This window comes from Pinus tabuliformis, chromosome 9, assembly GCF_031772625.1.
Source record: "Pinus tabuliformis cultivar Carrire ecotype Pingquan chromosome 9, CPIR1, whole genome shotgun sequence".
NCBI classification, from domain to species: Eukaryota; Viridiplantae; Streptophyta; class Pinopsida; order Pinales; family Pinaceae; genus Pinus; species Pinus tabuliformis.
The window spans coordinates 431,928,301-432,000,389 of NC_142307.1; the positions used below are offsets into that span (position 1 = coordinate 431,928,301).

At 35.7% G+C, this 72,089-nt stretch overlaps 2 protein-coding genes and 1 pseudogene across 2 annotated transcripts; 2 read left to right on the forward strand and 1 right to left on the reverse strand.

Moving 5' to 3' along the window:
* The first annotated feature begins 18,543 nt into the window (after positions 1-18,543).
* On the forward strand, positions 18,544-21,864 carry LOC149149007 (uncharacterized). The gene is made up of 3 exons (XM_089442353.1): positions 18,544-18,582; positions 18,725-20,192; positions 20,372-21,864. Exons 1-3 carry the CDS (start codon positions 18,544-18,546, stop codon positions 21,862-21,864), a joined length of 3,000 nt encoding a protein of 999 aa, XP_089298479.1.
* Positions 21,865-28,432: 6,568 nt separating this feature from the next.
* LOC149149008 (xylan glycosyltransferase MUCI21-like) lies at positions 28,433-30,253 on the forward strand (annotated as a pseudogene).
* Positions 30,254-30,899: 646 nt separating this feature from the next.
* Positions 30,900-38,886, reverse strand: LOC149149009 (protein TOPLESS-RELATED PROTEIN 2-like). Its single transcript, XM_089442354.1, has 25 exons — positions 38,807-38,886; positions 38,523-38,702; positions 37,084-37,200; positions 36,843-36,977; positions 36,612-36,789; positions 36,383-36,479; positions 36,030-36,130; positions 35,774-35,912; positions 35,550-35,659; positions 35,349-35,418; positions 35,095-35,168; positions 34,907-35,002; positions 34,655-34,750; positions 34,192-34,319; positions 33,807-34,041; positions 33,505-33,657; positions 33,327-33,422; positions 33,010-33,159; positions 32,730-32,840; positions 32,446-32,625; positions 32,013-32,141; positions 31,822-31,917; positions 31,532-31,720; positions 31,229-31,398; positions 30,900-31,053 (listed from the first exon to the last, which is right to left on the reverse strand). Exons 1-25 carry the CDS (start codon positions 38,884-38,886, stop codon positions 30,900-30,902), a joined length of 3,264 nt encoding a protein of 1,087 aa, XP_089298480.1.
* Positions 38,887-72,089: the final 33,203 nt, after the last annotated feature.

A 72,089-nucleotide genomic window follows, 5' to 3' on the forward strand; every position in this document is an offset into this window, starting at 1 on the left:
ATCACCTGATAATGCAATATGATAAAGCAAAATACTTGGTGTACTTCTACAAAAAAACTTTTGGAAGCTTAATCGATTTTGAGCAAGATCAAATAGAACACATATAACATATGAAGAAGAAACAATCACACATGTACACAGAAGAATACTCTGGGGAAAGCCTCAGCTAAAAACCCCGCTATATGTATTATCATATAAGTGGAAATAACTCAGGATTACACAAAAAATTAGCTCACAAGCTATCTAGCTCTCAGTACAATCCCTCATTATTGCTCAGAGACAGAATAGACAACACATATGCCTTCCTTCAATCCTTCAAGCCTCCTATTTCCTTGTGCAGTTTCTCCTGGGTCCTCAAGCTACCACGTGTGTGTAACTACCTCACACAATGCTCACCAAACTCAGAAATAACTGCGCAATCCTCAAGGAAAGAATTCCTTCTGCATGCAAGAGATATCCTCATGGGAATATTCTTGCAACTGATAGTACACTATCCCATCCTTTGATCTCAACTGGGTCTCTGTTTGAACTGACATCCATGAGTTATTTATGAGAGAATATTCAGCTATCTGAAGTACACTAGTTGCATGCATGCATGCATTGACTATCTAAACTCACAATTAGTTCCACAAATTGTTGGAACTAATCTAACTAGACTTAACTCAGTTAACTGAGCTAAATAATTACAACTCAAAGTACAACTCATCTTGATCTCCTTAATTAAGGGATAACTTCCACAATGAAAGGGATAACTGTTGCATGTCTTCACATAGACTTCATGTTTGATTTTCTCTAACTAATTAACTCAAGATGAATTAATTAATTATTTTACAAACAAATGTTGAGCTCAAATTCAAATTTTATTTCACAATTTTAATTTAGGGACTAATTAAAATTGGAATGTATCCTGAAATGCTATTTATAGCAATGCTATTTTTAGCATTTCTATATTTATCATTTCTTGTTGCTATTTTCAACATGAAATTGGTGGTTATCTACCTCTTCTATTGAATCAACATAATCTTTAATTTCTATTAGATTTCTTAACTACGATATTATTCACCTAATATTTAACCCATTTTGATATGATTTAAGTGGAAATTATTGGCTATCCACCTTTTTCATTGGATCAATATGATTAATCTTTTTTATTTTCCATTCATGGGTTACAATCCCATGGCCTTGAAAAACCATGGTATTCAACATGGTAATTCACCATATTATTCATTAATGGATTTCACCATGGTATCCAGGCATGGCATCCACCTATGGTGTTTAATAGTAAACAAATAATTCATGTGCATGACTCCTGCGTGAAAGGAAACCCATGAATAATATAAATATGGGCCTTCACATTTGTATGAACCATGAAGTGCTCACATGATGGAGTCTCGTTACACTTTTACCATTTAATAAAAATAATTAAGCTCTTTTCAATTTTTTTTTCTTCTACATTATTTTCTATGCACTTGTGATGTATTCTATTGTTTATAATTCCTCTAGAATATTTTCTATACACTTGTGATAAATTCTATTATCGTATTTTGTCCCATTTCTTCAAAAACATATATTTGAAGATATTAGGAATTTTGTCAAGGATACATGGGTTATATTATAATCCTCCTACCCATCCTCCTATAGAGACAAATGGATGAATAATATCACTCACATCAAAGTTGAGATGAAGCAATGGATTCTTTATTTCAAAGAAAGGTTGCAAACCTCACTAAAAGAAGTAGAATATAAGATTTATAGATTATATGTAGACATGAAAATAAGCTCTCTATCAAGTAATGACTTATCCCAACTTTACTATTTGGAATCCCTTCATCACTCTATATTGGAGGAGGAAATTTCATGGGAGATTGAGAATGATGTCACTTGAGTCGAGGAAGGAAATAAAAATACAACACTTTTTCGCCGACATGCTAACTATAGGAAAAATAAAAACATGAATGGATCAATGTCCCACCTAGTCAAGGATATATGGAGGAAGTATTTTGTCATTTTTATTATCTCTTCAAGGAATTAAATCCCAATTCAATAAATTATGGAACTTTTCTCTGAGTTCTTTCCATTTTTCTTGGATGATATGTAAAGGATATGGAGGAAGTGACTTTAGAATCTGAAGTCATACATGCCTTATCCTAGATGAAAAAGGGTGATATCCCAAGGCATGGTGGAATCATAGTGGAATTCTTCTTAGGTTTCTATGATATATTGAAGGAAAATATTTTTAAAGAGGTTTTTGAGTCATAATTCTCTAAGAAGGCACCGACATCTCTGAACTCTATCTTTTGAACACTTGTTCTAAAAAGACAAGGTGAACTATCTTTTGATGATCATAGACCTATTGGACATTTTAATGCAATATAATTGTTGGTGGCTAAGATTTTCTCTAATATTTCTCTAAGAGTTTTTAGTAGTGTAATCTTGAAAGAACAATTTGGGTTTCCAAGGAGAAGAAAAATACATGGCGTGGTGTCATTAGCTCAAGAAGACTTACATTCCATCAAGATGTTGAATCAATCAATAATAACTCTTAATATTGACCTCTAAAAGGCCTTCAATCTACTTAATTGTACATGTCCTTAGGTTTTTCTAAATTAGATGGGTAAGATGGGTTTTCACCTTCTTGCTTGTTAACTGAATAATGGGTTATGTGAAATCAATGTATTTTATGATGCTCATAAATGCATCACCATATATTAGTTTATTCAAGGCTTCTTAGGGGGATTCAATAGTTATGCCCTTTATTTCCTTTTCTATTTTTCATTATGGTGCAGTCCCTATGCAGGTTAATGCATGATGTCAAGTATCAAGTGAGGTTAAGTTGCATGAATGTATTAGAACAAGAGTCCATATCTCATCCTCTTTTTGTGGATGATGTGCTATATTTCATACAAGGGACCTCTAGAGGTTTTCTTTTGAAAGGAATTGTTGAACCTTTATTCTATAGGTAAGATATGGATATCGATTTTGAGAAATATTTTCGCATTCCATATCAATTGTTATAGCTTTCTCTTAGATGTATTAAGGGTTCCCTTCTTTTATCTCGACAGAATTTGGATTTGGGATTTAAGTATTTAGGATTCTTTCATAATCAAATAGGTATATGTCCATTGAGTGAGTGAAGAAATTGAATCACACATTTCTCTTTAGGTATATCATCTAAATTCTTAAGGGGGGTGTGGCTCTCCTTAAATTGGTTTTAGTGATCATTCCTATATGTTGGACATCTATTGCAGTGGTGCCAAAATGATTTCTTTCAAAAATAAAAATAAAATTAGCTTCCATCTCCTATGGTTGCACTTGAAACTCTCTGGAGGCATCCCTCTTATCAAATGGCCTTTCCAAAATAGTTTGGGGGATGGGGAGTTTTAAAAATATACCTTTTTGTGGTCTCCTTGGAAGCCATATTCCTTTGGAGGCTCACTCATAATTTAGCCATCTGGGGTCAATTTTTGAAATCTAAGTACTTCTAAAATATCTCTATCGAATATTATTAAAGACTTCTTAATAAATACGTAGAAGGATCTATGGTATGGAATGTGTTGGTGGTTATTTCCTCAATGGTGGGTTTATGGATTGTTTGGAAAAATTAAAAAAAAAAATGCAAGCATTAGAGAATTTTTGAGGTCTAAAACAAGCCTCAAAACAAAAATGTACAACCAAAATCAACTTTATAAGAACCAATTGCGTTCAAGGTGATGATGCCAACCATAGGGGATGATTTACCATTTTTGGAGTAAAAAGGTAGAAAGATTAAAAAACAAAAATAAAAAATACTTTTTCAACTTATCTCCATACAATTTTACTCAAATTTCAATCAGGAACACTCGTTGGATTCATAATTTAATTCCTCATACAAGGAGGACCCATGTGGCATACTTTCGATGGACCCTACTACATGAAAAATGTGATTGCAATCACATTTTTTCATGTATTTCTCATTTTTTGCATGGCAGGGTCCATCAAAAGTATGCAACATGGATACTCCTTAGACGGGGAATTAAATTATGCATCCAATGAAGTTTCTCAGTCAGAATTTGAGTAAAACCATAGGGAGATAAGTTGAAAATATGAGTTGAGAAAGATATTTTCTTTCCCCTCTAAAATTTGATGATGCAATCTAATATTGTTTTTTTATTTCCACTATTATTTTATAATATTCCTTAGGAGGCCCATTTTAGACCTCAAAATTTCTCTAATGCTAAAAATTCATACAAAGCATGGAATATCATCTTTTTTATTCCCTCTTGCAATCCCTTAACAAAGATAGTATTCTTCTTTTGGGATATGCAAAAGCTCATTATCCATAGGTAAGAGGGTGTCTAAGCTAGGATTATGGAGAGGATTTGGGGGTTACAAGTGATCCAGGTGGATATTGGTGGCCACCCACCTATTCCACTTACACCCTCACCATTGTTTCTTTCAGTTTTTCAATTTACTTAATTGTAGCACAACTTACTATTTTTGGTAGTTTTTTGGGTATTGAACATCTTAAGCTATTTTGAGGCCCTAAACGACATTTTTTTAGAAATATTTCTTTGCGATTTCTAAGGCAATCATGTTGATTGTTGTAGTCCTCAGATATATATTTCCAACGAGGTATCATACACGTCAAACAAAGATAATATGACCAAGTTATGACCTAGGAAGTTGGCTGCCCAACTAACCCCAACAGGGCCCATAAACTCTTGGTGTTACATGTCCTCAGGTTAGGGTTTTGTTTGTTTAGGGTTTTCTCATATTATTAAATAATAAAAAGGCCCTTGAGCCTCATTGTAACTCAGTTCAAAGGCATATAGCTACCACATCTCTTCTCAGAGATAAGCTACCATCACCCAAGCTAGTCTTATTTCCATTATGTTTGTAAGCATATTTCAATATTTGATATTAATGAAATGAAGTGTTATTTCAGCCGCATCTCTGTATTTATGGTTATATCTGTAATTTTTTGCGTTATTGTTTAAGTTTGGATCACCAAGGGACGAAGCATCTAATTCATGGTTTGTAGACAACATAACTTTTAGTTACATTACTTTTAAGGGAGATGACAATGATAATATATGTTGGATTAAAAATGTAAATTCAGGTGAATATATTATTAAATTGAGACATAATGCTATTATTGAACCTGATTTTTTTGGATAAATGCAATGGCAGTGGAACATCTTGAGGAAATTCCATGTTCCATTTGTTGAGAAATCTAGGGCAGCTAGATTAAGTGATTTCTCTTACTTTGGTAACTACTTGTGATGTATTTTTACGTAAATTTATTAGCTTCTTCTTTCACTTGATTTCTTATTGATTTTATTATCATTAAAAAACTACCAACAATAAAGAACAATGAGATAAGAGGACACAATATATAGGTTATCATCCAGTGCCAAAACCTCTCCTCTTAAGAAGAAAACCCACAAGAACTCTTCTTATAGAACTTCAAATGACGAATTCCAAGACCTATGACCCTTAACCAAGACCCCTCCAAGACCAAGTCAAAATTCTCCTTTGAAATTTTTTTTTCTAGCAAAGTCAACCCAAGTCAACCTAGCTTCACAACTATTGCAATTCTCTTCTTTGACTTCAACTTTGGACTTGCAACTATGACTACAATTTTGGCTATTGTAGAAACTCTAGTTTTTGCATGTGTGGGATAATATGGTGTTATTACCCTTTCTCTCTCCATCGCTTGAGATGGCTTCTCTTAACTAATTTGGCATGCAAAGGAGACTTCTTTTAGAGACAAATCTCATCTTCTTTGTGTGATTGTAATTCAATTACTGATGCAGCAATATTGATGCCCTAACTTCACACGTGTGAGTAAAGAAAGCCAAAAATTAATCCTTGAAAGACTTTATTTTATCTTTCTTTTTGTATCCTCCTTCTTTGCTTGACATGAGACTTAGTCTTGTCTTTTTATCAAACTTATGAGATGTGAATTGATGTCCATTGAATGAGGTTGAGTACTCCTATTTATAGGCTTCTTTAAGTTCCCTAATAGGTAGACTTGTTCCTCTTAGCGGGCTAAGCTGTGATGGACCTTTGAAAATTGATTTTTTGTAGTATTATGACAAGGTCTTGGAGGGTATTTGACTGTGATTTTCACTTAAATAATTTTTTCTTTACAATATGCAACATGCCCAAAAGGGTCTTCCATATATGAAAATGACTCAATTGACTTGTAGAATCAATGAAAATACCTAGAAGCACTCAATTGGTGCTTGACCTATTAAAATAAATTTTCCTTGAACATGAAACCCATGCCTCAAGAATGAAAATAATAATAAAAAAAATCTCTTTAAATCAAACACATAAAATCATGATTACATTTTTCATTATGGAGACTGAACCTAGTTACATATTTCAACACTCCCTCTTAACTAGGGAGGTATTCATAATCCATACGTGGTACTTGGACATTATCAAATTGAATATTTCTCATAAGAAGAGTCGGATTTGTAAGCCATCTCATAAGATATCCTATCATCTTATATGAATTCATCTCATTATACCAACCAACATTGTGGCATAGAAAACCTTGAATATCACTCTATCTCTGCACAAGATGAGAGCACAATGTTGCCAAGACCAATGGCTGATAGACACAATCATCATTATCGCTCGAGATACATACCCCACCCAGGTGTTCAAAGGTTATGTCCTTTTAGGACAATCCTATCTTCAAATAACACATCCTCAAGGAATTTCCTCTTCGAATACTCTTGCATATTGAATGCCCTACCACATCCTCAAAGAGTATTGAAATAAATTTCAAATTCTTACCCAATCCTCCATTCTTTCTTTGTAGCATGAAGGAAGGAATGATGTGTCTATCTCTCCCTCTCAACTATGGAAGATATACTCATTCCTAAAAAAGGAATATAACCAAACTCGCTCTTACCTAGGGACTTGCCCAATCTCCCTCTTAACTACCAACTTTTTATCAAAAAAAACTCTTTGCTCTTTGGTGGAGATCATGGTACTACCAGCTTCTTGTAGTGCTCCTCATTTTGATGTCATGAACTTCATCTTCGTCATTATGGAGCCTTCATCTTCTAGATCTTCTTCGTAGGGTATTGACCATCCATCACTTTCCTTCAATGAACCGTATGGTTGAACCAATAGTCATGTAATGCTTCTCTTCATTGGAAAGTGATATTCTAGTACACATTTGGGTTTTCTTCATACAACTATCTCTTTCAAGTCATTTTTATTTTGGGATCTTCCATCCAATCTGATGAGTACTAGTTGTAGGTGACATCTAAAACTCTTTTTTGGTAGCCTTGTTTTAAACCAACCAGATTATTTCAAAAATCAAAATGAGCATCAAATCAAAGTTACCTTTTTATGGTGGCCTTTTTTCATGACATCAACTTCATGCAACATCAACATCCCGCATATGTATGACTCCATATCCAAGACATTCGATGTCAAGGGTCTCCTTCCTTTACCAACTTTATCAGTGCCTTCATACTTTTTCTATTGAGATGTCATAGCTAGTTCTTCTAGACATCAGATGTTGATCACTTATCTTATCTTGCATGACTATAGTTGCATCCTTTCACAAATTCTTCATCCTTTCTTCACATATTTCTTTCTCAGGAACTTATATACATAGTTCCTTCATAATAGGAACCATCATGGTCAACCATCTCATCTATTATATGAAGTCATATTATGTTGATTTCATCTTATCAATACGTAGAAGAGTTCAAGGCACATTATTAGTATTACTTCATGCTTTATTCTAATGTAATATATCATTCTTCTTCAATCATGCTTATGAGATCGAACATTCAACCATGTTATCTAAAAATATATGATACCATGACTTTATCTATCAAATATATAGATACCTTTTCCTTCTTTTGATCACATAGAATTCCTTCTAGCCACTTCCTTTCCTTTCTAGAAGATGAAAGTACTTTAAACAACTCAACATGTTGCACATCTTCTTCATCGTACCTTACTAGTGGATCCCACACAAGGTGGACCATATATTATCAGCGAGACACTTGCTTTTTCCAAGTAGAGGTGAACCTTCTAATGAAGATTCCAATGGAGCATCTTGATTATCCCCATCTTGAAAATGCTCCTTCCTAATAATGATAATGTATGATGATTTATTTATTTTCCATCACTCTATATGACTTTCTTCCAACCATATATATAAATACTATGGTTGTCTATATATGCTTCTAATGGAGATGTCGTGAATTGATTTCTTTTTATTATAATGACTCTTATAACCATGTAGACTTCTAATTCAACTATCCTTTCAAGCTTCTATGACAATTCCATCTTTATTTCAATGCTTAATGCATCTAAATGTTAGAGATGCTTCCTATCATGATTTCTCTCTTCTACAAAACTGAAAATAACTAAGTGAAGGAGATTATCTCAGTGATAGTAAAGATCTTTCACTTCTTCCTTCTTTGATTTCTTCTTTTATGATTATTCCACCTCTTCGGTAACATAGGCTTCATTTATTTCCTTTCTCTTCTTTTTTTCCTTCTTAAGCTTAGGAAAATTCCTTTTAAAGTGTCCATATTCATTACACTCAGAGAATTGTGTCTTTGACATATTGGTATTCTTCCTTTTTTGGGGACCAAACTTTCCAAACTTTCATTTTCTCTTGCCCATGGCAACATATGCTTGAACTTGTTTGTTTGATCCAACATTTCTCTTTTCCTTCAACCTAGTTTCTTCAATCTTACATAATGACCAAATTTCATTGAATGGAAATACTTGATAAAATGTTACCCCATTCATCAAGTAGTGCATTGAGCACAATGGTGGTCATCTCTTTGTAAGACATTATTTCCCCTACCTCTTGTAGTTGGTCTCTTATTTGATACACCCTCATAAGATATGAGGCTATCCCTTATTCCTTTGACACCTTCATCTTGGATAGCTTGGTTCTCAAAGATATAACTTCTCCAATTGTTCTTATGGAGAACAATTCTATTAGCTTATCATAGATTTATTTTGAATTTTCCAACTTTTCTACATAAGGGATGAGGGGATCCTTGATTGATTCTATAAAGGATTCTTTGAGCCCTTATTTTTCCTTTCATATACTTCTTTAGTGCTTTAGCTTGTCCTTGATATGGTTTGGAGACATTAACCTTGACATATTCAATGACTTCCTTTTCTATGAGGATCAAATCTATCCTCTTCTTCCACGCAAGGAAGATCGATGACCCAACCAATTTTTTACTTTCCTTGCAAAATGAAGTCATTTTGATAGTAGATTTAGACATAGATATAAAGATACTTGTAGATTGAAGATGTTCCTTTGATGATGATATCTTCAACATGATTCCTTCTTGATGATGTTGATAATAGAAGATGCCTTCCTTCAAGTATTCTTTGAAAAGTAATCCTTTCTTTTTCAATGAAAGAGAGATAAATTTTATTTCCTTGATGATTATGGCAATGCTCCTTCTTTCTTTCTTTGTATGTAGAAATGTAGAATATGGAAACTTCAAGATGCCTCAAAGGTGTAGTTCTTCTTTCTTTGAGAGGATGTAGGGTCCTTGAGGTCGTCTTCTCCTTGAGATGAATATTTCTCCATAGTGCTTCTTAGATCCCTTCTCAATGCTCCTTTTGGATGATCCTTATTCAATTTGCCTTTCCTTATCTTATAAACTTGGCTCTAATACCATGTTGAGAAATTAGGGCAACTAGATTAAGTGATTTCTCTTACTTCTATAATTCCTTGTGATGTAATTTTACTTAACTTTATTAGCTTCTTCTAAATTCACTTGATTTATTATTAGTGTTCTCATCATCAAACAAATACCAAAAAATAAAGAACAGTGAGATAATAGGACACAAGATATAGGTTATCGACTCGGGACAAAACCTCTCCTTTTGAGAGGAAAACCCACAAGAACTATTCTTATAGAAATTCAGATGACAAATTCTAAGACCCATGACCCTTACCAAAGACCCCTACAAGATCATGTCAAACTTCTCCTTTGAAGAACTTTCTTCGAGCAAAGTCAACCCAAGTCAACCCAACTTCACAATTGTTGCAATTCTCTTCTTCGACTTCAACTTTTGACCTACAACTATGACTCCAATTTTGGCTACTACAGAAACCCTAGTTTCTAGACTTGTGCGAGAATATGGTGTCATTTCCCTTCCTATCTCCTTTGCTTGAGATGGCTTCTTCTCCTAGGTAATTTAACTTGTAAGGGAGACTTCTTTTAGATGCAAATCTTGGCTTCTTTGTGTGATTGTAGTTCAATTATTTATGTAGCAATATTGATGCACTAAATTTGCATGTGTGAGTAAAGAAATCCCGAAAATAATCCTTGAAACACTTTGTTTTCACTTACTTCTTGTCTCCCCCTTCTTTGCTTGATATGAGACTTCTTTTCTGTTAATCGAAACTCTTAGATGTGAATTGATCTTCGGAACGAACATTACGTCCTTGAGCCTGGGGGGAGCCCGACTCCCTCTAAAAGGTGATTGTACCAATCTCGATCACACTATATTTTCTGTTGTCTCCAAACTCAATATTCATCTGGAGATATTTCTCCTCCTGGTCACTAAAAAATTCTCTACACCCATTCATATGGAATGAAGCACCCAAATCCAAGTTCCACACAGTCCCCATCAATGTGTTGGTGATGGATGCAATAAGGTTAATATATAACTCAAACTGTGAAGCCAAAGCTTCACCTGTTGCTGCTACTGCAAACTCCTTCTTGCTAGAGATTTTGTGTGGACACTTAGTAGCATAGTGCTCGAATTGATGACAACTGAAGAATTTAATTTTTGACAAGTCTTTCTTCTTTCACTCTTGGTTGGATTCAACCTTACCTTGGGACTCCTTGTAGGTTTTAACACTATATAGAAATTCCTTGCAAATGAATTCTTCAAATAGAAAAATAAACAATGGTGAGAACAAAAAACAAATATACACAGATATTTTCCCTTGGATCCCAACACCAGGACTACCAGAGTGATTTTTCATTATATCCCTTTCAATGTTATAATACATATATATACACATCGAAGCATTCATAAACCCTAGCCCATTAACCCTGGATTAGAACATAACCATAGTTCCCTTGACTGGATATACAAAATACCATGGGAATAAAACCATCATGCCAAAAACCATGTGCAAAACCCGTGCACAAAACCATGGGTAGGTCCTCCCACCATATTGGGTCCGCCCCCCATCCTTGGGTCCGCATAAAAAAACTTGGGGCGCTGCACTGGACCTCGTGCTGGGGGGTGGTAGCATCCACACAAACTCCATGAGAGGGGTGGCTATTGCCCCCCTGTGACCCCCCTGTTGTGCTCGACATAACTTACATTGCGTGGGGCCAGTCATGGAAATTATATAATACACACCCAACACTTCTTTCCCTTGGGCTTCATTCCTTTTATGACTAGAACAAAGTCCTCTTCCTCTTCTTTGGATGAGGTTCCATCTGTGGTATTCGACCTTATTTCCTCATGTACCAAATTGTACCATAAGTGTTCTCAATTTGGTAGTTTCTCCCTCCCATTCACCAAATCGTGATAGGTATGCCAGCTCTTGGGAAGGCCCAGAAGGCTTAGGCTTACTAGGTATTCTTCAGAAACATTTATACCAAACCCCACCAAGTTCATCACGACATTGTGTCAACTTGCTCAGATATTGTGGAATAGTGTCATTCTTCTACATCTTGATACTTCAAAGTTTATCATTGAGTGCTAGCTTCCTGTGGTCACTATTATTCTCAAACAATTCTGTCATTGCTTTCCACATTACGAATGGAGTTTATTTTCCATGGAAATTTGAGATAATTTGATCTTGTACTCCCTCCAATATTATTCTCCTTGCCTTGGCTACATATTTCTTCCACTAAACAAGGTTTTGGGCATCATAATATTGTGGTTTTGTAACATATGTCTTGATGTATTCTAGAAATACATTATCATCCAATACCACCTCCATGTGATCCTTCAATGCAACAAAATTAGAGGTGCCTTCCAAGGCATACTCTAGCCTTAGTTCATTAAATGCCATCTTCTTAGCTCTGAAGAGATCCTGTTTCACAGAACTCCAAATTCAAACTTGCTGAGAAACAACTTCAAAATTCCTACTCTAATGTGAATCCTGCTCTGATACCATGTAAACATTACGGTGTATGTTTGCAATTTCTCATGAAATTTTAATCTAAATCACAAGACACAAACCTACTTTACTTCTCTATGGAATTTAATTCATAATTTAGAACAAAAATATCATACATGCAATTAGAAATCACATACATGAAAATAGTATTTTTTCCCGGGGAAAGAAATCTACTAAAAACCCCAATGCCTGCTTGCATTAATTTGATGAATATATATGTATTACAGCTATTTTTCTCAACTGAGTGCAACCTACAAGTGCATAACCTATCCTTTTGTTCACTAAGAAGATCTAACCAAGAATTACTCAATTTATGCCTCTGCTTGAGCCCTTATTTTCTTGTACAATTCGTGAGGAAATATGCCCCTGTTAATTAGGAATTTCCTCCAAAATTCTTGCCCAATTCCTTAGAGTTGATCACCTCATCTCATGCAACACCTATACAATCAACTAGTTTACAACTACCTGATAACTTCCTTGGAAACTCCACCACAACTGGGAAACTTGTACTATTTTCATGCATGAGCTAATTATTAGTTGAGTTTAGTTGATTTCAACTGAAATTAACTCAACCTAGGCTCCTCAAATTTAGAAATCACTACATACAACTAAACTTCATGCCCCTAACTTGAATTAACTGAGCTAACTAAGTGACAAGAGCCATGTCACCTCAATTAAATCCTCCAAGTTCTCTGCTGACATGGAATTTCGAATTTTCTTAATTTAATCAAGGAAAAATCAAATTGAGAATTTATTTCTTCATTTTTCAATAGTTCATTTGATCCAACATCGCTATTTGCCTTCAAACTAGTTTCTTCCATCTTACATAATGACCAAATTTCATTGAATGGAATACCTTCCTTCTTTCCATAAATACTTGATACAAAGTTACCCCATTCATTAGGTAGTGCATCGAGAACAACGATGTCATCTCTTTTTCATACATTATTTCCACCAACTCTTGTATTTGGTCTCTTATTTGATATGCCCTCATAAGATATGAGGCTATCCCTTATTCCTTTGATACCTTCATCTTGTATAGCTTGGTTCTCAAAGATATAACTTCTCCAATTGTGTTTATGGAGAACAATTCTACTAGCTTATCATATACTTCTTTCGATTTCTTCAACTTTTCTACATAAGGGATGAGGGGATCCTTGATTGATTATATAAGGATTCTTTAAGCCCTTATTTCCCCTTTCATATACTTCATTGGTGCTTGAGCTTGTTGTTGAGATGTGGTTTGGAGACATTACCCTTGACATACTCAATGACTTTACTTGTATGATGATAAAATCTATGCTCTTCTTCCACAGAAGGAAGTTCAATGACCAAACCAATTTGTTGCTTTCCTTGCAAAATGAATTGATTTTGATAGTAGATTCAAACATAGATATAAATATACTCATCAAGTGAAGACGCTCCTTTGCTGATGATGTCTTCAACTTGATTCCTTCTTGATGACATTAATAATAGAAGATGTCTTTCTTTCAAGTATTCCTTGAAAAGTGATCCTTTCTTTTTCAATGATAAGGAGATAAATTTTATTTCCTTGATGGTCGTGGAAATGCTTCTTCTTTCTTTCATTGGATGTAGAAACTAAGAATATGCGAACTTCCAGATGCTTCAAATGTGTAGTTCTTCTTTCTTTGAGAGGAGGTGGGTCTTTGAGGTCTTCTTCTCCTTGAGATGAATATTTCTCCTTAGTTCTTCTTATATCCTTTCTTAATGCTCCTTTTAATGATCCTTACTCAAGCTTCCTTTCCTTGTCTTGTCAACTTTCCTCTGATACCATGTTGAGAAATCTAGGGCAACTAGATTAAGTGATTTCTAGTACTGCAATAACTCCTTGTGATGTATTTTTACTTAACACTATTATCTTCTTCTTTCACTTGATTTATTATTAGTGTTCTTATCATAAAAAAACTACCAAACAATAAGGAACAATGAGACAATAGGACACAAGATATAGGTGATCACCCAAGGCCAAAACGTCTCCTCTTGAGAGGAAAACCCACAAGAACTATTCTTATAGAACTTCAAATGACAAATTCAAAGACCTATGACCCTTGACCAAGACCCCTCGAAGGCCAAGTCAAAATTATCCTTTGAAGAACTTTCTTCTATCAAAGTCAACCCAAGTCAACCCAGCTTCACAATTGTTGTAATTCTCTTCTTTGACCTCAACTTAGGTCCTGCAACTATGACTGCAATTTCAGCTACTGCAGAAACCTTGGTTTCTACACGTGTGGGAGAATATGGTGTCACTACCCTTTCTCTCTCCTTCGCTTGATATGGCTTCTTCTCTTAGGTAATTCTGATCGCAAGGGAGACTTCATGTAGAGACAAATATTTGCTTCTTTGTGTGAGTGTAATTTAGTTGTTGATGTACCAATATTGATGCCCTAACTTTGCACATGTGAGCAAAGAAAGCCCAAAAAAATCCTTGAAATACTTTGTTTTATCTTTATTCTTGTCTCCTCCTTTGCTTGATATCATACTTCTTCTTGTATTTTGATCGAACTTCTTAGATGTGAATTGATGTCCTTTGAATGAGGTCGAGTAATCCTATTGATAAGCTTCTTCAAGTTACCTAATAATCCAACTTGTTCCTCTTGGCAGACCAACTTGTGTTCCTTTGAAGGTCGACATATTGTAGTATTATGACAAGGTCTCGAAGGGTCTTTAACTCTAATTTTCACTTAAATAATTTTTTCTTTACAATATCCAACATGCCCAAAAGGGTCTTCCATATATGACATTGACTCAATTGACTTTTAGACTCAATGACAAGCCCTAGAAGCACTCAATGGGTGCTTGACCTATAAAAATAAATTTTCCTTTTGTGCAAGTGCTTCACAAGGAAAGCACATGGGGATTCTTTGATGGTGCTTGCCAAAGACATCCTCCCTCTTATAGGGTTGGGGTTGTGTTGTTCCTTAGGAAAAATTCACTACATCGATATTTGATATACCTTGAGTAGAGGAAAAAATTATATATCTAAATTCATCACTCAAAAGTTTCTTTTTTAACTATAGTGTAAGAAAAAGGGATAAGAAAAATACAGGTATTGAGATATTCTAGGCTTGTTATTTGTTGGTCTCTCAAGAAGATTATTGTGAAAATTGTGTTTGTGGACATATTGTTATAGGATGGTGTGTATTCTAGATGATTACTTGAGTAGTTATGTTTTAGCCACATATATGAGGATATGAATACATAAGAATATGAGTTTTGCAAAGAAGCTATCTACATTCTTGATAGGGTATTTGGTTGTTATGAATATAAATATGGAGTGAGATCTTGAGGAAATGGAATTCCAATTTTAATTTTTTTGTGAAAAAAAGGAATGTGGTTATGAACTTATGAGAAGTAGCATCTTCCATAGTAATGTATTTATAAAAAAGTTATTAGGTCATTTTATCAAAAAAAATTGTAATAAAAACATACTTTGATAATTAATTCATCTTTCTTAAATAAAATTAAAAAACAACTATTTATAAAACTTAGACAAAGCTTAATATAAAAACAAAACATATATATATATAAAATAATAATAATAACTTTTTCATTAATAATTAAAAGAATATGATAATAATATTAATTTCATATATATATTAAAAATAAATATTTTTATATAAAATTTAAATATTAATCTAAATTCTACATATAATATAATAATAATTAGAAATATGTTCGCAATGGATTCTAGCACTAACATAAATATCGATAACCTGTATTTTTTTTAATAAAGGTTATCAAAAATGGTATCTAAATGTGCATGTTGTGTATTCGTTCTTATTAAATAACAAAGTTATTTTTAATAATGGATTTGGAAATATTTGTGTGATTTTAAAATTTTGGTATTAATTGATAAATTATAATAAAATTATAAATAATTTGTTTTCTGTATAAAATTTTGGATAGATGATGGTGATTAGTTATTTTGTTAAAGCATTTTTTATATAAAATTATTTGTCTAATTTTTTTGTTCTAATTAGAATGATATATTAAACATAATAAAGATATAGTCTCATTAAACTTATAAAAGAGAAAAAAAATAATTTAATTTTAATTAAAATATATCATATTAATGTTAACATAATATTTTTTAAATAAATATATTATTATTAAATATTATATTATATCAATGTGAAAACATAAGATATAAAACAAATTAATTTAGATAAATTTTAAGAATTTACATATTATTTATATATTTTTAAGGAATTGTATTTGAAATTAAATATACATTTTTTGATTGATAAATCTAATGTTATGATAAATATTTATTTTTGAAATTTGATTTATTTAGATTCCAAATAATTGTGACAAATTGAACATGTGACCTCATTCTTTACACTTTAGGGGTTGTCATATCAAGATAAAGTGAAGCGAATCTCTTTGGTTAATAATATTGTTGCATGTTTTCTAAAAAATATATATATTTAATTCATATATTAATAATATGTGTAATTAATAATAATAGTAAAAATTTAAAATAAATTCATAATATGCTTATGTTTTATGATTTCTTTTACTTTGTGCAATGTGAAATGTATAATAAGTTAACTATTTCGACGTTTTTCATGGAATGATATTTATCTAACTTTTCCCGCTATTTAATTTTCATGGTTACACTATTTTTACATTAAATAAATTAGTCCATAATAAATTTAAAAATTGAATAATATATTTTATAGAATAATTAAATATTTGTAAATTAAAGTGATTAACTTTAATTAGAAATAAATTACTAAACTATAAATTTAACTAATTTATCATTTTTATTAGAGGAATAAAAAAAGTATGAAACAATGATGGATTCTGATTATTACTACTATAACCTAACTTGTACCCTTCCATATAAATAGGAAGAATTTAACACTTCATGGGATCATCAATTTTGTGTTTTTAGAAATTAATTTTAAAACTAAGTATTACATTTAAAATATTATTTATATTCAAAATGAAAATAAAAATTATTTTCATTTTTAATATATATAATTTAAATAAGATCTTTATATATTCAATTTAAATAATAAAATATATAGACTTTATTTTAAAAGTGAAATTTCAAAATAAAATAACTATTTATTCAATGTGTGCATTATTTCTTTTTGAAATTTTCAATAAATATGTAAATATCATTTCTATATATAAATTTTGTAAAAAAAAAAATTAAAAAAAAAATTGTGAGATACACATGCGTTGATGATAATATTGATTTTAATGTAGTCCATGGGTGGGCGTCTCACAGATTGCTAACCAATAAATATTGCCGATTAATATACGGGATTACTAAAATCAAAATTCGAGTTTATTAAAATTGGGATATTTTTATTTTCATGGCTGATTTGCTGAATATTTGACAATTACACTGTAGTGGTTTATTTAACCACATCTATATTCATCAAACGAAAATTATTTAATCATATCTATATCTTATTGTGAGAATAATTTCGGCAAAATCGCATAGAGAATGGTTACAGTAGACACCTGGGTCAGAAAGCCTTCCTCAAGGCCTGGAAGGAGCCTTCTGTCCATAAAGATCTTAAATACAAGTTCCTAGGGTACACCTCCTCTACATCCAAGGAACCACTGTAGGATTGCTAGGATTGTTAAGAGGCACAATATTCCCTCGACCTTTAGACCTCTTAACACCATTTGTAGCTCCCTGCGATCTGTTAAAGATCCTGTCGACCCTAAAGACATGAAATGTGTCTATGTCATTCCCTATTCCTGTGGGGCCCCATACATTGGTGAAACTGGTCATTCTATTAATAAGAGGATTAGTGAGCACTCAACAGACTTCCTCATCCCTTGCAGAGCATGCCCAGAAAACTAAACATCATGTCTGTATTGAAGAGGCTCAAAATATTGCGAGAGTTGCGCAGTTTCACCATCATAAATTTAGGGAAGCCCTTGAGATTGAGAAAAGACCTATTAATCTCAACAGGGATGATGGCTGGAAGATTAGTAGTTGTTGGATCCCGGCCCTTTTGTCTTAGCCTCTTCTTCGTTTTTCCTTGCCTTTTCCTTCTCTGTTTGTTTAGTTGTCTTCTGTTTTCATATGGTAATAACAGTTTAGTAATAATAATATCATTATTTTAATAACATTAGACCAGTATTACTAGTGTTAAGTATAATATTACTATTATTTAATAATAGTGAAATTTTACCAGAGAATTAAAGTAATAATGATATGAGTCGAATCTCTTTAAATTACCCACATTATTAGTAAATTTACCCTAGGCTAATATTATTAATAATATTAATTTTAAGTTAATATAAGAATATTACTATTGATAATATTAATTTGAAGTTAATATAATAATATTTCAATTAATAATATTAATTTAATATAAATTTGAAGTTAATATAATAACATTACTATGGATAATATTACTTTGAAGACTCGTTTTGGAGCGGAGGTGAACTAGGGTTTCTATTACCCGTCCTAGGGTTTCTGCAGCCCCTACTACGACAGGCTTGACAGGCAAAGCTCAGTACTGAAGGAATCAGGGCAGATTGGTGGTTCTCGTGATCCTGCCATAAGCGCGAAGAAGAATGTAGCCCCCTCAGGGGGAGGGCGATGCGCCTCCCCCAAAAAAGGACAGCCAAAAGCAGCAGACAGAAGACTTTGACAAAGAAAACAGACAGAATGAGGGCAATACGGAAAGCAGCAAGCAACAGGACAATGAACAAGGTCAGAAAGACAAAAACAAAGCAAGTTCCTCCACATGCAGACCGGTGGCAACTCACAGGCCAAAAGTGGAATTTCCCAGTCACCGAATCAATGCCAGAATACAATTTATGAGAGATCATGCGCTGATTGGCAAGTTTATTGGAATATGGCCAACTGAGAGAGCGTTAAGGAGCTGGATAAGCACCAAATGGAACCCAAAGGGACACATCACTCTGCATTTAGGTCCAAAGGGGTTTTTCACTGCCGTTTTTAACTGCTTGGAAGATCGCAATAGGATTCTGGATGGGGGTCCTTATTTTTTCAATTCTGCAGGACTATATCTCAAAGGGTGGGTTGAACGATTCAATCCAGACAAGGAAGACCTTAGTTATGCTCCCGTTTGGATAAGGCTGTACTCGCTTCCTTGGGAATATTGGGAAGAAAACTCCCTCCAGGAGATTGGAAATGCTCTGGGCGAATTCGTCAAGGTGGCCGAGGAAACAAAATTATGCAGATACATGTCTTATGCCCGGATCTGCGTTTATATGGACCTCAAGCAAGCCCTGCCAGACACGGTAAGTCTCTTCCATGAAGATGTTGAATGGATTCAATTAATAGACTATGAGCACGTACCATTTAGATGCAGGAAATGCCATGATCTAAGACATATCTACAGAGATTGTCCTCTGAACAGGAAACCCCCTCCTCAATTGAGCTCAGATAACCAGACGTCTGACGGTTTTACCAAAGTGATAAACCACAGAAGAGGGAACAAAAAATCGACAGACAATCCCAAGACCAATCCAGTTAACATGTCAAAACCCTCAACGAGTAACAGCTTTGAGGCCCTGGCCAGTAATGATATGCAAGATCCTGATAATGGACCTCAAAATGACAAAGAATCCAACAAAGAGCAGTCGGAGAGAACTTCACAGCAACCAGGGGATATCCTATTCAATAAATCAACCCTTCAATCCCAAACCAAAACCCAAGCCTGGCATTTTCAAGGAATGGAAGTTGATAATCCTGAACCAAGCTCCAAGACGCCGAAGGAAAGAGAGGAAGCCTCTCAAGAACCCCAGATCATGGAAGAAGACCCTGAGAATATTGACATTGGTGAACTGGATATCCTAGGACTTGAGCAAGCATGCAAGACAGGGAACTTTGACAAAATACCAGACCGGCAAGTGGATAACCTGGTGGAGGTCCTCAATCGTGCACAAAAGAAATACTCTCTAGGAGTCCAGATCGGAAGTCAATGGGATGGCAAGTTCATCACCAAGGACAGCAAGAAGCGAGGAAGAAAAACAACCCTCGAAAGAACCATCAAGATAGGCGAAGTGCTAGTTGAGTCAGGTAGGTACGCCAAGCTGACCAAGTACTTTAATATCAATCCCAATCCTTCTCAATGAAGCTGATATCATGGAATATAAGGGGGCTCAACGGCCCTAGGAAAGGCAGACTATTAAAAAATATGCTTATGCAGGAAAAACCAAATATACTCTTTTTGCAAGAAACTAAATGCAATTCGACAGTTTTGGAAAAAATAACAGTGAAAGCCTGGCCAGGAGGGCTAGTAACAGTTGTTGATGCTCAAGGGGCATCTGGAGGACTGGCAATTCTCTGGGATGCACGAGTAATTCAACTCAATAATATACATGCAAACAAGAACTTCATTCAGGCAATATTTCATATAATTGGTACCAACACTCATGGTCATATAACTAATGTATATTTCCCTCAGGAAACCATACACAAAGCTGAAATTCTGGATACTCTGTCGGAGCTTAACTCAAGTAGGCTATACCCGCTTTGGATATCTGGAGGAGATTTTAACATGATAGCAAGAATGGAGGAAAAGCAGGGAGGCAGAAGCAGAACGAACAAAGATGGGAACCTACTGAAAGACTTTATTCAAAACAACTGGCTGGTAGATCTTCCTTCAAACAACGGCATGTTCACTTGGAACAATAAAAGAGAGGGATTGCAACAGATAGCTTCGCATCTCGATAGATTTCTAATATCAGACAATGCAACTCACCTGGGAGGGGAATTCATTGCCTCCATCCTTCCAGTATCAGGTTCAGATCACTGGCCCATAGCTCTCCAATGGAACCGGCCAGGTAACAGTATTAGGCGTCCCTTCCGGTTTGAGGCATTCTGGTTAACTCATCCGGATTTCTATGAATTTGTTAGATCAACTTGGCTCAAGTTCAATCCCACTAGTGGTACCAAGATGTCTATATTCCAGCAGAAACTAAAGCACCTCAAAGGAGAAATCAAACACTGGAATAACACCACTTTTGGCAATATTTTCAAAGCACAGGCTGCTCTCAATCAAGAAATGAAGATTGTCCAGCAAAGGATCATCACCGAAGGATGCTCCGAGGAACTCGTAAAGAAGGAACAAGATATCGAATCCCAAATTCTAGATAGAGCTCAACAGGAGGAAACCCTTTGGAGGCAGAAATCGAGGATCAGATGGCTCAAGGATGGGGAAAAGAATACAAATTTTTTTCATAAAACTACAGTGCAGCGCAGAATGAATAATTACATTTCCCATATCAAAAATGAGCAGGGAGACAGAATTGAGATGCATGAAGGCATTGAAGAGGAGTTTCTCAGATACTTTAAGAAAGCTCACCAAGAACCCAGCATAGATAGAATGCCTGCTATAAACAAGATTCTAAGGAACATTCCAAAATTAATTATAGAGGAGCATAATCGTCTCCTCCTCAAGCCCACAAATATGCAGGAAGTCGAAGATGTTGTTCATCAGTTGAAAGCAGGGAAAGTGCCGGGTCCGGATGGATTCACATCAAACTTTTTTCATAACTTTTGGGATCTTATCAAAGTGGAGGTCTGGCAAGTTGTGGAGGAATCTCGCACCTTACGTTGGATGTACCCAGGGCTGAATGCCACCTTCATCGCTTTAATTCCCAAGGCAGAAGAATCCAATACTCCAGACAAGTACAGACCGATTGCCCTATGCAACATCATCTATAAAATTTTCTCAGATAGCTACTAGATTGAAACCGTTGCTCCCTCTCATAATCTCGCCCGAGCAATCTGGTTATGTAGAAGGCCGGCAGATAACGGACGGGATCATTTTAACTCATGAAATAATCCACTCTTTGAAGCAAACCAAAAAACCAGGTATGTTGCTTAAAATCGATTTGTCCAAAGCTTTTGATAGTATCAGCTGGGTTTACATTCAAAAAATTCTTACTGCCTTTGGCTTTGCCCCGTCCTGGGTCAGATGGATTATTAATCTTTTGTCTTCATCATTCTTTTCTATGCTTATCAATGGTATCCCTTCGGCTACGTTTCGTCCTTCCAGGGGTATCAGGCAGGGAGATCCCCTTTCACCTTTTCTTTTTGTTATTATGGCAGAAGGACTAGGTAGGAGTCTAAATTCCGCCCTGCTTTCCCAGCGTCTCAAAGGCCTATCCTTCAACAATTCTCCTGCCTACTCCCACCAGCAATTTGTGGACGATAACATGCTTTTTGGTCATCCCTCGGTCCAAGAAGCTCGCCTTCTCAAAACCCTCCTATCGAACTTCTCTGATGCTTCCGGAGCCCTTATCAATCGTGTCAAATCTCAAATCTTTTTCTTTAACACCCCTGCTCCCACTCAAAAAGCCATTGCCCATATTCTTGGTTTTACCATTGCTTCCCTTCCCTCCAAATACCTAGGAGCTCCCTTAATAGCCTCGGCCCTCAAGCACTCCTCTTGGAAAAACCTATTAGAAAAGCTAGAGGCTCGGCTTTTCCTCTGGACTCATAGAGCTCTTAATATGGCCAGCAGACTTGTTCTCATTAAGGTGGTTCTCCATTCCATGCCCCTGTATCTCTTCTCTATTCTTGCAGCTCCTAAATGGGTTCTCAAGGAAATAAAGAATCTCCAGTGCAACTTCTTATGGGGCAGCTCAGGCCCTAATCAAAAGTGGGCTCTGGTTAAATGGGACAATGTATGTCTTCCGAAGAAGGCTGGGGGCATTGGGCTAAGAGATCCAGGGCACAGTAATAAGGCAATGGGAGCCAAAATATGGTGGAGGTGGCTTGCAAATCCTAACACCCCCTGGGCCTCCCTTTGGACAGCAAAATATGCGAATAATAGCCCTATTGAAGAAAGAATTCGGATGACAGAAGTAAGCACGGGGTCTGTAATTTGGAATTCGGCCATTCAACATAGAGATCTAATACAAAAGCATAGCTTCTGGGAAGTCAAGAGCGGCAACACAGCAAGATTTTGGGAAGACTCCTGGCAGCAGCTCCCAAAGATAAAGGATACACTCTCTAACCTTCCCTTACCAGAGCAAGATATAAATCAGTTAGCAACGGTTAGTCAGTTCTGGGACCCCTCTTCCACACAGGGATATAGACAATGGATGGATGCCAATCAAATCATAATGCACGGCTCTGAGCAAACTCAGCTATCTCTTTCCTTAGAATTACAAAAACGACAAATCCTTATCTCAGAAGGATCGGACATACTAAGATGGGGATATGAAGAGAGAGGGACTTTCACCACAAGGGAAGCATATAAGATAATAGTCAAAGAACGGATAATCAAAGACACTTTATGGGATAAAATCTGGCATTCCTCAAACTGGCCGAAGGTGTCTACTTTTTTATGGCTCCTATGTCACAATAAAATTCTCACATGGGATAATCTTAGAAAAAGAAGCTTCTCGGGCCCATCTATATGTCTCAACTGTAAGCAAGAAGAGGAATCAGCTATACATCTAATGCATACCTGTCAAATAGGACGGAAGCTGTGGGAAAAGGTTGCCTTCCGATGCCAAAAAGAAGGCAAAGTGCAAGGGGATATCAGAGCTACTATTCGCAATTGGAGTCACGAGCCATATCAAAGCAAACTCCTCAACACACTATGACAACTTATTCTTGGTCTACTGATGTGGAATATCTAGAAAGAGAAGAACATAAGAGTTTTTAAGGATCAATCTATGTCTATAGAGCAGATATGGACCAAATTACATCAGAACATTAAGGAGTCATTATCCATTAAAGACTGGTCCCCAGAAGATTTTCCTTCATTGCCGTAGGAACAATCAGTATGGGACAATTGGAAGATACATTTAAATCAACAGCCTACCCTTAAAAACAATCCTGCTAAGAAGAAACAAAAGTCCGAAAAGTGGACTCCACCACCCAGCAACATGTTCCAGCTCAACTTCGATGGAGCTTCAAAGGGTAATCCAGGAAAAGCAGGTTATGGGGGGGTCTTCAGGGATCATTATGGCACTCCTCAACTCATATTTCTTGGCTCAAAAGGTTGGGACTCCAACAACTCAGCGGAATTGGAAGGATTATGGCGAGGTCTCACCCTGGCTCAGGACAAAAGTTTTTTTCCACTTATCATAGAAGGGGACTCGCAAATCATCATAAAGATGGTCACAAAACTAATGCAGGGATCCCCCATACATAAGGTCAGTAACAGTTGGAGGATGGCTCAAAGGCTCGAGCTAATAGACAGATGGCTTTCTCAACATCAAGCAATTTCCTTCAGGCACACTAAGTGGGAAGGAAATAAGCTTGCTGATTTTCTTGCTAATATAGGAGTGGAAATTGGGGCAGATCTCTTTGTAGGCTCAATCTCCAGCATAGCCTCTGAGGATCAACTCTCTGAGTTCCAGAATATTGTGAAGAATGATATGCTTCAGGAGGATGACACACACCTGGATGCGGGTGTTAATATGCTGCATTTATGAGGGCTCGCTCAAGGCAGGCAGCTGGCCCTGCACCTGGCTGGCGGACGAAGGCTGTAGATCTCCATGGCATGCACATTTATTCGGCTGCTGGACGGAATGTTGGTCGCACAGATTGGCATTAATGTGCGCCTGGTTCGAGAGTTCATGCTCAAGGTTTTATGTATGGCTCGGTATTTGGTTCACGCCATCGCTCCTGGTTCTTTTCACCTCCTCCCGTTGTTCTTCCCGCACCCCTGCCTCGCTCAGATTGTCTGGAAGCACGCCTGGTTATTTGGTATCGCTGGGTTCCTCTGTGCTCAGTCCCTCTCCCGTCAGCTCTGCCATCTTCCCTTTCTCAGCTGGTCTGTCATTTTGAGAATGCCTCGCCATCGAGGAGTCTCTCGCCGAGGAGGTAACACCGGTAACAGAGGCAGAGCCTCTCGGTCTGCTCCTCAGAATGTCATCCCCATTGCTTCGGCCTCCCCATCCTCACCGCCCTCTGGCCATGCTGGGCCTCTCCCCCACAATTCCTTTCAAACTACCCAGTTCACCTTCCATAGCAGGCTCAACATGCCAATTTTTTCTGCTAGTATCACGGTTATTATTGTTGAGGAAGAGGACAATCCCAACAGCTCAGCCCACACCACCACCTCTCAATCTCAGGAAGACAGCGTCCTTCAGGGGGAGATGGCTGGGGTTGTGTTTAATGCAGACAATATGCAGGACGATACCCCTGTTCCTGAAGCGCCTCCGCATCCGGCTGATTCAACACAGCACGAGATCCTTGCTTGTGGACCGACTCATCGTGCAGGCAGCATCCTCAACCTGGTAACTCCTCCAGAAGGTGGCATCGAAGGAATTGAAGACAATGGTTTCGTCACCTGGGTTGCTTCGTCTAGCCAGGTGGACAAGGACATGCCCGACTCTCCGCAACATGCAGATTGAGGCTGGTTCATCACCGACGGGTGGCATTCTCGCCTTCGCTCTGTTTGATTTTTGCTATGTGTCTTTGTTTCTGGGTCTCTGGTTATGGGTATGGTTTCAGTTCTTGTTTAAGTTTTTGGCGCTAGCCAACCTGTTCTTAGTTTGCAGCAACAACTCTGGGTTTGATGAGTTCTGTTTTGCCTCTTTTTGTTCATGACGGGCATGACAACATGCGTCTCAGTAAAGCCTTTGCCGGCAATAGCTATGACATGTTAGACTCAGAACATAATTATTTTTTAGCGGGTCACTGTCTAACAAATCAAGTTTTTGAATTCTGTAATCTGGAAATGGCAGATAGTAGGATATGTATGTCTCAGAATCTCTGGCTGAGGGCTGACCTCTGCCCCCTCTGAGGTCTCGACCTCCATGTACATATTTTTCTCTTTTTTAATAGAATTAGTATTTACGCAGAAAAAAATAAAAAAATAAAAAAAATAAAAAAATAAAAAAATATTACTTTGAAGACTAAAAAAATTTAAAAAATTAAAAAATAAATACTACCCTAGTCTATTATTAGATTAATAATATTTATTTGAGAAGTTAATAATTGGAATAATATTATAAAATTAAACTATGGTATCTTTAAATAGGATTTACCATAAGATTAGAAAATATAATATTATTTGAATAATTTATTTAACAAACCTTCACCGTTACCACCTAAGCCTTGGTCTAATCTAGTCGTTCAGAGTTTTTTGAACCGTTGCCTGGTTAAATATAGTCATTGAAGAACCTCCATTCCCTATTTAACTGATCGCTCAGATTTGTTCCTCAACTGGTCAAATATAGTCATTGAAGAACCTACATTTGTTCCTCAACTGGTCAAATATAGTCATTGAAGAACCTACATTCCCTATTTAACTGATCACTCAGAGTTGTTCCTCAACTTGTCCTCACAATGAACCACACCCTATTTAATTGATCGCTCAGATTTGTTCCTCAACTTGTCCTCACGATGAACCACACTAGTTGGTTTGAAACACGTAGATAAATGATTCTCAACTTGTCCTCACGATGAACCACGTTCCTCAACTTATCCTCACGATGAACCACACTAGTTGGTTTGAAACACGTAGATAAATGATTCTCAACTTGTCCTCACGATGAACCACACCCTATTTAACTGATCGCTCAAATTTGTTCCTCAACTTGTCCTCACGGTGAACCACACTAGTTGGTTCGAAACACGTAGACAAATGATTCTCCACACTAGTAGACAAATGATTCTCTATGTGATTTTGCCGAAATTATTCTCACAATCAAATATGGATCACAGAAATCTAAACTCTTTAATCATATTTATATCCATCAAATTACTGACCAAATATTTAATGAATTAACATCATAAACTCAAAGTTAAAATCTTAAATCGCCAATATAAATGCCTCATCTATAATTCACCATTTCCTAATACATCTAAAAAAAATAATGCATTATGTTGGGCCATTTCAAATAGTGTATTAACTTATCTGACATTTTCGATAAAAAAGATAACGATAGTCAAGTCAATTACATATATAAATTAATGAGAGCTATATTAACATATCCATATATAAAGTTGGAATTACAATTTTAAGTGTTCTATTAAATTTGGCCATTTAAGTGAGTGCAATAACCAATCTGAAATATTCAAATTACATTCTTATATATAGAATTTGCTAACAAAATTTCATGAGATTTGTTTATGTGGATGGTGATATTCATTTTAATAAAATTTATAATTTTCTGATAAAAATAAAATTATTATATATAATTTTTTAAATTATAAATTAAATTTAAAATATAAACATTGTATAACAAATTAATTAATAAAATCTGCTAAATTTAAAATAATTTTATATCTCATTACTTATAGAGAAATAATATATAATCAATATAAAGACACTTAAATCTAAAGTAATCTTAAATCTAATGAAGATGATTATTATTTTCTATTAGTTAGTTTTTATATAATAATTATTCATATAAATTTACATAAATATAAAAATACGTAATAAATAAACTTTTATATAATAATTATTCATATAAATTTACATAAATATAAAAATACGTAATAAATAAACTTCTAATGAAGATGATTATTATTTTCTATTAGTTAGTTTTTATATAATAATTATTCATATAAATTTACATAAATGTAAAAATAAGTAATAAATAAACTTAGAAATATGTATAGACATGAATTTATGTTTAATGGATTAGGTTTTTAATATGGATATCAATTACTGAAAAAAAAAATGTTTTTAAGTTTTTTCATTAAATTATAAATTATTGTTCATAAAAAGCATATTATGAACTTGTGAATAAAAGATTTAATTTATGAAAAAAAATTATGATTTTTTTTAAATTATATATTATTTTCATATAAATATTAATGTTTTTTTATACCGAAAATTTTGAGAGATTTATTCTATAGTTCAGTATGATGTGTAACACTGTTAAGCCCTCATCAAAATTGAAATTTTGTTATATCAGAAAAAAAATAAACTATACAAAATATTTAAATAATGTCAATTAATAAAAAAATTTACAATGAAGAAATTAAACCTTTCTAATATTATGTTAAATCAGTATTTAAAATAAATCTATGCTGATTTAAAACACAAAAGTACAGACAAGCAAACTAATATATACCACTGTCATACAGTATGTCATCTCTACGGTATGGTATAGGATAGGGATAAATATCATGAGGCCACATTGCTAAGCAGGTAAGAAGGAAAGAGGAAGACATGATGAGTATGGCTCAGAATGATCTTTTCATTCCACTCTGCTTTCTTCATCCTAGACAGTCTCTGCTTCTGTTTCTGCTCATCCAAACTAAACTCATTCTTCATCATCCTTCTCATCAGATTTGGGACTTTCAAATCACCAAAAAAACCAGAATCATCCGTTCAAATGACTAATCGAACTAATGTTCCAGGGCTAGAGGATAAGGGAACAGGGCAGACAACTCGTGATTCACCCAGAAACAGAGGATTAATATACTCTGGATTGTTGGACATAAATCCAAGTCCAAGTTTAAATTCTTTCTGTTTTTTCTTTTACTTTCATATCTCTTAGGCTTTTGCTGTCTTTGTTGGGTCGATCCCATATTCAAGCTGTGTAAGCCATCCTCGCCCTTGTTTTATGTCTAGATGTTTTCCATTCTTGGTGAAAGATTTGTTTGTGTCAGGTTTTGTAATATGTTGTCAATGAAATATGTCTATTTCTTGTTGCAGATGGCCGCAGCGAGGAGATGGTTTACAGAGATGTATCTTTGCAAACTCGAATTGCTCTCCCAAACCTGAAGCCATCGAAATTCCAGAAAGAGGTCTTCCAGTCAAGATCGAACCCTCAACACTGCTGTGTGAGATGTTCTTCTCTCATCGATGGTAAACACCCACCTAATCGCTGCAATAAATGAGTACACAGGCAAGTAAGTATGATGATGAAACTAATTTATTTTTTTCTGCTTTCTCAGGTGTAGGTGTAGAAAAAGTTAATACAACTATAAGGTATGGCAATGAAATTTTGTGCTGCGATCGTTCACACTTGAGGACAGACGTATGTTATTTGATCGGGGATGTGCGAACCCACACTCAATCTTCCTCTGTTTTCCTTTATTCCCATGAGAATAAAACTACTGAAGAGGAGAAAATCAGGCGATATACACGCAAATGGGAGAGCAGTGTTATGAACACGATTGATGATGTCACTCTCAAACTACTGAGCCGGAGAGATCATGAGAGTGAGCAACAAAATTCGTGCCGAGTGCAGCACTCGGTGCCTGCAGTGGTGTTCTCAACTGGAGGGTACACAGGAAAGGTTTACCATGAGTTCAACGATGGTTTATTGCCTCTCTATATAACTTCTTTGTGTTCATTCTTGAATACCATGAGTGGTAGATGATGAAATACCAAGATATTGTGAAGCAGCTGAGCAAGTGCCCAGTTATTGATTTCAGGGGAGATAGAAGAGTTCATTGTTTTCCAGAGATGATAGTGGGGATCAAAGATACATGACGAGTTAACTGTGGAGTCATTGCTCATGAAAACTGGTAAGACCATCAGGGACTTTCAGTCGCCCCTTGCCAAGGCATATGCTCCCCCTAAATTAAGACCTATGTCTGGATTTACAAACCTGATTAACGAATCCTCTACTGTTCCTCCTTATGGATTAAACACTACTTCTGCATCTATGAACATTAGCAACGTTTTAGTGCCCAGCTCTTTGAAGCCCAAACTCGTAATAATTTCTCGGCCGAAATCGAGAATAATGTTGAATGAGAAATGAATTGTGTTATTGGCGCAGAAAATTGTGATTTTTTTAGAGTTTGTTGTATTAGAATTTAGGAGTTTTTTTAGTGTCATTTTTAAGAGATTTTTGTATTAAAATTATGTGGAAAAATTTGAGGTGAAATTTTGATTTATTTTATTTAAGCTAGTTTTTTTATTATATATATATAGATTCAGCAACTTGGAAAAATTTTAGGGCACTTTTATTGTGCAGAAGTTATCCAAACTTGTAATTTCAATAAATTTTTACAAGATTTTAGAGAAATTAGACAAAAAAAACTTAGTAAAAAATCACACTAAAAACAATTAGAAGAAAATTAGATTCTAATGGGAAATTTTAAATCCCAAACCAACCACAGACATGGTAGAGATGTTCAGAATTTCGAATTCATGTTCAGAATGTTATGATTTTGAATTCTATGATGAGAATGACTCAGAATGATCTAAAATGCTATTTCCACTTTTCTCTATCTCACCTTAATAACATAGAACTAAAATGAAAAAAGAAACCTAACATGACATTTATGCTAATAAACGTCTTAATTTAGCGATGAGACATCACAAGCTCTGCAACATGTTGTATGCAATAAATAGGTGTATTTACTCAAAACTTCTTCAACTCCTACCGTCTTTGTCCAATGGAATTACCCTCAATACAATGACTGAATTGTTATTACTATCATTTTTATCTACTGGCAGTAGACATCCAAATCCCCATGAATCCGAAATGACTTAACGGCTTTGAAAAACTCTCTGCCTTAAAAGAAACACGACAGAGCCTATAAAAACACCAATCCCCATGAATCCGAAACTCTCTGCCTTAAAAAAAACACGACAGAGCCTATAAAAACACCAATCCCCATGAATCCGAAAATCTCTGCCTTGAAAAAAAACACGACAGAGCCTATACTGAAAGATAATCGAATTTACAAAAGGAAAGCCCCTGAAAAGACACTAGAATAATTGGTCACATCATTGTAAACAAACTTGTGGGACAAAACTTGACAATTGGCTATTTGGCAGTTCTTCACTCATTTTCCATGCTGCCTTGGAGGCTATTCAGAACCTTGATTTTTTATTTTATGATTTCAAGGGGCACCTCCATTTTCTAACAATGCAACATCCCATTTACCTTCCGATTCAGTGGGCTCAATCACATGAACACCTCCATCAGTCAACCCTACAGCAAACTGATTAGGTTTAAGTGGATTCGCAGCAATTACAAGAGGATAGATATTGCCACTGCACAAACAAGCCAAACATTTTTTTAGGATTAAATTACAATAGCAGCGTTTAGATATTGCCACTGCACAAACAAGCCAAACAACTTTTTAGGATTAAATTACAATAGCAGCGTTATTTCCTATCGTAGTGCACAGTACTATAACCCCTGTACTTTTATTAAAGAATGCTTTACCTGCTCATGCTTGGTATAAATGCAGAAGGGGAAATACGACAGCGTGGCCTCAGCACTTCAGCATCAAATACACCAATTGAACCGTCATAGAAACTAACATAGATTAGTAGGTTGTCGCATGAGTATGTGGCACTAGAAATACGTGCCAGAAAAGGATCTTCAGGTGCCCACTGCAATGCAACTATTCAGAGTCACTATCTAGTCTTCAAATCTGAGATAAAAAAACCTTTGATTTTTTTACTAAAATCTGACTACAGCATAACTTAGGTAGGAACTGCAATATGAAAAAAGATAGGATCTTACATAGCGTACACATTCCAATTCGGGGGCATTATAAATAGCAATTTGGTTCTCCTGCACAACTAGCAAGTGAACTCTGTCATTATGAAATTGTATTCTTGTATTTGCAAGTGGTGATAATGATTTTCTTGTCCTTGCATGCACAGATTTAGATTTCTGTCTCTCCCATCCATTTATTCCCCATACACAAAGCTGTCAACAGAACATTGATTTGAGTCAAAAGGTATTAAACTGATATCTTATATGGAGAAGTAGATTATGCAGTTAAATTATAAATGAATATGAATATGTACCTGTGCATCAGCTCCGCAGGATATCAATACATTTAAATGTTCAGAAAATACCAAACCAGTGATTCTCTTCTGGTGCCCTTTAAGTTCTGATGTTACCTGTAGTCAAAACTCATTTAGTGGCATTCTATTATCCACATAAAGGGGCAATCAAAAGTACTAGACACTAAAAGGAAATCGTAAATCCACATAACCTTATTTTCAGAAACATTGAAAATTTGAATTGTTGAATCCTCCATTCCAATAGCAACAATGTTATTATCTAAAGGGTTGAAAACTATAAATGTTGCCGCTGGAGGAGGGGCCATGCATTTTTCTATGACCTGCATTAACATGGATTACGAATTTAGAAGACATAAAAATATATATGCTAAGATACAATCATTTCACCATAAACTTCAAGGCTCAAACTGAAGGTTGTTTTCATCCATGTCATGCATGCTTTACAACACTAGATGACAGAAGATCATGGATTTAAGAGACAAAATTTTCTGGACAAAATCATTAGAAAAATAACAAGATTTACTCAGCAACAATGATATACAAAAAGAACATGACAAGATTTACTACTAAAGAAAACACGAAATAAATGCAAGCAACCTGTTAAATATGAAAAGAATACCTCACCTCAAATGTCTTCATCTTGAACAAAGACACTTGACCACCAGAGGCAGACATTAGATATGCATTATTATCTGACAAAGCTATGCAGGGAAAAACTGCTTGTGGACCTCTGTTACTAGTGTCATTTTTCATAAGCAACCCATCAGGAGGTTGCCACAACTGTGGTTGACAATTTGTTGTAGCCTGTCAAATAAATTACAAACGTTTACTCTACTTAAATGCATGGTAACAACGACAAGTAATCATTACAAGTGAAATATAAGCAAATTGTCCATGTAAAAACTGACCTTGCCAGATGGATTCAAATCATTGTGTTGCCATTTCCATAGCTTAAACGTAGCATTGGTGTCCAAAGCTAAGAGTGAGGAACCTGAATATGTGTAATGTAATCTAACAATCTGTAATATGCAACAAAGAAAATCAATATGTAATCTGTTATTGCTATATGTAATATATATAATATGCAATATGTAATCTGTAACTGCAATATTTAATATGCAGTTCTGTGAGATAATGCCATGTTGAGCATTTAACATTCAATCTAGTACATAGAAGAGGAAAGCTTGCCTGTGCATTTGACACTGGATCCAGCAATATGATAGACCTACATTGCGCTGGATCTTTCACCTCAAAAAGTTTCCAGCTCTTCCTCTTGTCTACACCCTCATCTGGAAGCCTTTGTGCTACATCCACCGTGTGACTGCTATGGACACAATTCTGTTGGTGTGTTTTGAACATTACAGTTATTTATTTAGTTAAAATAAGTAATACTGCAAAGCTATTTCACTTAAAACTGATTAACAAAGATTTCAAATTTGAACTAAATAATGTAAAAATATTGTAGAAGACTTGAACATAATACGTCTTCCAGTGGAATAGCTCACCAGCAATATTTCTTGCAAATTTTCCTTTGATTTTTCTGAAGAGATAGGAACAGGGCTAATTCCCTTTTCTACAATACTGGCCTTTCGATGTGGACCCTGCAGTTCAAAGATCACTAAATTAAGTTGCAGCCATGGCTTAGATACACATGAACAATGTATAATTTTGTTTCCATACTACCTTTGTCATCCCGGACCCTAGTGAGACCCCTCTATTCTTCTGCTTACGAAGAAACCTTAGTCCGTCTTTATTAGCTAAGATTTTGACGCCATTATCGTTTGTTGTAACAGCCAACAAGGAACCCTCTTTATTGAAACAGAGATGAGGTCTAGACTGCAAAGAGTGAGAGGAATCGATGAGTAAAATATGCAATCATACTGAAAAAAGTTTCAAACATTTTCAATTTCAACTGAGATAAACTCGATCACATATCCAAATTTTAAAAGGTTTAATAGTAATTTCCATCGAAAGTATCCTTTTACCGGCAAGCAACCCTCGACAGAAGTTGCTAAGAACACAGTGACATTATCCATCTCCCAAAACTTAATTTGATAATCATCTCCAACTGCTAGAATCCTATTCTTTGTTGTATCAAACTTCAGCGGCTCTAAGGACTTGCTTTGAATGCCAGAATACATCCGTTTGATTGATCCATCACTTTCATTCCACTCTAGTAAATATGATTCTCCATCTTTGCTTGTACCACATGAGAAGAGCCTAATCCCAAACATGATAAATCAAATTAAAGAACATGCTTATAAATTCCCTTCACAAAACATTGGAAATTAATTTTAGTTAGCTTATATCTTTGCTCTCCATTCAAACATCGTCATCTATATAAATTTAAATAAAATATCACATAATTACCGTGATCCATCATCACTGTAAGCCATTGTAATGTGCCCATCCCCATGTGCATCATAGTCAATTTGAGATCCCAATTGATGAAACAACCAAGCTTTAATCTTGCCATCCAAAGATGTGGACAAAATGTACTACGATCATTGAGAGAAGATCATTAGAAATATCAGAATAGTTCATAGTGCATTTAATGCTAGCAATATCAAAATAATTCATATATTTCATTTATTGCTAGTTGAGTCTTCCTTACATGGGTTTCTAAACAAAAACATAATTTCAAGCATTACATCTATATGGAAAAATTAGTTACTAGTAATCTTTGTACTATATAAATGCCTATTTATGAAATTCATTTTCTAATTAGTGTAAGCATTATATCTTTATGGAAAAAATAGTTGCTAGTAATCTATTTACTAGGTAAATGCTAATTTGTGAAATTCATTTTGTAAGACTTCCAAAAATCAATTACCTGGATATTTTTTTTATCATTAGCACAAATAGAATAAACAGGGGCTGTGTGACCTTCAAATGTGTATTTTCTATAACCTGTTTCTGTATGCCATACCTACAAAATATACAATAAATTTTTTCAACAAATGTTCAAGCTTATAAACATCCATGATATTACTTAAGGTCAAATGGACAATTTTTATAGCATTGAGTAATCATTAAAAACATATACATTAACGTAATGAAGTCAAGAATCATGTACCAAATTTACCTTAATGGTCATATCATCCCCACAAGTTACAACACATAGTTCTTTCTGAAGGCGCAAAAAGGCAATGTCATTCACACCACCAATATGTGCATTAATCTGCAATGTTGTATTAATATTGTCATTATATCCATGTATAGCATAAATAAATTGCAACACAATGCAATCCATTATTGAGCTTTAATATGGACCTGTAGTTGTTGCCTCAACTCGCCAGTGACAGTATAGAAATATATGTGAACAATAGTCTTTGAAAATGCCACCCCTGCAAGTGAGATTATGTCAATGAACAATATATCCCATATCATTATTCCTAAACAAATAATGGCTTTGCCTACATACAATATGAAGAAATTATTTTTGAAAATTAATATTTTTTGCCTATATAGCAAATAAAAAAATTGTCATGAAGTATAATTGACACATAGAAGGGAAATTTACATACCAACCAATGTTCCACTTGGACTCCACATACATTTGTTCACTGAGACAGTTGATTCTTTCAAAAGGACCTCCTAATCAAATATAAGGAAAATGTGTCATCCAAATTTACGTGTCGCTAAGAATTATATTTTAGTGGAAAAATAAACCATAAGATATGTTCCTTCATGCAAATCACTTAAAAAAATAAATACAAGATTCGTACCTTTCCCTCCATTATGCAATATGATGCATCCCAATATTTAAATGACCTATGATTTAACTTTCTAGGTGATCCCACTTCCCAAATTTCGATGTCCCCACCATCTGTTCCAACTGAAGATATCACCCAGTAGACCATGTTTAGAAATAATTTCTGCTTTAGATTAACAAACTAATTTGATGAGCTTTATAGAATACACAATTCTCACTAGTGAAATTGGACATTACCTAGTAGAATTGTTTGTTGTAGAGGATGAAAATCCAAGCTTACTACATTTGAACCTTGGTTGAGGCTTCTCACCATTGTTTTAGGAGGATCAATTTCCAAGTAAATGTTAGAAAAGTGAGTTGGTCCTACACTTGCAACCTGCAAATAGGAAGAAAATTTGAATTGAATAAAAAGGTTATTAACCTAAGGAATAATATGAAGAAGCCTCCCAAAACAATCATGAACATAAAGGTTAATAGAAATTGTGTTTCACACCTCTCCATGGTGACTAGTTCTGAAACGCTTCACAACAGGTTTAGAATCAACAAGTTGATGCTTGTTTCTACTACTACTTGGTTGAGAGAATGGCATAGCCCCTTCCAGAAAAGAAAAGAAATTCATTTAGAATAGAACATTTGTGGTCAAACAATGCTTATTATATATTTTCTTTTCAACCAACAAGAGCATAGCTAGAGTTCAAATATTAAATACAATAGACTTCTTTTTACTATATCAATGACCTTGACCTTCTACTCAATAAGGAAATATATAGATCATTATATAATATTTATGGATTAATAGATTATCAAATAGTCAACATGCATTTAGAGGTGGTACAAAGGCAAAACCAGTAGTAGTTACTGCATCATGTAGTAAGTGACGATCAAGGTTCACACTCCATGTTGTAGGAGTAGTAGAAGTGTCGTCAAATCCAGGTTGAAATGGCTGCAACCAATCAGATAAAGAGTTTATTCAAACAATAATAGACATAGATTGAGATAAGTAAAGGTTTCATTCATATTCAACAGACAAAAAGAAAAAAATAGACATTTAAGATACAAATAAAAGTTGACTTACAGTGTGTGTAGCAATCAAAAGAAAATCCACCCCATTTTGAATTATCCTCGTAGGAGGATTATTTGGTGGAAGCCTAGTTTGTAGTCCAATCAGTGGCTCACATATATGATCAGTATATAATGTTTTGATATCAAAATTAGGGAGAGGATTTTTGCAAGCATGATGTTGCGAATGAAGAAGGAACAATAGAAAGACAATTTCTTATTGATGAATCAGGGAGAGAAGTAGAACCTTTGATTCATGAGAGTTTTAAGCCTTGAAGTTGGAATGACCGGAAACTTCAACTTGGGATGTATGAGAGGGTTATCTTCTATAAGTTTTTTAATGTTTAACCACTTCAAAGCCCGATGGTACATTGTAACCTCACTACATGTAACCAAATAATAAATTAAATCTTACAAAAAGGATAGAATGGAGAATCTTCAAGGAGACAGTAAAAATAGTATAGCAAAACAATCAGGAAAACAATCACTACCTGAGATCGTCAACTGTAAGTAGTTGTGATATATCTTTATAAATTTGTGGATTGTAATCTTTGAATTGTTTAAGATCATTGTAAAGTATGTCGATGGCTTTAAACCGATCATTCCTGCAAAATGAGAAATATTTATAATCAATTGATCTAACATAATCAATGTCCTATAAATTTTGTCTTATTTTTACATAGAACCATAGAAAAGAACCTTGAACATACATTTTATAAATTTAGAGATTTAAAAAAAAAACAAATAAACCTAAACAACTTTACATTGAGAAACAAAAAGAGAAAATTAAAAAAATATTCTAACATCTAAAAAACCCTAATAAAGTGACCACTAACCCAATAAAATAATTGAAAATTACCATAAATTTTTAACTTTTTTATTCTTTAAAATTTTGAAAAGTGAAAAAACTTCGATGATTACAATACTGCTATATTATAAACTAAATTTCTAATACATTAATCAACACAGGACCCTAACCATATGAAAACCCAAGATTAACCAATATGAAAACCCAAGATTAACCAATATGAAAATAATATTAAATTGCACAAAGTAACAAAACGTTTTGGAGTTTTCGAAACGACTACGCTTAAAAATGGAAACATCAAGTAAAATGTGGGCTGAAACGTTATATATGTTTCTATATAAAAAAAAAAGTATAAATAAGTGAATAGATCATTTAAAAGAAAAACCAAATTTATATTAACTCTCACAAATAATTACATAATGGTCGAGTTTCGATCAAATTTCCGCCAACTTTCAGAGTGAGTCCAAAACTCCATGTTCCTAAATTTTCTGTGCAACATAGAAATAATAAAAAGAAAGTAACTATACAGTGATATGAGGTTTAACTGTAAGTTTCAGGGGTGTAACTCACGAGATTAGGGTTTAAATTTCATTGAGTATATATATGACATGTTGTGTCTTGGTTAAAAAAGTAGGGGATCTCATAGCGGACGTCTCGGCTCTTATTGAGATTGTTGAGGCATAAATTTCCTGCTATTGTGAAGCTTGCAGGGGGTTGCACGTAGAGACATAAGTTAGATTTAAAAGAAAGAAAAAAAAAAAAAGGACAAAAAAGTAACTGAACCGGGCCAAATATTTGGCAAGCTTCTCATTTTCATGTAACCAAGGAATTCCAAATGCCATTCACAGTTATGAAATGATTAAGCACCATTACCAAACATCTGCTTCCACAGATAGAAAGCATAACCTCCTAAAAATGTTGAAAACTGTATAACCTTTAAACTGTCGAAATCCTCCTGATAACCTCCCCATTCACAGGCATGCAAAAAGGTCGAAAAGCAACCACCCATCATAGACCAAGGCCAAATAATCAACGACCAACCATGAAAGGAATCCAAAATCTGTCAATTCGACACTTATGAGACTGTCAGAGGGAAAAAAAAGGAATAAAATAACTTACCGTTTGAGTGCTTCAATATATTTCTGCATCCTGATCTCAAAGAACAGCTTTACAGATTGCATATTTTCATTGATCTTGGTAAAACCCAACAAGTAGTGTTCAACCTGGTCGAATTTTCCAGCCATCACTAGGTCTTCAACATACTTCTGGTTCAGGAAAATCCCCGAATCTCGCTCCAGCCTGGGGCGCCATGCATGCCGTGAAAGGGTCAGGTGACTGTGGACGTACCAGGTTAAGACAATGCAGAAAACAAAGTGATGTCAAAACGCAGAAAACAAACTTACTGGTGGACCGTCTCTGTGTACTTCTCCTCATCAAGGTACTTCATCACTATGAAGAGCAAATCCTCTTTCAAATCAGCCATTGTGTTTTCTAGGTGCGGCGGTACCTCCAAGAATTCTGCAATGGCCCTAGTGGCCTGGTGTACTAGCCAGCTCTGGCGCACGGATATCCAGAAAGGTGACAAAAGCTTTCTTAGTAAAACCTGCCCCACGGGCCACAACTCATCTTCCTCGGAAGAAGTGCCGACCAGAAACGAGTTTTAGGTTAGGTCTCCGGCCCGTCCCTTTCTCTCCAATATGATGGGAACTCCAAATGTCAGTCCTGTCGATATCACATGTTCAGATAACTCAGTTAAACTATCACATCATATACAACTGTCCGTATCACAGTACATGCACCTTTCACAACTGCTTATCGTCGGACAAATTCATTCATTAAACCGCCGGAGCCCCGGAAACCCAGTTCCCTGCAGAATCGTTGCCCTTCCGGGACCATCTGATGAATTGACGGGGAGTTGTCTATAATGCGATTTTTTGGAGATTTTGGTGACGGAATCCGGCGGAAGAAATTGAGGTTAAATCTTGATTTGTTGCAGTTAAAATGGTTTTTTAATTACATATTTGGATTCAGCACCCTTGAAAATCTCTGCGACGCTTTCATTGTGCAGAAACTAGCTATCAAATTTGCGATTACAATAAATTCCTACCGAATTTCGACCGGAAAAACCCACCAGAAAAACTTTCAAAAAATCGCGTTATAGACAACTGCAATTGACGGCGGGTCACGGCCGGTCCGTAGCTACCGTCGTCGGAACTGCGGAGAGCTCGCCTTCAAGTAAACTCCCATGTGTTTTTCAAAGGCCCATTACAACAAATAGATGAAGCGCAAAAGAAGTGGCCGTGGCTTTGAATATCAGATTTCTTGTGAGCCCCGTTTATTACGCCAACATCAGTTAGGCACACCGTGATTTTGTTTAATTTTGCTTATTATGATTTTATTTTTGGACAATTAATTATTTAAGATTATTTTAAAAAGCAGTTGAACAATTATTTTTTTTTCTCCAAAGTTACAGAAATTTCAGTTATATTTTAAAAAATTTGGTGGGGATTTTTGTAAATCTAAATAAAAACTGTTAAATTTAGTAATTTTAGGTGCTCTAAAGGTTTTTGATGGTGCTAAATCTATTTCTACCATCAAAAACATATTCAAACATTGCATCTATAAGATTTTTTCAATTTTTTTCACCCAAATTCTAATGACTTTTAGCCATCCAATAAATTCCTCCACCTCCTTAAACAATTCCTTTTAAAAATGTAAAAACCCACCACCCAAATTTTGTGAACAAAATCAGGGTAAATTAAAATTTTTAATTTTTAATTTTTAAAAATGAAATAATAAATTTTATATAAGTACACATTCATAATATTTTTGGTTTTAAATTTCCATTAATAGATAATCTGGTATCATATTGTTATTATGGTATTTTTAAAGGATATACATCTGTTGAGATCTGAACCGAGGACCTTATTATCTTTATCTACCATGCTTTGCCAAAGTAATTTACATTTAAAAGGCTCCATATAATAAAGTTAAATTTGTAATTAATAAAGTACATATAATTGTTTCATTGTTATCTGTTTCACTATAGGCTAAAAATAATGTTTTTTTGCCCCAAAAGTTATGGAAATTTGGGTCATATTTTGAAAAAATCTTACAGGTATTTTTGTAAATCCAAGTAAAAGTTGTCAAAATTCATAATTTTAGGTGCCCACTACATTTTTGATAGCGTTGAATCTATTTGCACCATCAAAAACATGATTCAAACACTGCATCTACAAGATTTTTCGAAATTTTTTTCCCTGGAGCCACTTTTGGTCGTCGGGGCAATTCCTCTGCCTAGGTACACGACTCCATTAGATTTAACTATTTTTTTGTTAGATATCATTTTTGGGATTCAACTATGTTAAGTAATTCATTCAACTATGACCATTTCCACGAGAGGTAAGTCATTCAACTATGACCATTTCCACGAGAGGTAGTTGTAACTCACTAATTTCTCATGATTTTTGAATAGTCCACTTAGCGCTCATTGCATCAAGTGATACTCACACGGGTGAAGAAGTGGGATTGAAATTAGTGAAATGAATCACATAGCGTCAATCATCACTTCCGGGCTTGCACCAAGTAACTAGGACTTCCTTCAAATTATTTTTTAGCAATTATATCAAATATTTATATATTTAAATTGAATAATAATAAAAATGGTCCATTGATTTTGCAATTTCATTTTTTGGGCATGTGATTATAGTTGGATTTTTTTCTAGTTAGCTCTACATTTTATGGAGGGCAGGGATGGCATAATATTTCTTGACCTCCCTCATGTGGTGACAAACAAACAAAAGGACAAGAAATATTACCTTTTAGTAGATTTTCAACTTCCCACCATGCCAACTAGATAATCAAATGGAATGTGTTTGGTTGGGTTTTTGTCACATCTATAACTAACCGATGTTGGATTGGTCATATCTTCTCACTCCCACAAATTCCTTAAGTGTCCCAAGCCTAGCATAAGTGATGGGAATGTGATTTTGGATAATGAGAATGGAACTTACATCACTTCAGTTCCTCATGCTCCCACCATCCTCCATCTCACTATGGTCCTTTGTAGGTTAAGTGTCCTATGTCTCTTTCTCTCCCTTTTTGTCAAGTCCCAGATTCATGGGGAGTGTCAATTCCGATACTTCTATTGTTTCTAAGTAGTGTATTAGCATTTTAAAACTCTAGTAAATATGTGTTTTTGGAGGAACTTCTGAATATTTTAGGAAAAACTCTTATTAGATGTTTTTATGGTAAAGTGGTATGTCTTATTCTCTCTTTCTCTGGTTGGACTCAAATTGAAGCCTACTATGGAATACTCATTAGTCTTTCATGTTTTGTTCTTCGGATGGTTTTTCTTTAAAATCTTTGTTGAAGTAGAAGTTGATCTTATTTTGGGTCAAGATTAGAATTGGGGGGCTATGGAGCTAGTTCTCCATAAATGGTTAGTTGATTTCAATGCAACTCAAGCTTCAATAATGTTTTAGAGGGATGGGAAAATTCTTCTTTCCCTTCAACTTGTTTTCTTAAATGAACCTTCATTATCGACCAACAGAAATAAAAGTAGTAAGTTTTCGTAATTGGAGCCCTGCTGCTCAAGTCTAAGCCCAATCATCGATGGGCTAGGAAACAAGTCAATGTTGATTTATGTGATAAGATCATAGGTGAACTTGATTTGGTTCTTAGTGATAGATGGTGATGAACAAATATTTATTACTAAAGACTATCATTTATGTGCTTCTCATGCCACAAAGTTGGCCTCCTTCATAACTAATGTGGAAAGGTTTTCCAATTCAAAGAACTCTATAAAAGTATGGGTTAAAAATTATATATAATCAATGAGTAGGGATGTTTCTATGAATTCTCTCAGGCCAAATATTAACATCTATCTTCCTTAAACTTTTGTTAATGCTTATAACTTCTCTTTGTGGGAGGAATTGGCTCATCCTGTTTCTTAGACCAGCTTGATACCTCCCTCTCCTTTGCTTCATTCCTTATCATTAATTTTAGGAAATGTTTTGGCTTTGCCTCATCAACATAAGAATCTTGATAAGAAATATCCTTAATGCAATACTAACCCCTCTGCATTATTTCACTCGGTCTATATACTCAATTATTTCCCCCCACCCCTAACTTATATCCCATAATTCCTTTCAAATTAGTAAAGGTTGCTAAGGTTGAAGCTCCTTCTCCCCTAGTTTTCACTTAAGATTCTAGAAATCTTGTTATGACCTAAGATCTAGATCTATGCTTTTAAAGAAGACTTGTTAACGTATGAGTGATTTATGATGGATGCCCCTTAGTCCAAACCGTTTAGGAGGAAATATCACTTGTTGAAGAAACAACAAAACCAAATGTTGGACATTAGTACATGCAAACAATTCAACTAATGTGAGGGACCTTGGACCATGGAAATCGCCCAAAAGGATTCCTGGAATATTATCCTTTCCTTCAACACAATAGGGTTTAGAAGTTCCCCAAAAACATTAGCCCTCAAAGGGCTCATAGAAATCGATAAGCCTCACATTATCTTAATACTTGAAACTATGGTGGATGGTTCTAGGGATAGATATATCTTAGAAGCATGGCTAAAAAACTAGTATTTTGCACATTTGATAGATATGGCTAGTTAGGAGGTCTCCTTTCAGGATAGAGTCAAGCATTCAAAGCTTCATCTATCTAGACGCTCAAATATTCCATATTAGTCAATTAGAAGTAAAATTCCTAGGAATTTGCCTTTCTATGGTAAATATTTATGGGTTGTATGTCAATTGTACCCTCTTTTGGAATATATCCTATCAATCTACAATTTTTTTATGATCCATTTTCATTCACTGGTAGAGAAAAAAGCCTTTCCTTATCCCTAAGGGAAGTTTGAGGGTGAATAGCAAGTTAGACCTCCAAAGTGGTTTGCTCAAGCCATTTCCTGAAAAGCACAAGATAATTGTTGTGAAAATTTTGATGTTAGTGAAAATGTGGAGGAACTTTCATACTAGTGAAGCAAAGATTTCCAAAAGACTAGACCACTTCTTAGTTTATAAAGGCTTGATGGCTAGCTAATTTCTGATGAAATTTAGGTTTTCCCTGGGAGATTTATCTGATCATTTCCTAGTAACTTCTCAAATGGCCTTAAAAGGGGAAGATCCTCCCTCGTTTCTAAATTTCAAAAACATTTTGGTTGATAAAAGAATATTATCTAAGAGGAAATTGGTGGTTATCCACATTCTCTATTGAATTAACATAGTTAATCTTTTACTTTTACTAGATTCCATAACTATGACATTCCATTATTTACATTAAACCCTTTTAATATAATTTGAGTGGAATTTTGCATCTATCCACCTTTTACACTGAATAAAGATGATTAATCTTGGATCTTCCTATAGAAATTATGGTGTAGATTTGTAATTGCTCATGGAATTTTAATTAAAATCATAAGAGACAAACCTACTTTACTGCTTTATGGAATTCAATTCACAATTTAGAACATCAATCACAAACATGCATTGAGAAATAACACACATGCACATAATATTTTTTTGGGGGAAAGAAATATGCTAAAAACCCCTTTTCTTTCTTGCATTAATATGATGAATAGAGATGTATTATAATTTCTAGCTCAACCTGCAAGTGAATAACCTATCTCTCTACTCACTGAGAAGCTATGACCTGGACTTAGTCAATTTATGCCTCTTCTTGAGGCCCTATTTCCTTGCACAATTCCTAGGGAAATTTGGCCCCTATTATTTAAGAATTTCCTCTGAAATTATTGTGCAATTCCCAAGGTTGATCATTTGACTGAATGCAACACCTGTACACTCAAGACTAGTCTACAACTGATGTGACACTGCTTTAGAATCTCCATGCACCAGATATTTTGGGTTGATTGATCAGTTGAGTAGATATCGCTTAGTTAGATTGAAGTCTCACTGTAGAACCAACCTTTCACTAATTCCTCCAACAATTAGAACTATTTTAAATGAAACCAAATTGAAATAATTGATCTTAATTGCTACAAATTAGCAATCACAATGCTTAACTGAACTCCAATCCCTCTAACTTGAATTTACTAAGCTAAACGAGTGACACAAGCCATGTCACACATGTTAATTAAACCCAAGTTATCTGTTGATGTGGAAATTCAAATTTTTTCAATTTGACCAAGGAAAAATCAAGTCAAGACTTTCTTTTTGAATTTTTCAACACTCCCTCTCAGCCAGAAAGGGATTATGAACCACCGCTATCTTGCACCTATGGAACTCAAACTTCCCTCTTGAAAAGGCCTTTGTCAAAATGTTAGCATCTTGTTCCTATATTAGAATGTATGATAGAAACATTATCTTCCTCTACACACAGTCCCATAAATGGTGATACTGGATATCTATACCCTTGGATTGATCATGAAATACATGATTATGAGAGAGATTAATGCAAATCCAATTATCACAATACATCATAGTTGGATCCGTCATCTGACCAAATAGTCCCACAAGTATCTTTCTCATCCAGATCGCCTCACATGTAACTTGACTTGTAAACATGTATTCTACTTTTGCGAAGCTGAGCACCACATATCTTTGCTTCTTATTATACCAAGAAACAACTGTGGACCCAAAAATGAAAATTGCATCTGATGTACTCTTTCGGTCGGATGGAATCCTTACCCAATCTTCATCTATGAATCCACACAGATTCACTCCCTTTTTCCATCTGTACCATATTCCAAACTAGGTAGTTCCTCTGAGGTACCTTAAAACATGCTTAGTTGCCTTCCAAAACAATTTGGTTTTCCTAACCATAGCTTGGCTCAACTGGTTGAATGCATATCACATATTTGGTCGTGTGTTCACAAGATACATCATTGAACCCACTAGTTGTTGTTAAATGGTAGAATCCACTTCCTCACCTGAAGTGGCATCCTCCTTCATCCAGTTAGTCATTAGAGGTGTCTCCATTGGTTTACGACTCTCCATCTGAAATCTCTTCACTATCTCATTTGCATACTTTCCTTGAGACATAAATAGTTCCCCATTGCCTAGCCATACTTCCAACACGAGGAAGTAGTGCATGCAACCCATGTACTTCATTTCAAATTCCCTTGCAAGGTGCTCCTTCCAAGATCTAATCAGCTTCTCATCACCAGTTAAAATCAAATCGTCAACATATAATATAATAATAAGAAAGTTACCTTCTACCGAAATATGATAGATGTTGCATTCGCTTCACTTTTGGTGAAGCCCAAATCAGTGAGATAGTTGTCGGCCCTGGTGTACCAAGTATGGGGTGCTTATTTGATATTATACAATGCTCGCTTGAGTCTACACACATGAGAATCCTAATCAAATGTCTCAAAACCTTATGGTTTTTTGATGCACACCTCCTCCTCAATAACCCCATTGAGAAATGTTATCTTTACATCCATCTAGTGGATCTTCCATCCCATTTGTGAAGCCAATGCAAGAATTGATCTAATGAATAAGTACCTTGCTATAGAAGAAAAGTTATCCTCATAGTCAATTCCCTCAAGTTGAGAATACCCCTTGGCCACAAATTTGGCCTTATACTTCCTTTATGCTTCCATCTGTTGCATGCTTAACCTTGAAGATCCATCTTGAACCCATAAATAATTTATTTGTCAGACTTGGGACCACTTACCAAACACTGTTATTTACAATGGATTTATATACCTCCACCATTGCATCAACCCATACAAGTTTCTCTATTGTTTCCTTCAAAGAGGATGGTTTAGTCTCTACAAACTTGGTCATTCGAGCCATGTTGCCAGTGTACTATTCAGGTGACCTCCTCTCCTACACAAATTTGAAGGAGCTCTTACATTCTCCCTCGCATGTTGCACAAGTTTATCAACTTCATTGGCTCTTTTCCTTCCTTCTCTGGATGTTTCTATATGAGTGGATGTCTCCACTCTCTACTCAGGCTACTCCATGACTTCCTGAGGATCCTCCTTTGGATCTAAAAGATCATCGTCCAGTGGGACCTGAAGCTCCCTCTCAAGAGAGCACCACATCCCTCTCTCCTCACCAAACTTTACACCCCTTTTCAAAATTGTCATTCTAAGGGAAGGTAAGTACACATGTTTGCTATGAGGAGTTTCTGTGTAACCCAAAAATATCCCCAACTCTGTTGTCGGCTCAAGCTTCTTCCTTGATTCTTTGAAGACATGGCAGTAAAGAGAGGATCCAAAAATCATGAAGTGCGACACATCTGGCTTTCTCTGCAAGAGAGCCTTCTCCAGCGTAATCATACCAAGAATCCAATGAGAACTCTATTTCTATAAATATACTGGTGTTACATGCCTCAGCGCACAAATGCAGAGCTAGGACTTGGTCATGTAACATAGCCCTCACAACTCCCACAATGTTATGGTTCTTTCTCTCATCCACCCCTTTCTGCTCTGGGTTGTGGGGTGTTGTCAGATCTCATCAAATGCCTTCTTTCACACATTTTTTTTGAATTCATTCAAAACATACTCACTTCCATTATCACTAATGAGAGCCTTCACCTTCTTGCTGGTTTCTCTCTCAACTAGTGCCTTGAATTCTTTGAACTTGGAGAATGTCTCATCTTTTTTCCACATGATGAAGATCCAACATTTCCTTGAGAAGTCATGCATAAAAATGACAAAATATTTGTGTCTAGTAATGGAGGCTATCAAGAAAGTTCCATAAATATCATATTTTATCCTTTCCAACACTACATATGCTTTGTTGTCCCGATCATGGAATGTGGATTTTTCATACTTACCCAATATACATCCTATGCATACATCCTACTACTCAAGTGCTCCTTTGGGGAGGCTAGTGGTTATTTACTGCATAATATTCAAGGTTCCATGATGCAAATGGCCAAGTCTTTTGTGCCAAATTTCATCGACATTGTGGCTCTACACTTTATCCGCCTTACTTCATAATGAAACAGAATATTCCACATCTATCTTATACAGGTTCTTCACACGAACCCTGATCAGCTTCACCTATGTCATGGCTATGTGTTTTAGGAGTGTTTTCCCTTTTCTAAATACCACATCATAACCACGGTCTTCCAAAACTGTGAAAGAGATGAGATTCTTCTTTAGGTCTGGAAAAAATATGACATCCTTGAGTCTAAAAGGGGAGCTCGACTCCATCTAAAAGGTGATTGTATCAATCCTGGTCATTTTGAATGTGCATCTAGAAATATTTCTGCTCCAGGTCTATGAAAATGTCTCTACACCCTGTCATGTGGAACGATGGACCTAAGTGCAAGTACCACACACTCCCCATCACTAGGTTGGCCATCCATGCAATACAGGTGAATTCAAGCTTGAATTGTGAAGCCAAATCTTCACCTGCTGCTCCTCCTGGGGTATTCTTGCTCGAATTTTTGTATGGACACTTCATGGAATAATGCTTGATTTCATGACAATTGAAGCATTTAATTTTGGACAAATATTTCTTATTGTCTGCTTGGCTAGATTCTTGTTTGGTTTGAGATTTCTTCCCTTTTCCATTCTTTCCCTTTCCAAATAATGCAAATTTTTCTTCACCCTTTTCGTTGGATGAAATCTCATCTCTGGTATTCTTCCTTATTTCCTCATGTACCAAATCATAATATAAGTGTTCCTAATCAGTGGTTTCTCCCTCCCATTCACTGAATCTTAGTAGCTATGCCAGCTCTTGGGAAGGCCTACAAGGGCTAGGCTTACCAAGTCACCTTATGCAACATTAACACCAACCCCACCAAGTTCATCATGAACTTGGGTAAATATGCTCAAATACTGCATAATATTGTTATTGTTCTACATCTTGATATTTCAATGTTTATCCTTGAGTGCTAGGTTCATATGGTCACTACTATTCTTGAACAATTCTGTCAGTGCTTTCCACATTACGAATGGAGTTTCTTTCCCATGGATATTTGAGACAATTTGATCTCATACTCCCTCCAATATTATTATCCTCGCCTTGACTACATGTTTCTTACATTGGGCTAGGTTATGTGCATCATATGTGCATGGTTTTACAACATCTATCTTGATGTATTATAACAATCCATTGTCATCCAACAATGCCTCCATCTGATCTTTCCATGCAAGGAAATTATGCACCTAAGTGCAAGTACCACACACTTCCCATCACTATGTTTCCCATGCATGCGATAAGGGTGAATTCAAGCTCGAATTGTGAAGCCAAATCTTCACCTTCTACTCCTCTTGAGGTCTTGTTTCTTGACTTTTGTGTGGACACTTCATGGAATAATGCTCGATTTCATGAGAATTGAAGCATTTAATTTTGGACAAATCTTTATTATGGTCTCCTTGGATAGATTCTGTTTTGGTTTAAGATTTGTTCCCTTTTCTTTTCTTTCCCTTTCCAAACAATGAAATTTTTTCTTCACCCTTTCCTTTGGATGGAGTCTCATCTTTGGCATTCTTCCTTATTTCCTCATGTACCAAATCAGACTATAACTGTTCCCAATTCAGTAGTTTCTCCCTCCCATTCACTGAATCTTGGTAGCTATGCCAGCTCTTGGGAACGCCTACAAGGGCTAGGCTTGCCAAGTCACATTCTGCAACATTAACACCAACCACACTAAGTTCATCACAAACTTGTGTAAATATGCTCAAATAATGTATAATAATGTTATTGTTCTGCATCTTGATATTTCAAAGTTTATCCTTGAGTGTTACGCTCCTGTGGTCACTACTATTCTTGAAAAATTCTATAAGTGATTTCCACATTACGAATGGAATTTCTTTCCCATGGATATTTGAGACAATGTGATCTCATAATCCCTCCAATATTATTATGGCTACATGTTTCTTACAATGGGCTAGGTTTTTTTCATCATATTCGCATGGTTTTTCAACATCTATCTTGATGTATTATAGCAGTTCATTGTCATCCAACACTGCCTCCATGCGATATTTCCATGCAATGAAATTAGAGATGCCTTCCAAGGAATACTCTAGTATCACCCTCTTGAAGGGTTTCTTCCCAACTCTAAAGAGATCTTGCTACACTAAACTGTAAAATTAAACCCCTTGAGAAACAACTTCGAAATTCTAATTGTAATGTGAATCCTGCTCTGATACCATGTAGAAATTATGGTGTATATTTGCAAAATCTCATTGAAATTTCAATCAAAATCATTAGACACAAACCTACTCTACTGCTCTGCGAAATTCAATTCACAATTTAGAACATCAATCACAAACATGCAATGATAAATAACACACATGCAAATAACATTTTTCCAAGGGAAAGAAATCTTCTTAAAGCCCCTTTGCCTACTTGCATTAATATGATGAATAGAGATGTATTACAATTGCTAGCTCAATCTTAGCTTAACCTGTAAGTGAATAGCCTATCTCTCTGCTCACTGAGAAAATCTAACCCATACTTAGTCAATGTTTGCCTCTACTTGAGCCCCAATTTCCTTAGGCAATTCTTGAGGAAATTAGGCCTCATTATTTAGGAATTTCCTCCAAAATAATTGCGCAATTCCGAAGGTTGATATCTAACTACGTGCAACACCTATACACTCAAGACTAGTATACAACTAATGTTTCACTACATTGGAATCTCCACCATAACTTGTGAAGTCAAATACTCTGCATGAACTAGATATTTTGGGTTGATTGATCAGTTAACTAGATGATCACTGAGTTAGACTGAAGTCTCACTACACAACTGACCTTCCACTAGTTCCTCCAATAGTTAGAACTAGTTTAACTGAAAAAACAACTTGAAATAATTGACCTTGATTGCTATAAATTGCTATCGCACATGCTTAACTGAACTCCAAGCCCTATAACTCAAATTTAGTGAGCTAACTGAGTGACACAAGCCATGTCACACAAGTTAACTACTCCCAAGTTGTCTGCTAACGTGGAAATTCAAATTTTGTCAATTTGACCTAGAAATTGATACTTTCTTGCTACATTTTTCAACACTTTTTTTCCATTCATGGGTTACAAGCCCATGGTTTTGAAAAAATATTTTATTCAACATTGTAATTCACCACAATACTCACTAATGGCATTCACTATAGTATTTACCCGTTGTATTCACACATGGTATACACCCAAGGTATTTAATAGTAAAACAAATAATGAAATTACATGAATCTTGAGTAAAAATATATGCATAAATAATATAAATACGAGCCGCCACCTTTGCAAAAGCCATGAAGTTTTCTAATTATGTATTCTTATGAAATTTTTAACATTTAATAAAAATAATTACTCTCTTTTCATATTATTATTTCCTCTACATTATATTGAATACATACACTTGTGACATATTCAATTCTCAATAATTTGTCTACATTCTCAAGTAGTCTAGATCATTGGTGTTAGAGCAATCTACTCGCCACCTTCCATTGTAGGTTCCTGACAAGGTTAGGGTATAGCGAGTTGAATATCAAGCTACTTTAACCTGAGGAAAATCACTTTCTCCAACCTAAGAGACCTCCCATGGAAGAAGAAAAGAGGAGTTATAAAGATGGAGATCCTATCAAGTTGTTGCTTGAGGAAGCACTCACATGAAAGAATGAGATGACAGACAATTTATCCCATATTGTTTGATGACTATGGACAAAAACTAAAATATATTAAACAAAAGGTACTTTTAATTGTGTGATACCATTCAAGGAGAAAGTTAACTTAGACATGCCCTTATTTGGAGATCAGATAGATACAAATGTCATAAAGAAATGGATGAACATGTTTGAGGGTTATCATTTATCCAAAAAAATTCTAATAGTGAAAGTAGTAGTTTTTCACTCCTTAAAACCCTTCTTATGTAAAATTTTGGTGGGAATGTTACTTGGAGAGATACGCAATGGACGAATCTATTCCATTCAAGAAAGAACCCACTAGGATAGAATTTGTGGATGCCCTCAAGGAAGAATTCTATCTTGTGGGCTACTATTATAACCCATACATAATATGGAACACTCTCCAATAGGAGAGAGACTATAGAGTGCCACACTACATCATTATTTTCCATACCTTGTGCTCAAATTTGGGTGTGAGAGACTTTGAGTGTAACCTGTTCTAAAGTATTATAGTTTCCAACATAGGTACATACAAATAAATATGGATTTCTTGGACAAATCCTATTTGGAATTTTCTTATTTTGGTGCTCTCAAAATTCAACAATGTAATAAGTGAAATTTTGGGTTTGTAAATTATTCACAATAGAAACTTTGAAAAGGTGGATCCATATCATGAAAAAGGGATAGAGAAAAGAGATTCAACCTTAATATAACCATCCAAATTCACATGAAAAATGAAGAACACTTGAAAGTGGCGTGACTCCAAAAAAATCTACTTAACACAACACAAATGAATGTCACTCAAGATAATTACTCTTGGATGAGCGTAGAGAGATATATTCTAGCGCATATTCTGATTCAAAATAGGATAAACAAAAGATGATCATCGATGTAGAACCCAAAGATAACTTTGCACCTATGAAACACCAATTAGAAGAGTTACACGATCTTGAGGAGGATGGACACCACTTTAATTCATATATGTGGTGAATAGGACCCCATTGCATTTCAGTGTTAACAACATAAGCCAAAATAAACTAATATCCATTAAGGTCATCCAGATATTGAAGCTACCAATAGTGCTACAGCTCGAAGAATAAACCATTTATAGGTTGAGCCATGGGATAGACATCAATGTTATCCCTGAATATTGCATGTCCTATTGCATGAATCCCTTCGAAGTTATGGTACTTTGCTATATTTTCCCACTCAATGTTTGTGATGTTCTTCTAGGGAAACCTAGTATGTGGAATTATTATGTTTTTTTGACTCTCAACCCCATCGTAGCATTGTTACTCTAGGGAATCATCTCTATAGGATACTAGAGGTAGTCTCAACTATGGGAAATTCATTAATTCTTGAAAAACAATGCCAAAAAACAACCTTTCATGCTTCCATTTTTTTCCTATTTATGCTTCAATAAAAAGGAGAAAAAAAAGTCATTGTTACCACCACAAATTTAGTGGCTCTCTCTACAAAAAATGTACATGTGGAGAAGATTGTAGAAGTGTCCAAATATGTATTCTTCTCACCTACAAGGTTGCCTCTACATGTCAACCCGAAACATCTAGATACATGGAATGGAAACCTTCAATATTCTTAACATAGCTATAATAGAACTCTCCATAACTCTATTTCTATAGCTCCTTTTAGACATGTTCAAGGTTGTAACTAGTGGCACCCATGCATGTTAGTATTGCAACTACATACTCACCAACAAATTCCTCCCATGCTTAGGTCAAAGCATATCAAAAAATAAATACTGTTAAGTGGATACAACACCTATAACAATAGGTTCATGATGTCTTACAAAAACACAATTCCAAGTAAAAACAAAAATAATATCAACATTTGGTTCCACATAAGTTTCATGCAATAGTGGATTGAATCATGGACAGTAAGATAATGAATACCATCTAGTAGAACATACAAATCTACTAAGTTGTCAAAGTAGGACATCTTCTTCATTAAGAAAGGTGGCTCACCAGGAGACGAATTCAATAGAATTTTATCCATATGATATGGAACTTAGTGCAATGGAACCATTTCTTCCTAAATGGGAAGGAATGATTTGATTTGAAATTTTCATCTATCCAGATTTTCCATAGAATCAACATATCTAATCTTTAATTTATACTAGATTTCATAACCATAATATTCTTTAACTAATCTGTAACCCATTCATATATGAGTTAAGTGGAAATTGGTGGCTATCCACCTTTTATCATTGAATCAATATGATTATAATATTTTATATTTTCCATTTGTGGGCTACAATCCCATGGTTTCAGCAAACCATGGTATTCACCATGGTAAGTGACCATAGAATGGCATTCCCTATGTTATCCACCCATGGTGTCTAATAATAAAACAAATATAACATCATGACTCCTAAGTAAAAGGAAACCCATAAATAATATAAATATTGGTCCTCACCTTTGTAAGAGCCATGAAGTGTTCTTATGATGTAGTTTGATGGCATTTTTAGCATTTAATAAAAACAATTAAGCTCTTTTCAATTTAATGTTTTCCTTTGCATTATTTTCTATGCACTTGTGATGTATTTTATTGTTTATAGTTCCTATACATAATTCTATATACTTTTGTGACTTATTCTACTATCATATTTTATCTCATTCATTAGGAAACCCATATACGAAGATTATAATAATTTCTTCAAGGATACATGGGTTCTCTTATCATCCTTCTACCCATTTTCCTACAAAGACAGATGGATGAAAAATACCAGTCGTATCAAATTTGAGATGAAGCAATGAAGTATTTATTATAGGGAAAGGTTGAAAGCCTCATTGAAAGAAGTAGAATATAATATTTGATAGATTATATGTAGACAAAAAATAAGGCTCTTTATCGAGTGACCACTTATCCCAACTTTATTCTCTATAACCCCTTCATCACTCTATTTTAGAAAATGAAGAAATTTCTTGGAAGATAAAGAGCCATGCCACTTGAGTCAAGGAAGGAAATAACAATACAACATTTTTTCACCAATATTTTAAATATAGGAAAACTATGAATGCAATAAGGGATATTAAGATATCGAATAAATCAATGGCTCACTCATTCAAGGATATTGTGGAAGAATGATTTTTTCATTTTTAGTCTCTCTTGAAGGAACTAATTCTTGATTCAAGAAATAATGGAAGTTATCACCAAGTTCTCACTAGTTTTCTTGGATGATATGTACAGGTATTTGGAGGAAGTGACTACAAAATCAGAATTCATATGGGCCTTAGACTCATTTAAGAAAGGTGATAAACCAAGGCATGATGGAATCACAGTGGAATTATTCTTATAGTTCTATGAGATCTTGAAGGAAAATATTTTAAAATTAGTTTGTGAACCATAACTCTCTAAAAAGGGCCTAGGATCTTTGAAATCCACCTTTTAACACTTTTTCTAAGAAACAAGATGAAGTTTCTTTTGATGATCATAGGCATATTACAAATTTTAATGTAACTACAAGTCGGTTGCTAATATTATTTCTCTAAGAATTAAAACCATTTTGATCAATACAATCTTCAAAGAACAATTTGGGTTTCTAAGGAGAAGACGAATCCATGAGGTGATGCCATTAGCTCATGAAGCCATGTAATCAATCAAGATGTTGAATAAATTATAAGTAATTCTCCGGATTGAATTCTCAAAATACTTCGATCTAGTTAATTGGACATTTATTTTTCTTATTCTTATTAGGATGGGTTTGCACCTTCCTACGGTTAACTAGATAATGGGTTGTGTGAAATATTATTTTCTAATGATCATAAATGGGTCACCCTCTAGTTTCTTCAAGGCTTCTTAAGGTTTTCAATAAGGATTCCTTATATACCCTTTTATATTTTTCATTGTGGTGGAAACCCTTTGTAGGTTTATGTATGATTCCAAGTCTAAAGGGAGGTTAAGTTGTGCCAATTTATTAGAATAAGACTCCATCTCTCATATTCTATTTTTGGATGATGTGTTATTCTCATGTAAGGGACCTCTCAAGTTTTATTTTTGTGAAATATTGTTGCACCTTTATTGCTTAGGGACAAACATCGATATTAATTTTGAGAAACCTTATCTTATTCTCTATCAATTCTTAAGGGATTGTCTTAGATGGATTAAGGAATCCCTTCTATTACCTTGAAAGGACATGGATTTAGGATTTAGACACTTAGGATTATTTCTTAAACCAAATAAGTATATGTCTACTTATTGAAAATGGGTAAGGAAAATAAATTGAATCACACATTGCTCTTTTGGTATATCATATGTCTTCTCAAGGGGGATGTCACACTCCTTAGAATGGTTTTGATGAGCACTCCTATGTATTGGACATCTATTGAAATAGTGTCAAAATGATATTCCTCCAAAAATAAAAATAAAAAAACAAGTTTCTAATTCACGTGTTTGCACTGAAAAGTCTTTGGAGGCATCCCTCTTGTCAAATTGATTTAGGTGGACATTCCAAAATATTTTTTGGGATGGGGATTTAAACAAATATATCTTCTCATTCTCTCCTTAGTAGCCATAATAATTTGGAGGCTCACCCATAATTTATCCATTTGGGTGATTTTTTTAAATCCAATTACTTCCAAAATATCTCTATTAAGTACTATTATAGTCCTCCTAATAAATAAGTAGAGGATCTATTGTTTGAAAAGCATTGGTCATAGCTTGTGCCTTAGTGTTTTTTTGGATTGTTTGGAAAATAAACAATAAATGCAAGATAAAAATTGGTATAGATCCTTTCATGGTAGCTAGGCAAGAGTATCAAATTTCTGAGTCCCTCTTACATTTGCTTTACAAAGCTAGCATTGTCCTTTTAGAATATGGAAAAGATCATTATCCATAGGTAATAGTGTGTCTTGGTTGGAAATATAGAGAGGATTTAGGGATTTCAAGGGTTGAAGCATCTAATTCATGGTGGTAGATATAAAATCTAGTTCCTAGTTACATTACATTAAAGGGAGATGACAATGATAATATATGTTGGTCCAAAAATGCTAGTTTAGGTGAACATATTATGAAATTGGGATACAATGCTATTATTGAAGTTGAATATTTTGGAGAAATGCAATGGAAGTGGAACATATTTGGGAAAATTAATGCTCCATAAAAGTGCCAAACCACTCTATGGTTAGCACTCTCCAACAAACTATTAACTTTAGAACCCTACTTAGTTTTATGACAGGTTGGCCCTAGAAGATGCGCCCTGTGCAAAGTTGATGAAGAAATAAGCCAACATTGAATTCAAGTAGAAAGCTATTTGGGAACAACAAAATTTGTCTAGTTACATTTAGACTTGGATAGCAAACAAAGAGGTAAAGCATGTCAAATGGATTCCTCGTACCATGATTAATATCATTTGTTATGTGTGCAACATTATTTTATTTAAAAACATTGAATTTCCTCCAATAATCTATGCTAATTTAATCATTAATATATCAAAATAACACATTACCATGAACACAAGTTAAAAAGATACATATCCTAATGATGTTAGTGTTTGACAAGGAAATACCATGGGGATTCTTTAATGGTTCTTTCCAAGGAAATCTCCCTCTTGTAGTGTTGGAGTTGCGTTGTTCCTTAGGAAAAATCACTACATTGACATCTAATATCCTTGAGTAGAGGAACAAATAATATTGCTAAATTCATCACTGAAAGGGTTCTTTTAGCTGTAGCATACGAAATCTGGGTCAGAAAATGCATGTATTAGGACATTCTAGGATTTTTATTAGTTGAGTTTTCAAGAAGATTATAGTGGAAAATTTGTTCATGGACCTACTCTTATAATATGTGTTTATCAGTTATCTTTTTGTTCCCCGATGATGGGTGGAGCATCCACCCGAAACATTGGACAAGGAAAACTACTACATAGTTTATATCTGAAATATTAAGACAAATCTTTGAATAGTTATCTTTTAACCACATCTATGAGGTAATAAATACACAAGCATATGAGTTTTCCATGAATATTGCTCCCTCCCCACTGGGTATTTGACTATTATGAATATAAATATGGAGTGGAATTTGGGGAAATGGAATTCCAATTTGTTTTTTTTTTGGAAACATGGAATGTAGTTACCAAAAGTAACATCTTCTATGGTAATGTATCTATAAAAGAATTTGTTAAGCCATTTTACCAAAATGCTATTATAATGGAAACAATGCTTTGGTAATTAATTCACATTTTTTAGGTGGAATGAAAAATGGACTATTTATAAAGCTTAGTCCAATAAGATCATATATATTCAATCTTTTTGAATGTAAGATAAATTTCCTCCACAAATAAAATAATAACATTTTAATTAATAATTAAAAAATTAACAAATATAGTATAATATTTTTTTTTGTTAAGCTTGGTAGGACCATTTCATTTTCTATTCAAACATAGGAAAATTTACACCACATAGATTGGCTAGGTGGCCTCAACTTTCCCATGAGGGAAACCAATTCTGTTGGCCACCTATCTGCTTTGTAAGCCATCAAAAAACAATAGAGTTTTAATCTCTCTAACCAAGCTATATATGTCTTTGTTTCGTGTCCATACTCTATATTTCTATCTATACATATACTTGCATGACGAACATTAAAAGCTATCCGCATATAAAACAAAAGTAAACATAGGAGAGTGACTAACCAATCTGCTCCTTGGAGGCCGATTCCACAAGTGTTGGGTCCTTGACTATTGATCCAGGCATCTCATAGAGTTCTAGGATGCATGGAATGTGTCTTTCAATTCTCTCTAACCTGATGTCTTACTTATGGAGTTGGAACTGGATTTTCTACAAGTCTTGCTTGTAGCTCGGCATGCCTTGGAGTGAAACCGCCATGCCTACCAAGATTTGTTCCATAGTGCTATAGACATATTTGGGCACTGCAACCTTAATCACATATGTCCATAAACCAAGGGCTTCTAAGAACCTAAAAGTGTTGTTTCATACCCTAAAGGAACAAGGTTAGCTAATTACATCATTTCACAGAATTTCTCCCTGAAAAACTGCTCAGAACTAGTCAAAACTAGACCATATAGATTACTCAGTGCTAAGGGTGCGATGAATCTCACCTACTACATGAAAAAAGTACGATGCATACTAGAAATCCCTTTTGTAGGGTGCGATGAACAAGAGCAGACAAATGGCAAAGGCAGTTGGCTAGATGGAAACCCAGAGAATCTTCTAGAAACTACCCATTTGACACTTGCCTCTTTGAATTCGCTGAGGGATGAGTAAGAGATCATGAATTCTCTAAGTGGAACTAAGAACTATCAGAGAAATGAAACTAATCAAAATCCCAGAAGCTAACTCACCCACCTAAAAATATCTATATATGGATCCCTCATCCTAGAGATCCGGAGGCTCGAATTTTGTATTTTGTAAGGAAGTGCTGTTGGTTTCTCTGTGAAACATTGTATTGTTGGGTGATCTAAGATTTTCATGAGGTAAAGAAGGCTTTCATGCTGAGAAGATGGCACTGGGTCAGACCAATGGGTTGTAATACTCTCTTCTACTACTTCTATCAATAAAGATATTTGAGCTTTTCTCCATATTCTTTTATATCTCTGAATCTTGTATTGATATATGCATTTGTATGGTTAATATACATCTGATCCTATATTTTTTATGGTTATAGATCTCTATGCTTTGATGGTATTATGCTACTTTGACTCTGCAGGTGTTCTTTGAAGCGGGACAAGGAAGGAGTGGCGAATCTCTATCAAAGGAGGGAGGAAACAAGCAAGGAGCCAAGCGAAAGACTGGGGTTGACACTCTCTGCTTCTCTCTCGTCTATCTCTCATAAAGGAAAACACAAGTAACTTTAGTTTGTTTGTTTCTAAGATAGCTACCCATCTCAATGGGACTAGCGGCTCTGAGTGGACACTAGTTTTCCCGATAAAAAAATGGCGACTCCATTGGGGAGCGAATAGCTTGTTTTCTTGTTTCCATTTGTTTGTTTTATAAACTATATATGGAGCCTGAAGTTAAGCCATCTAGGCTTCGAACTGCATTTGCTATGCAAGTGCAAAGTAGATCAATGCTGCTTTAGTCCATCTCCGGGTTTGTTTATGAACTGAAAAACTAACTTGCAAACATCCTAAGTGCCCTAGTGGTAGCTCAAGTAACCTCATTAGATCAGCCCCTATACTTTGTGTTTACTGCCTATCCTTAGCTCAGCATAAACCCCTGAACTTAGCTGCAAACTGTGAGCAAAAACCAAGCTCAGTCTTGTCCTTGGACCATCGCACTGTCTCTCATTGACAACCTGGATGCATCGCACCTCTTGTGTGCTATAGGTGAGATGCATCCCTATTTCCATGTGTTACAGGTGCAATGATTAGGTATGACTGTTTCTGCCTCCAGATTTTGGTTTTCTATTCATTGTCTTCATCTTTATTCAGTAGTTTTGCTATTTATGATCAGTATATCACTGTTGAAACTCTCTTCCTTTGCATTATCCAGCCTACATTGATAAATAATTTTGAATTCTTTTATGTATTTTTCATCATTTGTAGTTCTCCTTTGCAAACAATAGCTTAATCGAACTGTCGTCTTTTGATTTGAAAGTGTTGCAAGTGTTTTTTTCAGTCAAAGAAAAGAGTCTTCCTCTTTTTGATAGTCGATTACACTTTTTCCATTGTATTTGATTTCAATTAATAGTATTTCAAGTGTTGAAAGCAATTTTGAATTCAAAATCGCAAAGTGTCGTCTTAATATTCCTTTCGTTTTTTGAAAAGAAAATTGTTAGCACTGTCTCTTTGAAAGAAAAATAGTTTAGATCTATACTTAGCATTATTTTTTTCATTCACACATTAAGAAAGCAGAAAACAAATACATGCATGTGCATTTGCATTTAGACTGCTTGTGGAAATTGATTTAGGATAGTGCATCTTAGCGTGTTCGCTCTGCTCTATGTTGAAAGAATCTTACTTCTCTTTCCTTAGTAGCTAGGATTTTCATTGCAAAAAGAAAGTAAACGATTCTTTATCAGCTTAGATTGCATATTTAGGAATTGTATATCTACATCACACGGTGAACCTAAGGCAAAGTTCTTAAGAAAGATCAACTATAAAATAAATCTCAATGAACATAAAAATGCTTTGGAACCTAACGCACAACATCTTGAAGTCTAGGCTAGAGACGTATTCTGGTGTCGTAAAGCCTGGTAACTATCGTTTTCATCATAGGTTGGGTGATTCCTCCTCTTTGATATGACAAGTGCCAGTATAGACTTATGCTCCCACGTACCATCGACTATATATTGGGAGACCACAATAGGCTATATCCTTTATCCTTAGGAAGCCGTGTCTGTTGCCCTATCAATCGTAATGCACTGAACACAGCATTCGAGAAGATTGATTGTCGTACCATAAAAAGTATTTTGCAGTTTTGTGATTGGTTTGGTGATCCCCCTATATAGATTTCCAGATTAGTCACTTTTGTTCCTTTTTGGACTCCTTAAAAGAAAAGGTCCATCTGAGCACTTGTCACTTCAGGCTCATTACAAATCGAAGGCGACTAGAGTCATCTTTAGCTTTTTCTCGACTCTTAAAAATTGAAAGAGAAAGTTGTGTCAAAGCATCATAAAATTTATTTTAATCGGAATAACATCACTATTCCCTCGTTGGTCTTAGGTTGAGAAAATGGAGTCCACCAATAAAGGATTTCCCCTTGGGGGGAATCCTAGTCCCTTCTCTTCCTGGGGAGATGTTGGTGCACCTCATATGGCTACATTGTCCCTTCCAGGACTTACAATTGGCCTGCCAGTATGGCTTTTCTTGAACTCTGTCGTTCGAAGTATCGTGATTCCTGAGTAATCAAACCAACAACCAGATGATACTAGAGTTACCCCCCAACCTTCTACTTCGTTTGTTTCTCCCTCTCCTTCTTCATCTTCGCTTGGTGAAGCTAGTAAAACTAAGAACCAAGTAACTAAGAAGAATAAGAAAGGGAAGGAAAAGAAGAAGAAGAAGCCAATGACGAGAGGGGGAAACCATGCATCATCTCGCGAAAATCCACACACTGCACCATCCAAACCTAAATCTCCATGTGTCATTTGCAAAGGAGACCACTATCATCAAGATTGTCGTTGCATCCCGTGGATCTTAAGGGACTGGTCTCCTCGCTTGCACAATCCGGTGTCCTCAACCTCTGATGATCATGTTGAAAGTACACCATCAATTAGTGAAAACGAAGTCAATGGATAGAAAGGAAGATCTAAATTTCCTTGTATACTGTGTGAAGGCGATCATGCCCTCCACTGTTGTCCCTTCTTGGACGAAGCTAAAAGAGTCTTGGATAACCGTCCTGCGTCACTGTAGTGACTTCCTCCTGGATACAAGAAACTCTTGCCAAGTCCATCACTAGTTGAAAATCCAACTGACACACCTTTGTTGTCGGTCGAAGCACCTATCATTGAAGATAAAGCCTCTGAGTCCACACCGGATCAAACTCAACAGGTCGAGACAATAGTCAACCCAGTCTTGTCTTCAGAAGGTCCACCTTCAGATGATACAGTCACCAAAGAGAATGAGGATGATACCATTCAAATTCTTTTTGTTAACATAGAATCTGATGAACATGGGGGAAATCTACTAATTCCTTTACCGTAGGAAGGAAGTTCGTCAGAGATTTACCTGGTCATTTACTCAGTCCCTCCTCCAAGCAACCTAGTCATTTCCTTCGATTGGAATCTACTAGGCAGACCCCGCCTACCATCTAACGTACCTTTCCAAATCATAGTACAAGCTTACAGAATGATCATGATTGGTACTATCATAGATGAAGGGGCTTCTGTGAGTATCCTTTCCTCAACTACTTGGAAAGCACTTGGTTCGCCATCGCTTCTGCCTGAGATTCAAAATCTGACAAGCTTCAACAAAGGAACCAGTCAACCGTTAGGGATCCTTCCAAATTTTACTATAACTTTGAGAAGGAAAAAAGTTCATCTAAACGTGATGGTAGTCCAAGGACCTTTAGATTAAAATCTAGTCCTTGGGTGTGACTACATTTATAGCATGCGAGCTATTGTTTCCTTGCTCTTTCGAGTGATGTGTTTTCCGCATGAAGGCAGAGTGGTCCACCTAGTTGACCAACATTCATTCCCTGGTTCAAACACATCTATTAGTCAAATTCCATCCCTAACTGGTCTTTTTACGCAAGGAATGTCTCAACAATATCCAGTCCGTCCACGTGATGAGCGCGAGTGATTCAGTGATTGTGACTGAAACCCAGGGGGCATGCACCCTGGTCTACTTCGACAAGAAAACTTTAGGTATAGGGTAGGTTTCCGCAAAGGATATATGACTAGTCTGACACACCTGTCCATTTAGGAAAATGGGATTAGACTGGAATAAGATTCCCTCGTCAAAGTTATGTGAGTGGATGTGTCCCACCATTCACCTTTGTCTATTTCGATGGACAGAGCCAAGGAAGTGTTTTGTCTGCAAATGCGGATGGAGAAATCTTGCAAATGCGAGAAATTTCATATGGTAACCTGGAAACTCTACTTTTCTTTATACCCGGGGGTATGCAAACCTTTTGCATGCAAGTGAAAAGCGACCTTTTGTTTTTGTTGTTTGTAGGCTCTCAACCCTTTAACCTCATAGGTGGGTCATTCCTAGCTTGCCTAATAAAGGCTCAAGAGCAAAGTTTCGAATGGGGCAAGCTCCCTAAAAAATGAACCTATCAATGATACATCTTTATTATACGACTGGCATGAGCAGTTTTATGCAAAGTTCAAGCTCGTTAAAAAATAAACCTAGCAATGAGCATATGTTCCACCATAGTTGAAGCTCATTAAAAAATGAACCCACCTTCAATAAACAACCATTGCGATCGCATAATTATCACCTTTTGAACCTTGGTCATGTTTTTACCATCACCTCCACTCTTTTCTATCCGATCATATGCCTCCATTTGATTTTTTACACCTTTTGAGGAGCAACTGCGATGAGTGATTCTATTAGCCATCTTATTTACACTGTGTTAGTTCCAGTCTTCACAGCCTGTCACCAGGGATCAACATGAGCTCTTACTATGTCTGGTTTTGTTATATGTTTTGCACATGATGTTCAGCACAAAACATGTCACAAGTGTTTCTATCAGAAGGATCTCAGAAAAATATTTCCAACGGCATATCACACTCCCGTAACCGGTTCCTGGATTAGAAGAAATGAATGAGTGATTCTTGATTATGCATGTTTTGAGGTCAGTTTCTGCACACAATGACAAGTTTAGTTCAAAATCAGTTTCTAAAAGAATGGTAAGGAATTTTTTAAAAGTGAGAGAGGTTTTAGTTCATCACATACCAAATAAAAAAAAACTCCTTCATTTTATGCACAGGTGCTACTATGTGGGAGATATACAGTGATATTTGGAGCTTATATTAAAACAAAGCAAATTTTTCATATTTTTTACTATTTTAGTCATTTTAGTGCGGGACCATTTTACATCAGATGGAAAGTAATTTTGCAAAACCCAAGGAGGTTTTTGTTAAGCACGAGAAATATAACAAAAACATCTTTCAGTTTATTCACAGGTGTCATGGATTGGGATGTGTGACTAGATCTTTACAGCTCATTTTCACAGAATTAATTTTTTAATGATTTTCTATTTTAGAGATGATTTTGTGGAACAGATTACGAGCTAATGGAAATGAATTTCCAAAATTTGAGAGGGGTTTTTCTCCAGCACTACCTTATCTACAAAAACCTCTTTCCATTTTGCAACAGGTGTTATGGTTTAGGAGATACGAGTTCATCTTCAGCACCTATTTTCAGAAATTCGGCCCAAGTTTAATGTAACTAATTCTATTTTGAAGAAAATGGTTGAGCTCAATCCCTTGGTACAAGGATGAGAAAATGCATATATTCTATGAATTTCATAGTGTAGGGGTTTGATTTTGGTAGAGGGTTGGACTCTTGGGAAGATTTTGGCACACTATTGTACATATTTTTCATATTTTGGCTAAGGAAAGATCAGAAATTTTGCAGCACCTGTTGGGATTCTTGTGGCTTTCAGTTCTTGATGGTGTTATCTCTCAGTTTATTGTAAGTTTATTCATGTTTAAATGTATGCCATTCCCTTCTTATTCTTTCTGAAACTAAATGAATGAGTAAATGAGGTTGAATTCATTGTTCGCAGTGTTCTTCCTTTAAATTTGTTTAGTTTTACATGTTTTCGCCAGTTTGAAGAGGATCCATGTTCTCCTTTGCCCTCTTCAGCACCTTGTCGTTCTGATCTATCCATACACCTAATCAAAGGCATCAAGACTACTGCCTACCTTGCCCCAGCTCGAATTCTGCAAATATCTGACCTCAATCCCCAGACCCAAAATTGGTTTTCCCGTTTCTCCAACAAAAAACCCAAAAATCTAAATCAAACATTCCTATCTCTTTACTAGCCTAAAATCAGTATTAAATTTAAGTCATCTCAGCCCTTTTGAAGACCTTTTGCCGAGATAGACCCGGAGAGAGCCCTCTCCTGTCCTCGTAGGGCTAGCTATGAGGCTGAGCTTGGTTTGATGTTGCCTCGAGTTTTGCCTTCCTCAGCCTGAGGCAGATTTGAGCGCTAACATAGTGGCGACCATACTGGGGAAGAAAATAGTTTGTTTGTTAATGTCATTTGTTTTATAAGCTACAGAAAGAGCCTGAAGATTAGCCAGGTAGCCTTCAAAACGCTTTTTCTTTCATTAGCGAAAGTGGATAAACGCTGCTTCAGTCAATCTCTGGTCTAGCTTGTAATCGTGACATCTAACTTGTTAATTGCCCCAGTACATGTATCAAGTTCAGATCTGATTGTTGATGGTGGACAATGGTCGGACACATATGAAGGCTGAGACATTCACCTGGCAACTCCAGCTCAATCCAGAGATTCCAGTGCTCACTGATCCATTCATGCAATGGTAGGGTATGTGGCAAACCCTACACTTTGTGAAGTTGTAAAAGAAATTAGAGATCAGTTAGCAGATTTTGAAATTGATGAAAGATCTTTCAGTGTCGTGCTTCAATGTTTAAAATCTCCAAAGTTTCCTCTTGAAGCTAAAATGGGTGTCTGTGAGTTAATTGTTGAAAGAATTGAGATGGAGATTCAATGTTTAAATGATCAGATCCAATCATATGATTTCCGAGATCCCAAAAAGTTCTTGGAAACTCTTCCTCCTTCAAAACAAGAAACAATAGAGCTGCCCGTAGATGTTTGCATTGGCAGTTTGCAGTTGGAGGTCTATGTTAAGGAATTAGGGTAGCAAATAGAGTCTGTTTTCTTTGATCCTATTGCAACATACATGGAATTTTTTTTTAGTTTGAATGATAGATCAAATTGTCTTTTACACAACCAGACTCGTTATGTGCATGTAGGGCTGCAAGCAATTGCATTTGTGATCTGGTTGAAGCACTCTCAAGCAACATCCTTCTCAGATTTACTTGATTGGTTGATATGGCATTACAACATTACTTGATCTATCAATTTTTCAGCAAAGTAGGTTATATTTGTACATAAATAAGCTGCCCGAGGCAGTATTTCAGTTTGCGGTATTTGTTTATGTACATGTTGCAGCATGTATATGTTTTTGGATTGGTATGAGTTGTTTTGGGTTTGCAGTTGTTTGACCATCCATGCCCAATGAAAGAGGCACTGTCTACTTTTCAAAGATCTGTAGTTCTTGGCACATCCAAGGAGCTACCATCCCCATTGGAGCCGATTTTAGTTCCAGTCTACGCAGCCTGTCACCAGGGATCAACATGAGCTCTTACTATGTCTGGTTTTGTTATATGTTTTTCACATGATGTTAAGCACAAAACATGTCACAAGTGTTTCTATCAGAAGGATCTCGGAAAAATCTTTCCAACGGAATATCACACTCCCATAACAGGTTCCTGGATTAGAAGAAATGGATGAGTGATTCTTGGTTATGCATGTTTTGAGGTCAGTTGCTGCACACAATGACAAGTTTAGTTCAAAATCAGTTTCTAAAATAATGGTAAGGAATTTTTTTAAAGTGAGAGATATTTTTGTTCATAACATACCGAATAAAAAAAACCTCCTTCAGTTTATGCACAGGTGCTACTATGTGGGAGATATATAGTGATATTTGGAGCTTATATTAAAACAAAGCAAATTTTTCATATTTTTTACTCTTTTAGTCATTTTAGTGCAGGACCATTTTACAGCATATGGAAAGTAATTTTGCAAAACCCAAGGAGGTTTGTGTTAAGCACGAGCCATATAACAAAACACTCTTTCATTTTATTCACAGGTGTCATGGATTGGGATGTGTGACTATATATTTACAGCTCAGTTTCACAGAATTAAATTTTTAATGATTTTCTGTTTTAGAGATGATTTTGTGGAACAGATTACGAGCTAATGGAAACAAATTTCCCAAATTTGAGAGAGGCTTTTCTCCAAAACTACCTTATCTATGAAAACCTCTTTCCGGTTTTCAACAGGTGTTATGGTGTAGGAGATAAGAGTTCATCTTCGGCACCTATTTTCAGAAATTCGGCCCAAGTTTAATGTAACTAATTCTATTTTGAAGAAAATGGTTGAGCTCAATCCCTTAGTACAAGGATGATAAAATATATATATTCTATGAATTTAATAGTGTAGGGATTGGATTTTGGTAGAGGGTTGGACTCTTGGGAAGATTTTGGCACACTATTGTACATATTTTTCATATTTTGGCTAAGGAAAGATCAGAGATTTTGCAGCACCTGTTGGGATTCTTGTGGCTTTCAGTTCTTGATGGTGTTATCTCTCAGTTTATTGTAAGTTTATTCATGTTTAAATGTATTCCATTCCCTTATTATGCTTTTTGAAACTAAATGAATGAGTAAATGAGGTTGAATTCATTGTTCGCAGTGCTCTTCCTTTAAATTTATTTAGTTTTACATGTTTTCGCCAGTTTGAAGAGGATCCATGTTCTCCTTTGCCCTCTTCAGCACCTTGTCATTCTGATCTATTCATACACCTGATCAAAGGCATCAAGACTACTGCCTACCTCACCCCAACTCGAATTCTGCAAAGATCTGACCTCAATCCCCGAACCCAAAATTGGTTTTCCCGTTTCTCTAACCAAAAGCCCAAAAATCTAAATCAAACTTTCCTATCTCTTTACTAGCCTAAAATTAGTATTAACTTTAAGTCATCTCAGCCCTTTTGAAGACCTTTTGCCGAGATAGACCCAGAGAGAGCCCTCTCCTGTCGTCGTAGGACTAGCTACGAGGCTGAGCTTGGTTTGATGTTGCCTCGAGTTTTTCCTTCCTCAGCCTGAGGCAGATTTGAGCGCTAACACACTGCCATGATTGAAAAGTTCCAAACCTCACCTGGAATCAGCTGCTATTCGAAAAAATCCCTCGTTCCTCAAAAAGTGAGTCTCCTTTAAGCTCTTTTCATCTGACTCATAAAATATGAAAAGATTGCCGAGCAATTGGCCTCTCCAGCTCGTTAAAGTGATTGGAAGTGCCATCCCTCCTCTAGATCTTAATCTTTTTGGAACTGAGGGATCATTACACAAAAAGATCGAGTGCTTGTCTTGTTCGGCTCGTTAAAACTATCGAAAAGTCATCCCTTTCGTATTATTTTATACTTTTTCGGACTTAAGGGATTATATTACGAAAAAGGATTATTGGAGTTTCCTTTCCGTCTCCTTTCAGACTCTCTAAAATTGAAAAGGATCAAGTTATCTTTGTCATTAAACTCATTAAAACAATAGTGACAAACTTGTCCATGCAGACAAGAGCGATTTTCACTGTCACTAGGCTCATTAAAACATAGCGACAGGTTTGCCCGAAGGGAAAATTATAGAACAAGCATATGTTATCCTCCTCAAGCTTGACAAAAATAAAGAGGTACTGGTAAGTAATGACTGGGGAAAAATTGGGAAGAAAACTTGAAGAAACTTTATTGGTAGCAGGTCGCTCTTAAACATGACACTTTCACTCCATCACCATGATTGAGTCAGGTTGGGTTATTCTGTTCACCGGTCATATCACCAATGGTCCTTCATACCATCCATTTTTGGGGTTAACGCTACCAATCCATTTCAGTGTCACCGATATGTTCAAGAGAAGTCACTAAGAGAATTCACCAACCCAGATTATGTCTCATCCGTTGCAATGCCTTCACGCTTCATTCTTTCATGACCGCTACCCTGAACCTTGTATCGTCAGGTCATTTTCACCTCCATAAAATCATTTTCTCCGTCCCGTGTCGTAGATGTGGGATTCATTAAGGCCCTCTTATGACGGGTCACTTCCTGTCGACATCAGCTCGTTATCCAGGAAGTCGACTTAGGAACAACCCTTTCAGTACTTTGAAGCTTGCATGCCTTAATGGTAAGTTTCTCACTTCCAGTGACAGCTTTACATCAATGGCCTTCGACCGAAAGATTTTGCGTGGTGTTCGACATCAACTCATGTGTTCACACCAAATTAATTGTACTGCAGTACCTTGAAGGTCATTATCATTATCGGTGATTCCTCTCGCGCCTGTTAACAACTTACATCATTGGCTGGTAATCAGGAAATTTCTTTTCGTGTTCGACATCAGAACACCTTTTCACATGGATCGACTTGTACTTCAGAAGAAGATTGAATGAGTTTGAAGACCCCGGATCTAGTTTCATCCATTTGGGTTGCGATATATTCAGGAAAATAAAGACATCAAATATACATCATAGCTCCATAGATAATCATCCAAGCCAAAGGATGATGGCTCTACCAGAATGATCAGCCTGTAACACAGACGGTTATCTGTCATATGTACATGAAAATGAATTTATAAATTTGATCATGGGAATGCCCTCCTTAGCTAGATCATGAAAATATTATTAAGATAATGTATTGTATTGTATCTTATTACAGGTCACCTTCCAGTTCGAAAAACATCGGATCCTCATGATAAAGCATTTCACCCGACATAAAAAGATTTATGACCTCATGCTTTAGGGGGCAACTGTTATAGACATATTTGGGCACTGCAACCCCAATCACATATGCCCATAAGCCAAGGGCTTCTAAGACTCTAAAAGTGTTGTTTCATACCCTAAAGGAACAAGGTCAGTTGATTACATCATTTCCCAGAAGTTCTCCTTCAAAATCTGCTCAGAACTGGTTAAAACTGGACCATACCGACTGCTTAGTGCTAAGGGTGCGATGCATCTCACCTACTACATGCAAAAAGTGCGATGCATACTAGAAAGCCCTTCTGTAGGGTGTGATGAGCAAGAGTAGACAAATGGCAGAGGCAGTTGGCTGGGTGGAAACCAAGAGAATCTTCTAGACACTGCCCATTTGACACTTACCTCTCTGAATTCGCCAAGGGATGAGTAAGAGATCATGAAATCTCCAAGTGGAACTAAGAACTATCAGAGAAATGACACTAATCAAAATCCCAGAAGCTGACTCACCCACCTGCAAATATCTATATATGGATCCCTCATCCTAGAGATCCAGAGGCTGGAATTTTGTATTTTGTAAGGAAGTGCTGTTGGTTTCTCTGTGAAACATTGTATTGTTGGGTGATATAATATTTTCATGAGGTGAAGAGGGCTTTCATTATGAGAGGATGGCATTGGGTCAGACCAATGGGTTGTAATCCTCTCTTCTACTACTTCTATCAATAAAGTTATTTGAGTTTTCCTCCATATTCTTGTATATCTATGAATCTTGCATTGATATATGCATTTGTATGGTTAATATAAATATGATCCTATATTGTTTATGGTTATAGATCTCTATGCTTTGATGGTATTATGTTGCTTTGACTTTATAGGTGTTCTTTGAAGTGGGACAAGTAAGGAAGGAGTGGCGAATCTCTGTCAAAGGAGGGAGGAAACAAGCAAGGAGCTAAGCGAAAGATTGAGGTTGGTACTCTCTACTTCTCTCTCTTCTATCTCTCATAAACGAAAACACAAGTAACTTTAGTTTTTTTGTTTCTAAGATAGCTACCCATCTTAGTGGGACTAACAGCTCTGAGTGGGCACTAGCTTTCCCAATAACACATAGCTTTTCCCAACAAACTCTTCATCAACCAATAGATATATAAGGTTTTTTTGGACTACATAATTCTTCCTCTATTGTTGTCCAGGTTTGGAACTAAGGTCCTCTAATTTTCCATATCCTCCTCTGTCTAACTACCCTGTGTTATTTCCTCTTCCCACAATTCTAATAGCTTCTGAAGTCCCTCATCAGTACCCTCACGGTAAGCCTTAGCAGCTTCAAGGATAATGTTTTCTACCGACTTTCTTCCCCTATAGGGCTCTGACGTACTCGACTCCTTATCCTTCCTAGGGGCTTGTCCCTGCCTTCCTCATCCACGACCTCTTGTAAGCTGAGCCATATCATAAACTCCTGAGCCTCATTCATAGTGACAGTTTGTTAATCTAAAATAGTTTAATATAATTTGGTTCATTCCCTGAATTTCATTTGCGCTGAGGTAAGCCACGCCATGCTCCTCCTATATCCTTTCCCTATCGGATCCAAAGCCAATATTGTCGGAAAACCCATCCTTAGAGGGGGTCTGCTTCCAACAACCCTTTGTGACTCCCCTCCTCCATAGCCTAATCTTCCAGTCAGGTAAGCACCCCTTGCCAAATCTCAACACATGAGCTGTTATGAAACCAGCTCAAGAAAAAGATAGAAAAGATAGATCAACGCCTTAGAATTCAGCCTCTTCAAGGGGGCAACCTCCTTTACATTACATAAATGAACAATTATTGGATGATTCAAATCACAAAACCTCCTTTCTATATATAGAATTCTAAGGAGTCACAATATAATCTAGACGACCTAACAATAATAATATAAAGCCACAAAAATAACAATAGAGGGATTCTATGGGGCACAGTAATAACAATATGGGGGCAATAGGGGCACAACAATATTAATAAGGGGTATAACTACAATAGTAATGGGGTAATCACTAGTATTATAGGGACCCAACATGCCCCTCTCCTTCAAAAAAGTGTTGTCCTCAACGATTGAGTAGTTGTGGATACTTCTGCTTAAAATTCTCATCCTCCCATGTGGAATCTTCAGCGGATAAGTTCTTCCACTTGATAAGATACTATGAAATTGATCGATTTTGTAGTTGTCGAGTTCTTGTTTCTGTGACTGCTTCTGGTTCCAATATAATTTTTCCTTTCTCGTTAAGTTCTGGAAATATTGTTTGAACTGGGAGCTTGTCACCTATAACCTTCTTTAAACATGAAACATGGAAAAATGGGTGCAATCGAGAAGCTGTAGGAAGCTCCAATTTGTATGCCATAGTACCAATCTTTTGCAACACCTTGTACGAACCATAATACTTTGGTGATAATTTATTATCCTTATTAGCTTGCTTGAGGGACATTTTCTTATATGGTTGTAGCCGTAGGAATACCCAATCACCTAGATCAAAACTTCTTTCACTGCGATATTGATTTGCCTGTTGTTTCATTTTATTCTGTGCCAACACGAGGTTATCCTTTAAGAGTTGGAGGACTTGTTGTTGATGTTCGATGTGATGTTCCACTGCCTGAACCTTAGAATTTTCTCTTAAATATGATGTGATCGATGGTGGTTGACACCCATAAAGTGCCATAAATGGGGTCATTTTTGTTGTTGCATGGAAGGAAGTGTTATACCACCATTCAGCCAGAGGCAACCATTTGACCCATTGTGTCTGTTTATTAGATACAAAGCAATGAAGATATCCTTCCAAACATTTGTTTACTATCTTAGTTTTCCCATCAGATTGAGGATGATAAGATGAGCTATGAGCCAACTGAGTACTAAGACAAGAAAATAATTCTGTCCAAAAATTTCCAGTGAAAATGGGATCTCTGTCACTTACAATAATCTTTGGGTTTCCATGTAGCTTTTGAATTGTTTCCATAAATGCAGTAGAAATTGTACTGGCTTTAAATGGATGTGATAATGCACAAAAGTGTGCATACTTGGTAAGTCTATTAACTACCACCATGATGACACTCTTTCCCTCATACTTGGGTAAACCTGTGATAAAATCCATTAACACCTCCTCCCAATGTTGGCTTGGAATGGATAAAGGTTGTAATAGACCCGATGTCTTAATTGTTTCAACTTTATTTTGTTGTCAAACCAAACATTCCGCCACAAAC

Bases quoted from the DNA above. Each gene is read 5' to 3' on its own strand.
- LOC149149007 (XM_089442353.1), top strand. From the start codon at position 18,544: ATGGATAATATTACTTTGAAGACTCGTTTTGGAGCGGAG. The intron at 18,583-18,724 runs GTGAACTAGGGT...AGAAGAATGTAG, and splicing joins AGACTCGTTTTGGAGCGGAG to CCCCCTCAGGGGGAGGGCGA. The intron at 20,193-20,371 runs GTAGGTACGCCA...GCAATTCGACAG, and splicing joins CGAAGTGCTAGTTGAGTCAG to TTTTGGAAAAAATAACAGTG.
- LOC149149009 (XM_089442354.1), bottom strand. From the start codon at position 38,886: ATGGCTGATTTGAAAGAGGATTTGCTCTTCATAGTGATGAAGTACCTT. The intron at 35,419-35,549 runs GTACGAATCTTG...ATATTTGATTAG, and splicing joins ATTGCATAATGGAGGGAAAG to GAGGTCCTTTTGAAAGAATC. The intron at 35,169-35,348 runs GTATGTAAATTT...TCTCACTTGCAG, and splicing joins TCCAAGTGGAACATTGGTTG to GGGTGGCATTTTCAAAGACT.